The following is a 72,089-nucleotide window of genomic DNA, read 5'->3' on the forward strand; positions in this document are numbered from 1 at the left end:
TAATTATAATCACTGGTAGTCACCGGTAAATATAATTATAATAGTCATCTTAACTATAATTATAATAGATGTCATAACTATATAGCGTCGGACCCCCACCAATCTTATATTGAAGACCTATCCTGAGGATAGGTCATCAAAAAATATAACTTGGACAACCCCTTAAAAACAAAACCCATAAAACTATGGAGGAATTGTGTTTTTTTTACCAATTCCACCCCATTTGGAATTTTTTTTCCCAGCTTTCCACTACATCATATTAAATAGTGCCATTAGAAAGTACAACCTTTCCCGCAAAAAACAAGCCCTCATAAGGCTATGTGAATGGAATTTTTTTTTAAAAGTGGTTCCAGAAATGCAGGAAATGTAAAACAAAAGTGCAAAAATGGAAAATCGCCCTGGGCTGAAAGGGTTAACCTAGACGACATTGTGCAAGAACAGACTCATAACCAGTCCCTGCAAAATAAAAGGGGTTTTCTGGGATTTTGATACTGATGACATAGCCTCTGAATTATTATTATCATTATTAGTATCTGATCAGCGCTGTACATTCACTTCAATGGGTCTGAGCTGCAATACCAAACACAGCTGCTATACAATGTACGGCACTGTGCTTGGTGAGCAAGGAGAAGGCCGAGGCACTCACAGGAGCGTTGAAGCCTTCTCAAACAGCTGATCGGCAGAAGTCCTGGATGTTGGACCCCCACCGATAAGATACTGATGACCTATCCTGAGAATAGGTCTTCGGTATCAAAATCCCAGAGATTTTAAAGTGAAAACTCCAGAGCAGAACTGACAATGCTGAGGAACACTGAACCACAGGGGTTGTAGAGAGCCTTGTAATATTTTAGAAATCTTGCCCCTTTAGTGTATTGTTGGCCAAATCCACTGAGAGTGGCGGGTTAGGCCAACAGTTTAAAGTATATGGCGAGCTCCTGACTCTCCCCTGACAGATGATGTAGGTGGAGAGGATTGGATGAAATTAATTTTGCCCAATTATTTTGATCTCATGAGAGAGAAGCTTCCACCAGAAGTGTCTTGCCGCATTTTCCTCCCCACTGTCCATTAAATAGACATACACGTATCCTCGAGCCCAACATAAATATGTATGGGGGAGTTGTGAAGAAGTCGGGAGAGATAGTGTTTGGCCAACAGCTATTGAATATGCACGGCCGCCTTTTCAGACAGCATAAGGAAAGTTATGGAAGCCTCTTATTATCACACAATTGTAATTACCAAAAGGATGTTAGTAGACAGAAAGGGTGGAGAATAGACAAGTGAATTGAAGTGGCTTCTCGACAATTCTGGTCTTGACACCACTTTGCTCCTACAGAACACTTGTTCTTGAGAAGAGCTCTTTTAATTGAATATAATTATCAATGGTACAGCTTCTGTTCATGACATTCTTTATCTGTCTTGGTAAAGTGGATCTGCATACCATATTTTAGCTCCTTGAGAGTAAATACCTTTCAGACATTTTCTTTTTGAAAAAGGACCAGCAGCTCTTTTCATGTCCACATACTGTCATTATTCTTACATTTAGTTTCATAAATTTGTGGAGGTTGTTCATGTGCTTCAGCTGTTAAGCTGTGTTCACATCATAAAGGTGTTGTCCGTATCTTTTGTGGTCCCATTGAAGTGTACGGGTCCGCATCCAACCCACAAAAAATGCAGATCTGATATGGACCAAAAATACGTTCATGTGCATGAGCCTTTAGGTTTCTCTACTGTACAATCTGCAACTATAGCCCAAAATGTACTCTAGACTTTTGAGGCATTGAAGAGTGACCCCTTACTAACCTATAGGTCCTTAAACGATCACTCCAAGCAAAAACTAAAAATTAATCCTTTGACTCAAGTCATGGAGCTGTACATGCTGCCAAACTTTCCTTCACCTGAATAGTGCCATTACAGAGATCCCCTGCTTGTTCCCTACTAGGCCCCAGATGAAGACTCTGCTACCATAATGTATTTACCAACATTGCAGCTGTTATATTTGGGGCATGTTTAAGCCCTGCATCAAGAAGGCCCCCAAACCAGGTGGGTCTACCATGTATGGGGGGCTCTGCCCATTTTTGGAGTGGGACAGACAGAATTTGCTGGAACTGTCTGAAAATTAGGAGGAGTCCCTGCAAATTCTAGACCATTGGTAGCTATGCCATAAAAAACAGAGGAGAGTTGTCCAGAGCAATTTCAGAGTCAGTATACAAGAAATATACACATCTTCCCCAGCTTTTCACCTCTGTGGGAGGAGGTTAGCTGATATCCACAGTATGTACTGAGAAGTAATTGCTATACGGCTGACTCAGTTAACTGGCCTTAGAGTCATGGAGCCACGAGATGCAGCAATGTGGAAAATATGTAGGAATCGGACATAGCCGTACAAACAATGCAAAAGTTTGGAACACGTATAAATGCTAAGTGAGTGTTGCTTTTTCATTTTTGGTCCTTTATCGCCTCTTAATTCTTCCATTGGACAGGTACAACCCTTGCTACAGGGGTACTCTCACAAAGACAACTCGTCCACGGTCCACATGCACTGTTAGGGCACAAAGAACGTTATAGAGGGGTCCCACTGCTTAGGAAACCACCTAATGAGCCAGAATGAAAAGACTCTAAGTAATCAGCAATTAACCTGAATAGACCTATTTAGTACATGTTAATGTATTGTGAACAGCGTTTTTACTTCCTTGTGGACCCGCAGAAATTGGCAACCTGAATCTAGAAAGGAGCTGAAGATACCATTCAAAGCCATATCTTCTAGTCCACATCTGTAATTCTTTTTTTTTTTATATGCCTTAAAAGTCACTAAAATATAAAACTAGGGACAAAATGATGCAACTGACATGCACAGTGTGTGCTGTGTGTAGCTAATTGCTCAGACCTCCACTGCAGTAAATAGGCTCCCTGATATAAAGTAGGATTTGTAAAATGGTTTCAGTGTGCAGTGATGTGTAGCTCGGCGACATGTCACAGCTGAGGCCACTCATCGGCTGCAGTGGCACGAGACCCCGTCCATGCCAGAAATTTACATGTGGGGACAGAAGCACACTGAAGACAGTGGTGGACCCACAAAACAAGAAAAGAGAGGCAGGGAGCAGGTAAGTATGCTTCCACACATAGGTTAGGCAGTAGGGAATTTAAACAAATAAGTCAGTCCTTGAATAGCCCTTTAAAGCTGGGGTTACAGTGACAACTGGTCACACCAAAGTTGCTGCAACTTGTGACAATGCCACCTATTACAATGAGATGCAACATTTTATTTTTTTTCTCAGAACAGAGTAAGTAGCTTTGTATTACTTCCTGCAAAGAACCGCATTTTTACACAAAAAAAAATAAAACGTTGTGTAACAAGGTTGAACTGATCTTTACTGGTAGTTGTCCTGAGACAACCCATATAAAGCAGCAGACCGGCCACAAGGCACTTCAAACTGATGTGTAGTAGTATTGCTAAACAATGCTGCCATCTTGTGGAGAACATGTATAACTGCTAATAGAACATTATAGCAGTTATCCTACAAAATGTATCACGTATCCACAGGATAGTTGACAAAGGTTGGATTGCTGGGGGTTTGACCAAAGAACAAAGGGTCCCCTCTTTGGATGCATCAGTGAATGTTTTCTGAAAGCCAATATTATGTTTTGTTTTAAAAACAGTTTCTATTTATTTTGTAGTACAACAAATAATGATGCAGTAAGGTACAATTCCCGACTGTAACAAACTAAGGAAGGGGGGGAGGGGGGGGGGGGGGCGACGACGACAAAAAATACAGGGAATGTAAAGGGAAGAGAGGGAGAAAGGAAGAAAAAAGGGATAAATGGGTGGGAGGGGGGTTGCTGTCACTTAGGGTATTTTCACACTAGCGTTATTCTTTTCCGGCATAGAGTTCCGTCCTAGGGGCTCTATACCGGAAAAGAACTGATCAGTTTTATCCCCATGCATTCTGAATGGAGAGTAATCCGTTTAGGATGCATCAGGATGTCTTCAGTTCAGTCGTTTTGACTGATCAGGCAAAAGATAAAACCGTAGCATGCTACGGTTTTATCTCCGGCGAAAAAAACTGAAGACGCCTGAATGCCGGCATTTTTTCCCATAGGAATGTATTAGTGCCGGATCCGGCATTCAGAATACCAGAATGCCGGATCCGTCCTTCCGGTCTGCGCATGCACAGACTGAAAAAAAGGTGAAAAAAATAAATGCCGGATCCGTTTTGCCGGATGACACTGGAATGACGGATCCGGCATTTCAATGCATTTTTTCGACTGATCAGGCATTTTTAAGACTGATAAGGATCCTGATCAGTCTTACTAATGCCATCAGTTGGCATACGTTTTGCCTGATCCGGCAGGCAGTTCCGGCGACGGAACTGCTTGCCGGGTCTCTCTGCCGCAAGTGTGAAAGTAGCCTTACTTATCCTGTTTTAGAGGAAGGACTGAAGTTAATGAATTGGATTCTTTCTTCTGCAAAGAAGTTGTTCGTAGCATGCCCCTGACTAACAGTGATATTCAGGGTTCCTTGTTTTAACCTCCCTGGCGGTATGATTATGTCAGGAATTTTGTACCAAAAGTGGTACAATTTTTTGCATGGAAATTTGGTGTTATGTATTGTAGGCCTGCAATTCTTAGTAATTACTTACTAAACTAATTACTTACTAAAGTTTGAAACACAAAATCATGAATTATAATCTAATTAATATAATTTTATTCAATAATGTAATAAAGAATAATGAAATTTGTCAAACAAAGAAAATTCAATAAACATCCTGAGTGTGATAAATTTTGAAACATGGGACTGCACAAAGTAATCAACTGTCAGATCTGAGGTGATACAGTGCAATCCTCTCAGATTACAATGTATTACCTCTTTTATGTGTGTGTGTCACTTTATAATTTAGAATTTCCCGCCCAGTTCCGCTCCCATGCGCCGCAGGGAACGGAACCAGGAAGTCAGATGCCGGCCGGCGCTCTCGCCTGTGATCACAGCGGAGAAGGTAAGGGGACTCCGCTGACAACTTTCAATGTTACCCCGAGCGTGACTCAGGGTTACTGCTCCTGGCAGCGAAAATTAACCCCGAGTCACGCTCGGGAATACCGCTAGAAAGGTTAATAGTGCGACAATCGAATCTGTCGTCAGGCGTGGAAATTCCTAAAATTTTTCCAAGGAGTCCAGATAGCTTCGAATCGTTGAGGTGTACAGGAGTCCCAGTGCGCTATCTGCTCCATATGGTACAATTGATCCCCTCTTTGAAGCCATTGCTGAATCGGGGGTGTTTCTTCTTTCTTCCAGTAAAAAGCTATAAGCAGTCTGGAAGAAGCCAGTAGGATTTTGCAAAGGATTTGTGTGGGCACAGGGCATTTGAGATCCCCGAACACCCCAAAAAGACACAACTTCGATGAAACCGGTACCTTCAACTTCACTATACTGGACAATGTTCTACATATTTCTCTCCAGTAGAGTGTTATCTTGGGGCAGGTCCACCATATGTGACTCTGAGTGCCTATGTCAGCATTACATCTCCAGCACATTGGGCTACAGTCAGGGAACATGAGGTGAAGGCGTTGTGGAGTATAATATGGAGTATAATACCATTGGGTCATAACTTTATAACTACTCTCCTGTAGTTTGACACACCTGGACACCCTAAAGGGAGCTGTCAGGATGCTTCTCATTTCTTTTGCTGTGAACTGGATATTGAGATCTGATTCCCATTTTAAGATAAATGTATATTTATCTGGGCGTGTAAGGGATTTTAAGATGGTGTAGAGTTTTGATATCTTTCCCTTTGGGTCTTTGATTTGTAAGGCCAGTTTTTCAAAAGCTGAATGTTCATTTATATCAGAAAGGTTTTTCAGGTGTACCTTTGTGAAATGTATAATATGCAACATGTGCAATGTGGAGAGGCCTATCAGCATGGGGTGTATTTTTAATTCATCGATGGTAGGGATGTCGTTATTAGGGCATATGGCCAAGATGGGAGTAGAAAGAGTTTTAGAATTTGCAGGTAACGTAGCTCTGAAATGAGCAGAGGATTGATAAAGGACATCTCGCACTTGCATCAGAGCAAGGCGATTTCGTAGGAATAGATCTGCCCAGTTGGAGTTCTGCCATATTCTTAATGTATACTCGGTGATCTGGCTATGTGTATGTAGAGCATCACTTTTCCAGTATTCCCCTAGGAAAATTAAAGAATGCAAAGGGATATTTGACATGTTTTCTTAACCTAGGTATAATCGCTGCGAGTTTGGGCGTAACCACTCCAGACATCTGAGACATATTATCGCTTTATGATAGACATTTAGTTCAGGGATACCAAGTCCTCCATCTCTAGGGTGTTGTGTTGTAATTTTAAGGGGTAATCTAGATCTTCTACCACTCCAAAGGAATTTCGTGAGGATACCTTGTAGTTTTTTTTAACTATGTTTTTGGAATTGGGATGGGTAAGGCTTGGAAATAATAAAGGATTGTAGGGAGGAGTATTGTTTTGATGAGTGTCCTACGACCAAACCATGAAACAAATGGGATATCCCATGAGCTTATCAAATCCTCCATTCGCTTCGGCAGTGCTTGGAAGTTTTCACGGAACAGGTGTGAGAATTCGGGTGTAATTACTATGCCCAGAAATACTATCGACTGACTAGTCCACTGAAAGGGAGTGGTTTTCTGCAGATTGGTTACGTTAGTGGGGCTTAGGGACACATTTAGAACAATTGATTTTGATAGGTTTACTGAAAAATTTGACATAAGGTGGAAGTTCTGGAGTGTTGACATAATTTCTGGGAAGGCCAATTTTGGGTTCGTAATGAACACTAAAACGTCATCTGCAAAGGCAGCTGTTTGATGAGTTGTGGATCCTATCGTCAATCCCTTGATGTCCTTGTTTTGTCTGAAGGACTGCAGGAGTGTTTTTATAACTAGTATAAAGAGTAACGGGGAGAGGGGACAGCCCTGACGAGTGCCATTTGATATTTTGAACGTCGGAGAGAGGGTGCCATTCACCAGAATTTGGACAAAGTTTGAGCCATATAATGCCAATCCACTCTGTCAAAGGCTTTTTCTGCATCCATACTTAGTATGGCTAATGGAATTTTTGTCTTTTTAGCTAACTGTATTAGATTTAGAACTCTGACTATATTGTTTTTCCCTTCTCTACCAGGTACGAAGCCTACTTGTTCTGCTGATATGAGTTCTGGTAAGTAATGTTTAAGGTTGTTGTTGAGAAGCGAAATTGGCCTATACTTTGAACAGAGTGAATGGTCTTTTCCTGACTTGGGGATAATAGAAATCTGAGCCATTAACATGTCCCTAGTGAATGGCTTACCCTCACTGGCTTCATTACAAACCGTCAATAGGCGGGGCAGTAATATTTCTTTAAACACGGAGTAATAAAAAATGGGGAGTCCATCTGGAGTGGGACTTTTGTTAGGAGTAGACTCTTTCAAAGTTGCTTGTATTTCGGTTAGAGTAAATGGGGAGCTTAACTTGTCTGCTTGTGTCTTGGTTAGTGAGGGGAGGTTCAAGGTATCCAGCCAGTTCTGTGTCAATAGTTTTTTTAAAACGACTTGTGGTGAGGTTGATGCCTCTTGGAGATTATATAATTGGCTGTAGTATTTGCAAAATTGTTCTGCTATTAATTCTGTTTTCCGGACAACTTGTGAGTCCTGGGAATTTATATGGGAGATATAGGATGCCACTTTCCTCTTTTTAACTTGGGACAAAAGCTTTTTCGTGGCTTTATTTCTGTGCGCATAATATTTATATTGGGTGGACAGGAATAATTTTGCCGTATTAGTGTTTAATATATTTTTTAATTCTGACCTCAGAGTATCCAGATGTGCCAGTGTCTACCTTAAATGTTCTCCTGTGTTGATTTTCCAACTGGAGATTTTTAGGGTACTTTCTTTTGTTTTTGCTTTTTGACATAGGTGCCCAGGGCGATTAGGTGGCCTCTTATGACAGATTTGTGAGCATCCCAAATTATTGCTTGGGGCAAATCTTCTGTCTCATTTATTTTGAAATACTCTTCTATCATATTCGCCACTTTTGGGATAGTGGAGGTTGATAGTAGTGTTTCGTTAAGTCTCCATCTGAATTCAGATTTAGGCATGTTAGGGACTAGTAGAGTTAGGCGTGGTCTGAGTAAAGTATATTCCCTATTTGCGATGAAACACAATGCTGAAGGGAACTTATAGCTACGAAAATGTAGTCCAGTCTCTGATATGAGTGGTGGGCAGAAGAGAAGTAAGTATAATCTTTATCATTGGAGTGCATTGCCCTCCATACGTCTATGAGTCCTCGGCTGGAAAGTGCTATTTTAATTATTTTCAACGCTTTTTTTGACATTGTCGAATTTCCAGTGGAGGAGTCGAGACTGGGGATTAAGGTCACATTGAAATAGCCTCCTAGAACAATGATGCCTTCAGCAAAGTTTTCCAACTTATCAAGTTTCTAGAAGCCAGGGGGCCTGAGCTGGGTTTGGTGCGTAGATATTACATAGCGTGAATAATTGTGGACCTAGCATACCCTTTACAAAGTTAAATCTTCCTTCCATATCCCTTAACGTATCGTGGGGGCATTTTTATCAATGGCTATGCTGACCCCTTTCGAGGCAGATAGTGGGGAGGGGCTGTGAAACCACTGATTATACAGCATGTGTGACAGTTTTGGGATATGGTTTTTCCTGAAGTGTGTTTCTTGTAACATCGCTATTTGCACTTTCTTCTTGTGTAAATGCTGGCATATTTGGCACCATTTTGAGGGGGCGTTTAGGCCCCTAACATTGTATGTGCATATTTCTAACTTAGCCATTTAGATAGGTACTTTTCTGGCAAATTACTATCCTTACCTGATTCCAGGACTCGTGGTGTGAACAGCGGGGCGAGGAGAAGGAAAAGGGAGGAGCAAGGTGGAGGAACGAAAAAGAGAAGAAGGGTGTAAAAACGGTAAGTACAAATGCAAATAACGGAACATTTAACAAAAAATTCCATAACATGGGGGGGGGGGGATTTTCTACCAAACGTGACCATAGACCCCCATGAGCAAGCTATTTTGGGACACATTACATTCCTTATTCCAGAGAGACATATACCATAGAATTTTATAGTCTGAGAGATGAAAGACAGATAACAAGAGAAAGGGAATTTAGGTCTGCGGGATGAGATCTAAGAAAAAGTAGACCTGTTCTAAAGACAATTGTGCTGCCCACTAGATGGCGCTAGCCCGCCTAAAAACTAAATATTTTCGGCTAGCTCAGCGACACCTAGTGCAACCATACAAGTACAGTTATGTCTTCTTTTGCTGAGGGAAGGAGCGAGGAGTGAAACAGAAAAAATTATGAAAGAGAGGAAAGTGTTAAAGGGTATAGCTGATATGACAGGTATTAAAAGTTGTTGGTATCAGGTTAGAGAGAACCTTGGGAGGATGAATAAGTAATCGTAGTTATTCACTACTAGTAGGACAAAGGATAGAGATATTTTTAGCTATATGCATATCACATCTTTGTGTTCTGTTCATCTTGTGGGAGTTCGGCCGGGAATCCTCTTAGATTCTTGCTTCCTGGGGGACTTCTGCTGCCAGACGCTTCGTGCGGGTAGAGAAGGCAGAGATGCCAAGTTCTGAGCAGGGCACCATTCCGATATATCGAGATCCTGAATGTCCAGAGACTCACAGACTCTCAAAAGGTCTGCATGCGAACGGATGACTAGCTTCCGAAGTGGCGCATTGATTAGCAGTCCAAAGGGGTAAAGCCATCTATATGTCATTTTTTTCTGCTGCAGGACCTCTAAAAATGGTTTCAGATGTCAGGTGTCATAGGTGATAGGTCTTGATATAATGCTGTTATGGACCCTTCAATATCAGCCGTTTTATTGTTGCGTTCCGCCTCCAGAATTTGTTCCTTTATCGAGAACTTTGTCATACGGCAGATAACATCTCTGGGGGGTTCTTGTGGTTTCGGCACTGGTCTCAGAGCCCTGTGAATCCTGTCCATCTCCAGGAGTTCAGGCGGGCAGTCCAGGACAAGGCGGGAAAAGAAAGCTTCCACCTCTTGTTTCAGGGAGTCTGGCTTGACTGACTCAGGGACACCCTTTAACCTGATATTGTTTCGTCTTCCCCCGTTATCTTGATCTTCTATTAGGGCATATAAGTAGTTAACATGTGCTTTCTACTTGCTCACCAAATGCGATGATGTTGTCTTGAGCGGCTTCAAAAGCTTCCACTCTGGTGTGTAGCTGACGCATGTCCCTTTTAATCTCAGACAGGTCTTGTCGGATGGGATCAATTGCGGCACCTAGAAGATCCCTCATAAAGGCTCTGGAGAGAGGTACGTTGTCTTCAGCTACGGTCTCCTCCGGATCGCTGTCCTCTCCACCTTCTGAGTCATCCCCTCTTCGCGCCGCTAAAGCAGCCTGGCACGCAGTCGCCATCTTGGCATCTGAGCGGACTTCAGATATCTTAACGAACCTGTCCAGGTCGCTTTGAGTGGAAGTCAGTTTAAGCCTCCCTGGCGTTTCTCCTTGTTCACTTTTCCAATTTTCGGCTGTAATTAACACTGTAAAAAGCTCATGGGGACTCGGTCTGCAGCGGAGCTCTTCACACCGCCTGCATCCGGCTCGGCTGCCAGACACCGCCCCCTCCAATAGCAAATTATGAAACACACTACAAAGTGCTGATTTCTTTGTCATTTTTCACCTCACTTGATGTTTTTTCCCCTAAATGCAGCATGCTCTATAAAGAGTCTACCTTTGGAGAATCCAGCACATCCATGTATTACACAGGCAGCCAACTGATTTCAGTGTGAATTCTGTCATATTGCATCTTTACCATAGAGCATTTGCTGCAGGGTAGCCGATTGCTGGGGTTCCAACAAGAAGGGATTGTCTAAAGCATTTTATGCTGTGCTATTCTTGGAGTCAGAACTCTGATGGACCAAATAATGAGTCAATGGGATCATTTTGTAAAATAGTCTACTATAAATATGTCCGTTATAAATGAAAACCATGAGGCTAATGTGAATAGTCAAACTTACTTTGAAATGTTGGAAAGCAGGGGCTCGATATACAGGGAGTGCAGAATTATTAGGCAAGTTGTATTTTTGAGGATTAATTTTATTATTGAACAACAACCATGTTCTCAATGAACCCAAAAAACTCATTAATATCAAAGCTGAATATTTTCGGAAGTAGTTTTTAGTTTGTTTTGAGTTTTAGCTATTTTAGGGGATATCTGTGTGTGCAGGTGACTATTACTGTGCATAATTATTAGGCAACTTAACAAAAAACAAATATATACCCATTTCAATTATTTATTTTTACCAGTGAAACCAATATAACATCTTAACATTCACAAATATACATTTCTGACATTCAAAAACAAAACCAAATCAGTGACCAATATAGCCACCTTTCTTTGCAAGGACACTCAAAAGCCTGCCATCCATGGTTTCTGTCAGTGTTTTGATCTGTTCACCATCAACATTGCGTGCAGCAGCAACCACAGCCTCCCAGACACTGTTCAGAGAGGTGTACTGTTTTCCCTCCTTGTAAATCTCACATTTGATGATGGACCACAGGTTCTCAATGGGGTTCAGATCAGGTGAACAAGGAGGCCATGTCATTAGATTTTCTTCTTTTATACCCTTTCTTGCCAGCCATGCTGTGGAGTGCTTGGACGCGTGTGATGGAGCATTGTCCTGCATGAAAATCATGTTTTTCTTGAAGGATGCAGACTTCTTCCTGTACCACTGCTTGAAGAAGGTGTCTTCCAGAAACTGGCAGTTGAGCTTGACTCCATCCTCAACCCGAAAAGGCCCCACAAGCTCATCTTTGATGATACCAGCCCAAACCAGTACTCCACCTCCACCTTGCTGGCGTCTGAGTCGGACTGGAGCTCTCTGCCCTTTACCAATCCAGCCACGGGCCCATCCATCTGGCCCATCAAGACTCATTCTCATTTCATCAGTCCATAAAACCTTAGAAAAATCAGTCTTGAGATATTACTTGGCCCAGTCTTGACGTTTCAGCTTGTGTGTCTTGTTCAGTGGTGGTCGTCTTTCAGCCTTTCTTACCTTGGCCATGTCTCTGAGTATTGCACACCTTGTGCTTTTGGGCACTCCAGTGATGTTGCAGCTTTGAAATATGGCCAAACTGGTGGCAAGTGGCATCTTGGCAGCTGCACGCTTGACTTTTCTCAGTTCATGGGCAGTTATTTTGCGCCTTGGTTTTTCCACACGCTTCTTGCGACCCTGTTGACTATTTTGAATGAAACGCTTGATTGTTCGATGATCACGCTTCAGAAGCTTTGCAATTTTAAGAGTGCTGCATCCCTCTGCAAGATATCTCACTATTTTTGACTTTTCTGAGCCTGTCAAGTCCTTCTTTTGACCCATTTTGCCAAAGGAAAGGAAGTTGCCTAATAATTATGCACACCGAATATAGGGTGTTTATGTCATTAGACCACACCCCTTCTCATTACAGAGATGCACATCACCTAATATGCTTAATTGGTAGTAGGCTTTCGAGCCTATACAGCTTGGAGTAAGACAACATGCATAAAGAGGATGATGTGGTCAAAATACTCATTTGCCTAATAATTCTGCACTCCCTGTATATATAATATATATATAGGCGATACTATGAAAACGCTAGAGATCTGCTTTTTAGGAAGCATGTGTGGGGTATATTCACACACAGCAGATTTGCTGCATAAATGTACAGAATGTGATTATCCTATTCATCTGAAATGAGCTGGCAGACATCCATATGCTTGTTGTTATGGCAGATCCACCAAGATGATTTTCAGCCACAGAAATTTGGAGCATCTACCTACACTCTCAAAGACCGGAATAATATTATGCACAAACCATAGACAAACAAAAATAAGCAGATTGTATTATTCACTAACCCATTTTCAAAAAATGTTGAATACTTGATAATCTGCCACTTATACCACGCACCAAAAAAAACTAAAAACTTTTCATCTGCTACTGGGCAAAAACATTTGTCCTCTATACTAAATTTAGTGTGCGGATTACAAATCCAAAGTCAGAATTGTAACACGTCACAAAACTTTGCTATGCATAAGTATGCCTAAATGAATTAAGCACTTGGAAAGCATTGAATAATTTTTAACACAAGTTTTACTCCAACAATTACCTGATGTACATCAGTTTGCGTAGTAAATAGTGTATGAAAAGGTAATGGAATAACAATAAAAAAAAATATTCTCTTTTTTTTCAGTTTAAAAGTCTTACTTGAGCAAGGCCCAGTACTGTTAAAAGTGCTTCAGGCATCTACTTTTGTGAACGGTCATATTTTCCCATTGCAAAAACCAGCAGTAGTCGCCATCATGTTGGGATTCCAGCAGCCTCGATACCTGTTCTCCATTGTAGAAATATCTTTATGGGCACCGCTCTCCGTGTTCTTCACTTACGTGTCCCAAATTGGGAGGGGGGGGGGGGGGGGGTCAAGATGGGAATGTAAGAAATGCACTTTCAATGACATTCGGCAGGCAAGTTGTTCATATGCTGTAAGCATGTTGTCTACTAATTCAGCATAGTTTGCAGCTCGTCTGTTCCCAAGGAAATTCTGCACTACTAGCACAAATGCATCCCAAGCTGCAAATTCCAGGGGGTTGAGTTTTGTTCTGAATGTGTCATCATGCATTAGTTTGTCGATTTCGGGGCCAATAAAAATTCCGGACTTTATTTTAGCATCAGTTTTCAGTGTGCTAAACTTCTCCCTCAAATACTGGAAACCAAGTGCAATTACATTTTTTATTAAACCAAGTTTAATGTGAAGTGGTGGTAGATAAACTTGAAGTGGATCGACCAGTGATTTAGGTTGTACATTGTACTGACCAACTGTGTGCTCGACTCTGAGAGGCCACTGTCTCATTTTGTAATGATTGTTGTCATCACGACTGTTCCATAGGCACAAGAAACACATATGATTTGTCTACCCCAACTGTAGGCCAAGCAGCAGTGCTACCACTTTCAGGTCAGCACAAATTTTCCATTTATGTTCTGAGTATTTGATCATTTTCTAAATTAACTCCATAGAAGCATGGGTCTCTTTCATTCCAACCACATGAGCCAATGGAACAGATGGTTTTCCGTTACCATTGTTCAACAAGACAGCTTTCAAACTTGTTTTGCTAGAGTCTATGAATAGCTTCCATTCATCGGGAACATGTGTACCATCTAACGCCATCATAAGACCATTTACATCAGTACAGAAACAGACATCGCTCTCCATTGCATAGTATGCAGCTAACTTGGTGTGTCGATGACTAAAGTGTGTTGTGGTGCCTCTTTGCAGCAAATTCCATTCCTGAAGTCTAGAATCTAGCGGTTCTGACTTTTATTTAATGACTCTTACAAGATCATCTAAATCTGATTGGCTCAGCAAGTGCGGCTGACCCTCCAGTTCTGGATCAGTAAATATATTGTGGCAATCAACATCTTCATCAGGATCAGAACCATCTGTTTCAATTGTCGTTCCTGCTGTGGGAGGGGCAGGCACTGGATTCTCTACATTGTGTGGTACTGGTTTAAGAGCAGACTCACAGTCAGGATACACAATTTGTGACTTGTTTCTCTTTGAATATCCGGTGATTTTAGTCATGCAAAAGTAACAGGCTGGTGATTCTTCTGCTCACGCCAAACCATAGGCACTGCAAAAGCCATTCCTTTCCTTTTACCATTCAACCACTGCGTTAGCCCAGAGTAACACACAGAGTAACTTGATCTCCAATTTTACAATCAAAGTAATACTTGTAAGCAAAATGCACTCGCTTTGTCAGATTCTTGCGCTGATCATAAGTAGTGTATTTGCCACATATGTAGCAGAAATTGTCTGGATCGTTAACATATTTGTGTTTATCCATCTTAAGTTTCAAAACTGATAGCACTATAACAGATCACTTTATCAAAATCTGTCCAGCTTACCTTATATACTTACTGCTGACATCAGCCTGAGTGCGTCTGGACATGTCCATTGGAATATTTCCAATATAATGCATTATTATTGTAACTGAATAGGCTTTGCATGTATAACTGAAAATCTAGACATGTCAGGCAAATTCCGAGTTCATATTTGGAATCAGTGCGCTCCTTTTAGTATAAATCACGTGTTTTTCTCTACTTACACGATTTAAAAGGAAAAATGTCAAGAAAATTGCCTATTGTTTAAATCATGTTTTTATGTTAAACCTTATTGTAAGTTTTTTTTTATGTCAATATCTATATAAAAATGTACAGTAGATAATCCTGCAATTTTTTTCACACTGGCCACTATGGCTTAAATATATCAAGACTTCCTTTTTGAAAGCAGTCACATGGACCATAGACACAAGACAGGAGCTGACCCCCATTGAGTTTATGGGAGAGTTGTCTAGGCATGCCCTGTGCAGAGAGGGAGCTGACAAGCAGCGATATCACCAATTGTGAACGGTGGATTCTGTGTTCTCTATACAGTTGTGTTCCTTATTGTAATTCTACTTGTGGTGATAATGGCTACTAAACAGTTGCCTGTACAGAACAGAAAACTATAGCGCATTGCGAAAATTGCAGGATTACATACACTTAAGCCAAAAAGTCTTCAGAACGGTGCCTATATCTAGCACAACTTCACAAGGCGAGCCTCCAATTGGAGTTGTAGTCTTCGGAACCAAGCCTTAGACGTACTTACCCCTATGTTGCCCCTCTTTTTTTTCACAGCAAATTTCGCCTTAATTCCAGCAATAGTAATGCTGATGCTACAAGTCTTTTCATTATTTTATTGGTCATTTAATATTACATTCAGATGTGATTCATAAAAACCCTGTACATAAGTTTAGAGCTATGAAGGACATAGCTAAAGGAGCATAGAAGAGAAACACTTAAAACTAGCAGTGCAATAAGTAGTATCACACTAAGCAGCGCCAAAAAGGAAAAAGATTAAAAACCAAGGAAGATGTGAAAATAGCACCATGTGATAAATGTAAACTTGGTAAAATATTCAAGTATTGACATCCCCATTAACACTAAAAACATATGAAAAGCAAAGGTTTGGTGACTGTTCAGCCTGCAATCCAGTCAGTGCAAATAAGCATCACCTTGTAATTGTCAGTGTGACTGCTATTAAGGCCAGTTACACATGAGCACAATTGGTTCGGGAAACTCGCTCCGTGTGATGGTCACATTCCCAGACCAGCCATTGCTCCTCTGACTGAACTCACAGCATCATCTTAATTGGATTAGTAGAACTACAGGTAACAGCACTCTGCTAGTCAATTGCACAAAGATATAAGCAAACACTGAAAGAATAAATGCTAGGTGGTCATACTTACTGCAAATGCAGCTAGAAGCTCTTTGCGAATATAATTGATCAAAAATATTTCGGGCCCATCTACCAGACGACAAGGTGGCTTCTAATCAGATGGGTCCTACTCTAACATGCCTCTCCTGGGCTTACAGCCTACAATCTGGGCAAAGTAGTACCATGCGTAGGATACAGCTTAGTACTACTTTGCCCAGATTGTAGGCTGTAAGCCCAGGAGAGGCATGTTAGAGTAGGACCCATCTGATTAGAAGCTACCTTGACGACCGGTAGATGGGCCCGAAATATTTTTGATCAATTATATTCGCAAAGAGCTTCTAGTTGCATTTGCAGTAAGTATGACCACCTAGCATTTATTCTTTCAGTGTTTGCTTATATCTTTGTGAAATTGACTAGCAGAGTGCTGTTAACTGTAGTTCTACTAATCCAAGTGTGTTTTAGCCAAGGTAGCGTGCACCTGCGTTCTCATATTCACTTATTGTGGAGGTGCTGGTTCGTTTATTTTTTCCCCAGCATCATCATAATGTCAGATACTTTGAGTTCCTGCCTGACCATTAGGTCTAATGTATTGAACTCAAATAACGCCATGAGCACAGTATAGCAGACCTCTGGTCAGGCAGGGACTTATATCATTTTATGATGACACTGAGTTCAAGGCAGGAGTGTTTGGTCCAGGGAAGCCACCACATGGAGCGGTTCCCGGACTGAGCCCGTTCATATTGAAAACTGGCCTAAAATAGTGAGCAAGCATATCCACCTACTGAAAATCTGTAACTACATATACATTAAGCTAGCTTTAGCGTATGCTGCAGGTTGAAGAAGTGTTTCCTTCAAAGGGGGGGGGGGGGGGGGGGGGGGCTAAATAACATTTCGAATATTAAAAAGTATAATCGCTAGAAAAAGTATTCAGGGCAATTGGTAAAGACAAACTACCATTATAGTGTTAGCACCTAGCATCAAACATAAGACAAATGTTCACACTATTATGTTCAAGCTTTGCTGGTCCCATAAAATGCTCTGTCCGACAGTAAAGAGACAAAACAGTCCAGTATGAGTACACATAGAAAAATAGAAAACAGTATTAAATAGCCGGAGAATACGCTACCTGGTACCTCTGTCTACTAGTCTTGTGACATAAATATATTTAACAGGGGGAAATGCCTTCCATGTAACCATATGAAATCGTAACTTTATATACAGATTTCTAGTCCATGGGGGTGTCAGTAACAATCATTTCACAGTTGTCACAAGACTACATTCTTATGCCTTTAGACATTGTAGGATTTTCCTATACAACTAGTATTCAAGTAATTATTTAAAGTCTCAGAAGATCCCTGGCTCATGCACAGTACGTAGGACAGGTTGAACAATAATTTAGTGTGCTGCCCAAGGAAGCAAATTCTCCGCTTTTGGAATTAGCTCCCATTTACTCCTTACAACAGAGCAGGATTGGCGAGCAGCACTATGGAGGACAGCTGAACAAGGCAAAGTTTGTCAAGTGCTAGGTTGTTTTTGTTCACATTTCATTCACAAAAAAAAATGGTACATTAAGTGTGATCAATAATCCTAGGCCATTAGGATTAGGTTTTCTAGTGAAGAGTCAGTATGGTCTACCTACGTTTTAGGTACATTGAAACTCACTAGGCCCCTCCTACTCCAAAAACAAACAAATTATACATCCTGTTAATGTGCTTAGACCTAAGGAATGTAGCTGAAAATCAGTCTGGTCAAAAGGAGTACACAATATTACGAGTGGGAGGATAGACGGTGTCTGGTCAGTCAGTGGTATTGCAGATGTCTAGTCTTCTCTGTGCAGAGCTGGAATTTCTAACATGAGGTCTTTCATTTCTCCGAAAAGCTGGAGAAACTCCCAAGCTGCCAGGTGTCTTGAAGAATGTGTCTTTGTGAACTGGACGAATGCTCTTTGGCGTTAACGGAGTAGGAGACTAAAAAAAAAAGTAGGGGAAAAAAATGTAATAATTAGTTGTGCTTTGTCAAACCACAGGTACATTTCCACTACTGCAGAAACCTAGAGGAATAGAGGCAGAGCAGAGCATTCTACAACTTATTTTTCTACATGTTTAATCCAGACGTAGTTAAATTCATTTAATGGAGACTTTCCAACCGCATCTGCTGGAAGGTTGCTCCAAGCATCTACTACTCTTTCAGTACCCTTACATTGCTTCTGATCTTTCCAGCCAATTTCAGATTGTGTGAAGGGTTTTCCGATTTTACTTTTTTGCTCAAGACCCTCCAGTGTTTTTGTAGGTGGTTTCCAGATCTGAATATTGGTAATAGCTCTAGCTAAGCATCCTACTTGCTTTCCCTACTGCCTGACCACATTGTTGTGTCTCAAACCTTCAAAATCATGGACGTGAATGCCTTACATCAGCAATACACCTCATTATGGATGATCTCATGTTACAATATAGTGGATTGTCCTATTAGACAGGATGTCATTGGTGCTACATCTCAGCCCCAACCCTCCATCTTCAATAGGATTGCGACTTCCCATTGTCATAACTTATCTCCAGTGGAAATATTGGAGAAATATGTAGTCTTCGGCTTCCAAAGCAGCATCAGGAAACCTGACTGTACTGTATGTCAATGATCTTAGCCTGTGCTGATTAGTTAATGGAGTGGGCAGGCATAGATGTGACCTCGCTCAATGATGCCCAGAAGAGGAACCAAAAAAAAACTAAATGCTTCACTCATGCTATAAGGAAAAATGGGAGGGGGGAGTGTTTTCTCAGAATGACTATCCAGTCAAGGGACAGGAGACTCCCTTTAAAAAGACATTACAAAATAATTATCAGATATTACAATTTGGTTCTTTACCTTTTGCGTTTTAACAGGAAGTGGCAGAACGGCAGAAATGGGGGAATCGGCTGTTGCAGGACTAGCAGATGGTGGACTTGCACTAGCTGGAGGAACACCTTGATGCATGTCTGGAGAGGTCTCAGGTATTGAAGGAGTTCTAAACATATGAGGTGGTGGTGTGGTCATGCCAGGCAAGCTGTAATTCAGACTTGCAGTACTCAAGGCATGGTCACTTGAGGCAGAGCTGGTAACCGCAGGTGAGCAAATAAATGGGAAAGCTGCCAGGGCTGTAGATGGCACCATCACATAAGGTACATTAAGATGTGGTAAAGGACTTTGAGAAATGCCCATAGCTCCTGTAGCTTGATTGGCTGGCAGAAAGAAATTGAAGCCATTTAATCCTAGAGGGAAAGAGAAAATAAAATATATGATACACATTCAATCAGCTCACCTCCATTGACTATGTTGGTGCTCGAACATATGGCTCCCAGTTTATATATGGAAAATAGAAGTTTGTTCAGCACTCAGATAAAATCCATCATAATTTAGTCTTAAAACATAGTAAAATTTCTGGTGGACAAACAAACACTCTAGCATGCTATGACTAAGGAGTTTGTCCACCAGAAACACGCAAGCCAAATAGATTTTACATTTTACACTGTTTTAAAATTACAAGTATGCTGAACAAACTTTGATTTTCCATCATTAAAACAAAACCTACAGTATAGTAAACCCCCCAGAATAATATCAAGAAAGGAAAGACTAACCCCCCTAAAATCAGCAAAGATCATGACCCTTCATGTGAGCAAGACAGAATAGAAGACTAAATATTCCCTATATTAAAATGCCCACAATAGTAATAAAAGGTTAGGAATCGTTAATTATTAAGTAGGAGGGGGGTCATTAACTGTAAATTAATTGAAATATGTCTACTTACCAGTGGAGGAGGGAACATAAAGATATTGGGGTAGTGCAGCAGATGCAACTTTCTCTTGTGGTTCTTGCTCTTTGGTCAGCTCAGTAGTTTCTTCTTGGCAGGAAGACGAGGCGACTGAATGCAGGTTGTCTTTACAGGGCTCTAGTGAGTTATGTGGTAAGCTGGTGTCACATGAACCTCTCTCAGCTGAGCAAACCTAGCAAAGGAGGAAGGAAAAGGAACATTAAAATGAAGACCGTGTTAAAGCGTGACTTACACTGCACATAGTCCTCCACAGCTACATTCACAGTTCTGCATGCTTTAGACCATTCTTCGATGGCTCAATGCATAGCAAAGAGAATTAGCATTTTGGCAGAATAGTCGTTAAACAGTTATACTGCAATATGCTGAAGATAAACTAACCCATCAAGAACAGAATGCAGTACACAGCCTAGCATTAGGGAAGTCTCAGATAAGCTGTCAGAGATGTGGACAATTTCTAATAGCAACCAGCAAAATTGTGACTATATGAGGTTACAGACAAAGTCTGCTGAATCCATATAAAGTGGGGGGAAATTTTTATAAAACCTACTTTTGGTACCACCAAAGGAAGTGGGCCGTCATCGGAACTGCCAATCCTCTGTCTCTTAGCAGGTTGGTCACCATCTTCAGTGGTCTTTTTATCTGAAGGAGATGAACTGCGAGCTCCATGTAGTCCATCTAGAAACTTTTCATTGCCAGGGTTTCCATAAAGCATGAAGACAGATGTTGATGGAACATACATATAGGGCTGATTATGGAGAAATCCATGGCCACTAGAGGAAGCTATAACCTTTAGCTGAGACTGTATTTTATTTGGAGAAGAAGGTAGCTTCTGGTGGCCAGAATCTCTGGTACAATAATCTGGATCCACTGGGACAGGCACTACAACAGAAAAGGGAAGATGTCCTACGTTTTTATGGGCTGGATTATTTGATGCAAACTTGAAAGACCTGAAATAGGAAGAAAAAAAAACAAAATGCACATAGTTACTAAAAAAGATTGCATTTAGCATAAAATGTACAGTTTTCTTCATTTTTAATTTACATTTATTGTGCAGATGCTACACTAAACAGCTCTGTCCCCAGTTTACCTGTGCAGCTATAATGTATTATTCTAGGCTTTAGGTAAAGGGAAGAAATGAACAGACACACATACTTAGTGCAAAGGACATACATCAGATCACCTAAAAGCATGTTCTGTATAGTTCCTTAACATGGCCCTGTATTCTTAGCCCTACCACAAAGACTTGTCTAAATGGGCATCCCAGACAATTCATAAAATCAAGCATTTGTTCAAACTGAACTCACCCGGAATCTTCTTCAATCTTCTGTCTGCAAATAGTAGAAAAATGAGCCATCTTTGAGGAGTAACCGTCATGTTCCAAAAGAGCTGGAGAAATAAAAAAAAGTTGAACATTAGGAATTTTAGAGATGAACAGCATCTAAAAAAAAGGGTCCCATGTAAAACTCCCAATTACTAGAAGGTAAAAATCACCAGACTTTTGAGGTGTGTGACAATCCTATATGTGGTCCTATTGTTTTCTAGTGTTTATACCACTTCTTGGCTGTTAGATGCAGAATGGTTTTCAAAGAAAAACTTCAAGGAAAAAAAAAAAAAAAAACACGATAAACCTTATTAAGTATTGGTTTTACCTGGAGTGTTCGTTCAAAAAGGAGTAGGATCTCTTCTAAAGTGATGGCATATAGCTACGAAACACCATCACTTTATCGATCCTTAGGAATGGTATAGCACTGCACCCCCTTCTAGGTTCACGGGACAAAGTATTGCATCAGCACTTCAGTCTAAGGATCGCTAGGGGTCTCAGGACTGATTACCACGATCATAGGGTGTTGGCATATACTAGTGATATGCCATCACTTGGAAATACAAAAACCTCAATATACTATTTAAAGGGGATAAGGGTGAGTTCACACCAGACTTAAATCTGCAATGAGATCCTCTTGTTACATGCAGATTTCACGCATTGTATAGAAATAAAAGAAATCTGTGTGAAACTCCTTGGCATTCTGCAACATATAGGCCATTGCTGCAGAATTGAAGATATGGAGCCTGTTTTTTTTTTTTTAACATCATGCGTAATTGGGGCATGTTAACCGCCTCCGGACCGCCTAACGCAGGATCGCGTTCCGGAGGCGGCAGCCCTGCGCAGAGTCACGCATATATGCGTCATCTCGCGAGACGCGAGATTTCCTGTGAACGTGCGCACACAGGATCGGAAGGTAAGCGAGTGGATCTCCAGCCTGGTCCTCTGGTGGTCCCTTTTGTTTGGATCGACCACCAGAGGACACAGGTAGCTCAGTAATAAGTAGAACCAAGCACCACACTACACTACACCCCCCCCTGTCACTTATTAACCCCTGATCACCCCATATAGACTCCCTGATCACCCCCCTGTCATTGATCCCCCCCCTGTAAGGCTCCATTCAGACGTCCGTATAATTTTTACGGATCCACTGACACATGGATCGGATCCGCAAAACACATACAGACGTCTGAATGGAGCCTTACAGGGGGTTGATCACCCCATATAGACTCCCTGATCACCCCCCTGTCAGGCTGCATTCAGATGTCCGTATGTTTTTTTACGGATCCACGGATACATGGATCGGATCCGCAAAACACATAAGGAAATCTGAATGGAGCCTTATAGGGGGGTGATCACCCCATATAGACTCCCTGATCACCCCCCTGTCATTGATCACCCCCTTGTAAGGCTCCATTCAGACGTCCGTATGCATACGAAAGGTGCTCTTTGGAATGTGGCCCCCTTTGCCCACCTAGGCTGCAAAAAAGTGTCACACATCTGGTATCCCCGTACTCAGGAGAAGTTGGGCAATGTGTTTTGGGGTGTCATTTTACATATACCCATGCTGGGTGAGAGAAATATCTTGGCAAAAGACAACTTTTAAAAATGTGGGGGGTTGAGTCAGCACAACCCGTATGTAGGTGCACATCACTATGGCGAAATACATATACAAACGGAAAATGCAAATGTGATCGCACTCTACATCCAGCACTCTGCCCTGCCTCCATGCTGGATGAGACATTGGTGTACATTTTGGCCAAAGCGTAATAAGCCACTCACCACGTCAAGGTCGCCTCATTTGAGTGGTCCCTAACACTAGTTCCTACCTGTCCATGGGCCATGACAGCCACACAAAGTCCAGGGAATGCAGGTCAGCATGCAAGCCAAGTACACTCTGCTTTTAACCCCGTTCGGTGCCATTACAGCTTTCATCGGATCCAGGGATGCAAGTACCAACATGCATGCTGAGCCCACCATAAACTTCTCCTGGAGCCAAATGGCTACTGGTAGGTTCTATATAAGCAGACTCAGTTTTATACTGACTTTAAAACCAGCCTCCAGGACAGATTGACTGGTCAGGTGTGCATGACTCAAAGGAGATCGCCACGCCTCCAATATATACTACAAAGAAAAAGGAGGCAGGGCAGAGTGCTGGATGTAGAGTGCGATCACATTTGCATTTTCCGTTTGTATATGTATTTCGCCATAGTGATGTGCACCTACATACGGGTTGTGCTGACTCAACCCCCCACATTTTTTCTTTGTAGTATATATTGGAGGCGTGGCGATCTCCTTTGAGTCATGCACACCTGACCAGTCAATCTGTCCTGGAGGCTGGTTTTAAAGTCAGTATAAAACTGAGTCTGCTTATATAGAACCTACCAGTAGCCATTTGGCTCCAGGAGAAGTATATGGTGGGCTCAGCATGCATGTTGGTACTTGCATCCCTGGATCCGATGAAAGCTGTAATGGCACCGGACGGGGTTAAAAGCAGAGTGTGCTTGGCTTGCATGCTGACCTGCATTCCCTGGACTTTGTGTGGCTGTCATGGCCCAGTGTCACACATCTGGTATCCCCGTACTCAGGAGAAGTTGGGCAATGTGTTTTGGGGTGTCATTTTACATATACCCATGCTGGGCGAGATAAATATCTTGGTCAAATGCCAACTTTGTATAAAAAAAAAAAAAATTGAAAAGTTGTCTTTTGCCAAGATATTTCTCTCACCCAGCATGGGTATATGTAAAATGACACCCCAAAAAAGATTGCCCAACTTCTCCTGAGTACGGCAATACCACATGTGTGACACTTTTTGCAGCCTAGGTGGGCAAAGGGGCCCACATTCCAAAGAGCACCTTTCGGATTTCACCGGCCATTTTTTTACAGATTTTGATTTCAAACTACTTCGCACGCATTTGGGCCCCTAAAATGCCAGGGCATTATAACTACCCCACAAGTGACCCCATTTTGGAAAGAAGACACCCCAAGGTATTTCGTGATGGGCATAGTGAGTTCATGGAAGTTTTTATTTTTTTGTCACAAGTTAGTGGAATATGAGACTTTGTAAGATAAAAAAAAAACAAACAAAAAAAAAACACATCATTTTCCGCTAACTTGTGACAAAAAAGAAAAAGTTCTATGAACTCACTATGCCCATCAGCGAATACCTTAGGGTGTCTACTTTCCGAAATGGGGTCATTTGTGGGGTGTTTGTACTGTCTGGGCATTGTAGAACCTCAGGAAACATGACAGGTGCTCAGAAAGTCAGAGCTGCTTCAAAAAGCGGAAATTCACATTTTTGTACCATAGTTTGTAAACGCTATAACTTTTACCCAAACCATTTTTTTTTTTTTATAAAAGACATGTAGAACAATAAATTTAGAGAAAAATTTATATATGGATGTCGTTTTTTGGCGAAATTTTACAACTGAAAAATGTCATTTTTTTTGCAAAAAAAATCGTTAAATTTTGATTAATAACAAAAAAAGTAAAAATGTCAGCAGCAATGAAATACCACCAAATGAAAGCTCTATTAGTGAGAAGAAAAGGAGGTAAAATTCATTTGGGTGGTAAGTTGCATGACCGAGCAATAAACGGTGAAAGTAGTGTAGGTCAGAAGTGTAAAAAGTGGCCTGGTCATTAAGGGTGTTTAAGCTAGGGGGGCTGAAGTGGTTAAAACCCCAATCTTGATGCAGAATTTGTGTGGATTCCGCAAGAGAAACTCAACCTCATCTAGCTAGAGTACTGTTTACTTCACTTTGTAAAGTCAGTGTAAAATAATGCAGGAAGGGGGTTTTAACTTGTGGACTTATGAATATGTATACATTTCATGTGAGACCGAAAGATCCTCCATTCTTAGAGGAGGAGGAAAACATATATATATATATATATATATATATATATATATATATATATATATATATTCCTTTTACCTTCTGGGGCCTTGTGTGGGCTACTTGGCTCGGAACAGACCTTCCTCTTCACAGTACTGATGGACTGAACATGAGTGAAGGATGAGTGACGGAGCAGTCTCTGCTGCTTGCCGTTCTCAGCTGTAACATCTCTTTTTGAGGCTGGTGATGTGGTTGTAATGTCTTGGTCTACAAAAGGCAAATACAATCCCATTATAGATAGCAAGGGGGCATTTGAAAAATTGGATAACCCTTTTAATAAACACCCCCCCCCCCCTCCATGTGCTCTGCCACTAAAGGCCAAGATGAAAATAACTCTTTAATGCAGTTGACATATATAAAATAGCAATATGAATAACTAGACATAGCTACATAGAGCATACTCCTCAGTAATAAATGGAACTTCTTGATATGTGGCAAGTTATTTTAGCAAAGAACTTACCACTTTCAGTCTTGAACTCAACAGGTCCAATCCACTTAAATGCAGGTTTTCGTCCACGTTCTTCAGTTACATGGACCTTTTTAATGAGGCCAAGACTGGTCAGAACATTAGCTATGTCATACAAACGTCGTACCTTGGCTACAATGGAAGAGAGATGGGGATATATAGGTTAATATAAGAAGCTAAAGCTGGCCAAACACAGACATTGCAGAAAAACTTGCATGCACAAATGAAATAGCCATCAGCTGAATGGGTTTTCGGCTGTCAGCTGCTACATTCCAGCTATGGCCAAGCTTAGAAGTTTTCTGGGTTCTAGATATTTTTGAACTATCCTCAGGATAGGACATCCATATAAGATAGGTAGGGGGTCACCCACCCACCAATCATCTGCCCAGCGTCAGAAGCAGCCAGCTCCGTTCTGTGTGTAGAGGTTGCACCAGATTACAGCTGGGCTGGTCTTACATTAGGAGATCTACAATGACATCTTACAATGAAGCTCTTCTAGCTAAAACATTGCTTACTTTTAAATTTGCTGTGATCAGAAATGTCCTGGCTCTCCTCAATCAGGATTTTAGCAGCAATCTCAAGAGTGATTATTTTGGTCGTGGACACTAGGAACAGCATGACAAATTTCTGGCTCATGATCCTCAGAGACTTGTCCTTGCGACTGCCTGCTGAGGCTAGAGGAAAACAAGAAGTTAAGTTTACTACACACTGCCGACGCAAAATGCAATTTTTAGTCCGAAAAAACAATATTTTCCCCAAAACACCTTGTGCTTTATAAGCCTTTATCATCCCTACCCTTACCTGATGGACAGTCCATCTCAGGTAATTCCATTGATGTGGCAGGCTGGCTGTCTTTTCTCTGCTCTGTACCAAAGTCTTTATGCTGAAAGTAGGCAATCTGGGTACTGTACTGTTGTCTCTCCCCTTCCCGCTGCAGGTTCTTCAAAGTCTCATTTAGGTTGTGCTGGCCGTGCCAACAGTATTGATTTTTCGCCACACGACTAACTAAATTTAACGACTCTAGAACATTCACAATGTCATAGATGCGTCTACGCTCCACTCCTGTAAGACAAATGTAGAAGTTATTTGTCAATGCTTGGCTATTATTCTTAATTGCAAGAGGATATTGATGACCTATCTCAAAAACAGGTCATCAGTATTTAACTCCCTGAAAATCCCTTTAAGATAATCTTTACCAAGGCTTGAAGCAGCTTCATCCAATGAAATGGTGGTTTTCTCAGTTGATATAGGATAGCTAGGGTATCGGGCTAAAAACTTCTGACAAAGAAGGCCCAAACTTTTTTGCTTTCTGCTTGGTCTCTTTTCCAAGTCATCCATATCGTCAATGGTCTCAAACTGGCAGAAGGAAAGAAGAGATCAACGTTAATTACATTTACTTTAGCTATAAACATTTTTCCTGTCATTTACAATAATGACAAACTGTGCAAATCTGTGACACATCTTGGGGAGGACTGCATGGTAGAACAGGAGCTCAAATGTGTGTGTCATGTGCCCAAATCGTAGTGTAATATCACCCCCCCCCCCTCGATTCCACCTATTAGATTATTCTTGCCAAAGCAGGCGATGGTAACATAAACTAGAGATACACTACTGTCAGAGTGGGTATCAGATGGCAGATTGGTGGATGCCACTATCTAAAGAACTGCTGGTATCTAGATGGAGTTTGTTAGCAAGTGCTATATGACAGAGCCACCCACCAACTAACTGCAGTCAGCAAGTCACTAATCGACCACCTCCTCTTACAATGTAATGCCATCAGTGCCACCCTTCCTGGACTGGACAAGGCTCCTGTAATGAAACCCATTCCCACTAATTTACCTGCCCCCTTACCAGTGATGACCTGTCATGTAGGCCACTTCTTCCTCTTACCTGCTGAATGTCGAGTCCAGCGTCTTCTTGCTCATTGTTCTCAATAGGCCGGAAGAGTTCCTTCTTCTTTTCTCGGTCCCGAATCTCTGGGCTAGCGACACTACTGAGCATCTTTAGATTGGCAGTGGGAGTCCATGGATCAGCAAGAGGTCTATCAGCCACTTTTACTGGGGTGATCGGATATCTTTCAGGGGTTAGACCTTTCTGTTTTGATAAGTCAATAGGTTCCCCTTTTAATGGTACCCTGGGGCTTATCCTGAATCGGTCACACATATTCTCCTAAAAAAAAATAAAGAATTGCTGTCTCATTTATATATGAACAGAATACATTAAATGATACGCAATTACGCACTGAAATCAGTTCTGTTCAGTAGTCTTCTAGAGGTCCCCACCTTAGAGCAGTGTTCCTCAACTCTAGTCCTCAGGACCCACCTACCAGTCACGGTTTGAGAATATCCATCAGTATGAATACCTGTGGTAAGTCCTGATGCATTGCTACTAATATCACCTGCTCAATACTAAGGAAATCCTGAAAACATGACCGGTAGGTGGGCCCTGAGGGCTGGGGTTGAGGAACACTGCCCTAGAGTATAGTCAGCCAAACCACTCAGTATGGGGAACTGTCCTCAACAGAGCATGCTAGTGGGGAATTTATCAGGTTGGCAAGTCCTACACGAGTCGTGTAGTCAGCAATCTGACCAGACACATCATGGAGACCATGAAATATAATGTGTAGCAATCCAATGGGTCATGTTTCTGAATGTATTGTGAGCCAATCAAAAAATAATATATAAAAGTGCCCCTTAGTTCCTGTTAGCAGCAGCCATGGGACCTGTAATAACACCCCCTCCTCCCAGTCAATGATAACGGGTCCTTCGTTTTTTTTAACAGACCAACTCCACCCTGGAAAAATAACAGAAACCTGATGGAAATGGCAAGTGTGAACAGAGTCTGGTGGCATGTGAAATATTTCATAATAATAATAATAAACAAATATAAAATTGAGTGCAAATCGGCTGCACAAATAGCAGGCTGACCCTGGTATTCCTGCCATGGTTATGCCCCAATGGGCAGCAGAATACAGGCTACTATGTATATTATAAAGCGGCAGGAATACGTCCCCACGCCTTGGAGACTCGTGACCCATATGGCGCAGGGGAAGCCCACAGTTTTTGGGGAGGTTAGACTAAGAATTAGCAGATTCCTGCATACCCACCTTCTGCCAGCTCCTGGCATCTTTCTCCTGGTCAGGGCGACCTTTCTTGGCGCTTATCAAGTCTTTCAGGGTCAGGCAGCCGCTTATTTCCATCTCTAGGAGACTTGCATAGGTTTTCAGGGAGAAAGTGCCGCCTGTGAAGCCCAAGAGAAACGAGAAGTCATGACGGTGCAGATGTGAGGTGAGGAGCAGATTGGGCGCCTGATCTGTACATTTTGGCGCAAAGGAAATTGCCAAATCCCGGGAAGGCGAGTAAAGTGAGTGTAACTTGAAACCCTGTGGAGTCAGCAGAGTAGCATTAACCCCTCGCGCGCCGCGCCCAGGGAGGAGCCCCCTGCCCGGGGACTGGAGACCAACTCAAAGCCAGCACGTAAGCGGTTAACGCGGCTCAGCAACAAGTGCTAGGAAATAGCGATCTCCTCCCGGGACACAGCACAAAGCGCGGTATTCCGTGCCCAGTTAGTTATTGGCCACTTACCTCGTACCCTAGATCATCCAGGATAAACGAATGAATGGATGGCAGACACAAAACCGCGCTCTGCTAGAATCCACTAGATCCCGGCTGTTCTGACATCGCCCGCACTGATCAAACCGTGTAATGGAACGTACTCACTTCTCTGGACATCCCGCTACAACTTCTATTCTGGCGCCCCGAGACGTGACATTTCCAATCAGCCAATCAGCGGCGCCCTCAGACTTGTGTGACCAACTAGCGCCCAGCTGTGGCCACGCCCACAGCCCCGCCCCCGGCGGCTCTGGAAGGTAGATTAGCGCGCTGTCCGCTCCCGCTCCCGCCTTCACCTTGTCTCCTCCTGAGGCAGCACCTGGGAACGGAGGAGGCTTCACGCCCCCCCCCGCCTGGTTATTCATTAATGGGGGGGAGGGGGCCGCTATGTTTGCTGAAAGACCCCGCCAAAGTGTTGTGGTCCGCTCCGCTTAATTATATGCCTGGCTAATCCTGCCGGGCAGGTAATGGGCTGAACAATGCATGTGTCAGGCGAGAACCCCGCCACAAGTGCTCGGTGTCGGTTACAGGGACGCGCTGGTGTGTAGGATACATTAGTACATACATAGAGCAGTCATCTAATAGTGTTATCATTGTGAGGTGAAATATAGAAAAAATATGCTGTCTATGGCTCGTTTTGTAAAAATACCATAGAAGTTGTTCACCCAACACCATGACTTCAGTGTATAAGGCCAGCAACACACTTCGGTGAAGGTCTACTCGGCTATTAATATTGATCCTGCAGTACACATGCATGCTTGACCTGACCGAGCATGCATGTGTTCTCAGGAACATCAGCATGTGTTCTCAGGAACATCAGCATGTGTTCTCAGCAACGTCACTGCCAGACACTTTAGATGAAACTGACCATGCTTGATCCTTATCTCCCATGACATCTGTCACGGGAGAATTGGAAGGACCCCCCCCAATACATATTAGATGGTCAGCCTAATTTATTTGTCCGGTTCAGCTAACAGCATAACTTGTGATGGATCCATTTTCCAATGGATTCAGATGGATCTGCTGACAATATGCTGCTCTTATCATCATAAAGGGGTTGTCGGGGTTCAGAGCTGAACCCGGACATACCCATAATTTCACCCAGGCAGCCCACCTGATGTTAGCATCAGAGCATTTTATGCTCCGATGCTCTCCCTTACCCTGCACTGGATTGCGCAGGGAAAGGGCTCTTTAATTTACAATAACACACTGCCGGGTGGAGGCTTACGCCCAGCAGCGTGTTTGGTGATGTCACCGGCTCCGATGGGCGGGTTTAGCGCTGCCCTAGCCATTTTACAGGCTAGGGCAGCACTAAAACCCGCCCATCCGTGCTGGTGACGTCAACAGGCTCACTGCTGGGCGGAAGCCTCTGCCTGGCAACCCGAAGGAAAGCACGGTACCTTAACATGGGTGTGAGCAGGGCCTTATTGCAGGACCCATGGAGGTTCCAATTGACTTTTCATGGAATAGACTGTAACTACTCTATCCAATAAAGAATAAAACCGAAAACATGACTGAAGTCATTTGGGGAGGGTTTGGGTGTGAAACATATGTTGTGCTGGCTGGGGCTCTACTTTGGTCTGTATACTTTTCAACTGTTATTTTTATAGCATGTTTGTATTCAATTTTGCTGGCTTTAGTATTATCTTTCATTATTACTTTATTTTATTAATGGGTAGTCCCGGCATGGTACCCTATTTGCTGTAGGTTATTGTAGTACCTTTGTATCAAAGCATTTGTGGAGGTGTGTTCATCTTACATGCTTGTTAGAGGGACACTGTCACCTGGATTTCACTTACATCAGTCTCTATGATTTATATTAAAATATACTAGTATTACTGCCCTGTGTCTTGTAATTTGTCTATAAAATCGCTTTTATTAATATGCTAATTACTTCAATAAGGAGCCCAAGGGGCTGTCCCCCCAGCCGTTGGAGCTCAGCCACGCCCATTATCTTGGAGCCCAGCACCGCCCCACTGCTAATTTATTCAATGCTCATTGCTGATGTAATGTGTTTGTTGAGCCCGAAGTATCGCGCATGCGCCGTGGATACTCATGTTAGTGGCCGCGCGATGTCCTGGCATCGGCCTCACAGAACGAAGTGCGCATGCGCCAGCTTTGCTCGACCCGGAAATGTGCGAGGTTTCGGGCGCAACAAACACATTACATTGGCGATGAGCAGTGAATAAATTAACAGTGTGGCGGTGCTGGGCTCCAAGATAATGGGCACAGCTTGGCTCCAACGGCCGGAGGGACAGCCCCTTGTGCTCCTTATTGAGGTAATTAGCATATTAATAAAAGCAATTTTATAGACAAATTACAAGACACAGGGCAGCAATACTAGTATATTTTAATATAAATCATGGAGACTGATGTTGTGATGTTAATAGCTCATAAGTGAAATCCAGGTGACAGTGTCCCTTTAAAGATATTTTATGAATTTCTTTGAAGAAGTCATATGCTGGCCTTGTGCCCAGAGTCCAGAGAACCTTTATCTCTGAGGCTACAGCTGCTAGAGAAGATCCTTTATCATCAGAGTACCCCTTAAGGAAAGAGACCAGCCATCTTAGAAGGTCCAGAACCATTAAGATTGTGCAGGATGTCAGTAAGGTACCGCTCGTTTATGGCATGAAAGACTGGGCATCCAGTCTTCACCCCTCAGCCCAACAATTGCAGAAAGAGTTGACAACTCCAGAATAGCATGCCTGTGGTTATCTTGAAAAGATTGCAAAGTGTTTGGAGTGGGTCTCAGGGACTACTACTACTACCATCATTGCTGCTGCCCATACACAGCCATTGGGGAGAAGAAGGCTTTGTGATATACCTCAGGACTGTACCAGTTGCTGCTATTTGTATTGCAACTCTCATAATCTACTCAGTAAAAACTTTATTCTAATTAAACGGGCCTGGTTATCCTCTATCATCCGCTCGACCGTGCTCCTGTACTCCTGCCTTGCACCCTGCCAAACATCCACCAGCAAGGGCACCCGAACTACCAGGAGGCAGGAGCCCCAAAAGGTCAAGGAGTGCTCCAAGGTAAAAAGGGGTGTGCTCTCCATTCAGTGTGTATGGCCCAGGGAGAGCCAAGGTGAAGATAACTACTACAACCATCATAGCCAGTATCACTCCTCCCTTCTGGATCGCAGTCATGTTACATAGCTGTTATGGTGCCCCTCTAATGTTCTTTTCATTGCCTTGATTGTTGGGGTCCCAGTGGTGACACCTAGTGATCAGACCCTTGTCAGTGATCATGTGGATAGGGTCAGTCTTGGTCCAGCCCGCAGTGGAAGAGAAACCCCTAAATGCAACTTGATAAGAGTAACGGGGAATATCATTGTTTCTTTACAGTACTTTGGAAATAAATGAACTTTGGGGGAGATTTTAAAGACGCACCCTGTCCACTTTTTGGAAAAGTGACAAAGGTGTTGGAAAAGCTAAAAAGCTGCAAGTTTTGACACAAACCAACACTTGCGATGAGATCGGCAAATTTTCTTCTGTAAAGCCATAGTAAATCTCCCATTATGGGAGACCCCATAAAGAGTTAAATGCTTTTGCTTAAGTGGCTGGTTAATGAAATGAAGAGGCTACTTTCCAAGATTCCTAGAAGAGTGCCACTTGACTGGACCGCTCAAAATACAATGCTGACTAGAGGCGTTCTGACATTGGTTTCAAATGCAGCGTGAACAATGATTCTTGGTCTACTTTAAAATGAGGTTATTGCTGGTATTTTGGAGGCCGTGTCTTAAATGAAACCATAGGTAGTGGGGTTTTTCACAGTCTGAAGAGTCACTGACAGCATGTCCTAAAGAGAATACTACAGTCCAGCTCAGGATGAGTTTACAGCACTGTTTATTTTTCCGTTCTTCTGATCCGTCAGAAGAACAGAAAAATAAAGAAAAAAGGATCCTGAGCATCAGTTATGCACATTTGGCATCAGTTTGAGACATTTTCATCTGAGATCCGTCATTTTAAAAAGTCCTGCATGCAAATGTGCATAAGGGCTCAAGCATACAAATGTTGCGTCTGTCCATGGACCCATTTATTTCAGCAAAAGATGCTGACAGCACCCAGTGTGCTATCCATATCTCCGTTCCACGGCCCTGCAAAAAAATACGTGTCCTATTCTTGTCCGTATCACGGACAGCGATAGGATTGGTCTACTGAGGGCCAGACTGTCACGGACGTTCCCGCAACAGGTGGCAGGAGATCAGTGAGACTGGCAACATGTGGTTTGATCTGACATGTTCTCCGTTTGGATCAAATGACGTCTGTGTTGTTTCTGGTGCTTGCCACACCTTCTTTCCCCACGTGTGGCTATTAGGGTCATTTAACCTTCTCCCAAAATGCTGTGCGGTTTATAGTTTCAGTTGTGGATAGCCGGTGTGTGGATCTCGGTGAAGTTCCTGGTGCTTCCATTGCTCCTTTGAAGTTAAGTCTTTCCTTTCCCTTTTTGTATTTTGTTTGGGTTCTGTGTATTGAATTTCCCTATTGTTTGTATTAGGCCTGAAGGAGACTCCTGTTCGTCTTTCCTTTTGGAGAAACTGGTAGTCTCATCCCTGCCATTAGTACCAGGGTCCTATAGGGCTAGATAGGACTCTAGGTATTCCTGTGTATGAACACACCTACCTCTGGGGTCTGTTCATACTGGTAGTCAGTCCAGATTTTGGTTACGGTTTTACTAGGAGGTGTCCATCTTCCTTCAATAGTTCTCAGGCCTGATTCCCTGTTCCCCCCTTCCCTATTATGCTCGGTGTGGTGTTTCCCTTCCACACCGAAGTGTGACACAGACCTTCCGTTCCGCAAAAAGCACATGGCCAGTATCCGTGTTTTGTGGACTGCAAATACCTTGGTGACCGGGCAGTTTAGAGTTGTGGCCCCATGTTAGGATGTTTCCTTTTGGCAGATGGCACGAATGTTCTTCGGGGAGGAATGTCTCTAACCAGGACAGGAGCCACTGTGATTAAGCGAGCAGGATCTACAATGCATTGGGGCTCCTCCTGCTGGTCTGCGAAGTCAAATGACCTAGACAGAGCATCCGCCTTGATGTTTTCTCAGCCGGGCGAAAGTGCAACTCGAAATTAAAATGAGAGAAGAAGAGAGCCCAACTGGCTTGGCGAGGGTTCAGACACTGGGCTGTCTGCAGATATGTAAGGTTCTTGTGATCTGTGAATATTATTACCAGATGCTTAGCCCCCTCCAACAGATAACGCCACTCCTGCAAGGCAAGTTTTATGGCTAGAAGTTCTCTGTCTCCTATACAGTAATTCCTCTCAGCCGGTGAGAAGAGTTTGGAGGAGAACCCACAGGTAAACATCTTGCCCTTGGAACCTCTCTGTAGAAGAACAGCACCGGCTCATATGGAGGAGGCATCCACTTCTAGAAAGAATTGGCGGGAGATATCGGGGTGACGCAGAACCGGTGTGGAAGCAAAGGACTTCTTTAATTTGACAAAGGTGGCCTCTGCCTCTGGAGTCCAGTCCTTGGCATTCACCCCTTTTCTAGTAAGAGCGGAAATCGGAGATGTAAGGGATGAAAAATTTAAGATGAATTGCCGATAGAAATTAGCGAATCCCAGGAGGTGACGTATAGCCCGAAGATCCTGTGGGCAGGGCCAATACATTACTGCTTTCAGGGTCCATCTGCAACCCGGCATCCGAGATGACATATCCGAGAAACGGTACAGTAGATTTTTCAAAAAGGAATTTCTCGAGTTTGGCACAAAGATGATTTTCTCTCAACCGCTGTAATACTAAATGTACATGCTTCCGGTGAGTGGTTAAATCCGGGGAATAGATTAGTATATCGTCCACATACACTATTACGCAGATATAAAGCATATCCCGGAAGATATCGTTTACCAACTCCTCGAATACCGCGGGAGCATTGCACAGACCGAAGGGCATAACGAGATACTCGTACTGTCCGTCACAAGTGTTAAAAGCAGTCTTCCACTCATCGCCCTTTCGAATGCGGATAAGATTATATGCGCAGCGCAGGTCGAATTTAGTGAAGACCATAGCTCTCCGGATCCTGTCGAAGAGTTCAGAGATTAGCGGTAGAGGGTATCGGTTCTTAATTGTGACCTTATTCAGACCACGATAGTCGATACAGGGCCGTAGGGAGCCATCTTTTTTTTGCACAAAGAAGAACCCGGCACCGGCTGGTGAAGTAGATTTCCGGATAAACCCCCTCTCAAGATTTTCCGTAATGTACTCAGACATTGCATGGTTCTCGGGAAGTGAGAGGGGGTAGACTCGACCACGAGGAGGAGTGGCACCAGGCAGAAGGTCAATCGAACAATCATACGGACGATGAGGAGGCAGGGTCTCCTCATTTTTCTTGCTAAAAACATCTGCAAAACTGGTGTACTGCTGCTCGAGTCCAGGCAGGTCTACTGGTACTGAAGGCGAGGAAGCAGGTCGGACCTCCGATAGACAGGTGGAATGAAAGGATGATCCCCAACGTAGAATCTGACCGGAGTTCCAGTCCAGAACTGGAGAATGCTGATGCAGCCAGGGAAGACCGAGGATAACCGGATTCACGGACGCTGGCAGCACGTAGAAGGAAATCATCTCAGAATGCATAACCCCAATTTGCAGCTTGAGGGGCATAGTCATGGAGATCACTGGTTCAGGGATTGGCAGTCCATTAATGGAGACCACTGACAGAGGCCTTTCAAGACGGATGGTAGGAAGCTGGAACTGATGGACCAGAGCTTGCTGAATGAAATTATCGGCCGACCCAGAGTCCAGGAATGCAGGCACAGATAGCGTGACTCCCTTGTGCGAGGAAAGACTGCAGATTAGTGGTCTCTGGACATCCATGTTACCAAATAGGATTTGCCCACGCAAGTGCCTCATCAGACAGCAGGGACACAATAAAGGCAACCTTGGACCGCTCAGTGGAGGAGTAATAAGGGAGCAGGTCACCTCCTACCGCGTCCCTAATCCTCTCCCTGACTCCTCACCGTATGAGCGGACCCCGATGGTAGGACGACTCATACTCATGATTCCTAGAGACCCTAAGTCGCCCTGGTAATCCCTCACCAAGGAGCAGGGAAGAGACAACCTGTTCATCCTAGTCATGGAGGCTCTATCTGAGGCCAGGCTGCAAGGAGAGGGGAACACATACAGCTAAAGGAGATGGCAGGTAAGCGAAACCAATAACACACTTACCTGCCACAGACACACTGACTGGAACCCGTGCACAAGTGCTGCTGTCCACACCAACATTAAAGGACACAGCACACACCACAAACCACACAGGAACCCAGGACAGCCATAGCTGCAATAAACATGAGACAGGGGAATGTCTAGCAAACATGACACCAAACACCACCAGACATGTAACACCAAACTAGACATACCAACTCCCTGAACATAACCTACTCCATACAAATAGAGACAGGAAGGGAAGGAGACACGCGGATGACATTGATGACCACAAGGGTGGCCCTCACTGGACAGATGGAACACCCTGGACTGGAGCAGAGCTCCAGCACCAACCACAGCTGAAGTACAACTCAGTCCAGCCAGGAAACCACAGAAGATATAAGCCAAGTGACCACACCCTGCCAGGGAGTTAACCCTTACAGTACCAGACAGAGGGAGGCTACAACTTAAAGGGGAAGTGCACACACAAGCATACTAAACCACATGTTACCACCAGCAACAGCATGCATGGCAACCATGTCACGGCAATCACCCAGAAGGCCAAGACACTGCCACTGCATGCTGCGGGCCACGGGCAACCGCAAGTGTGGCAACAGTGTCACAGCGCAAACCAAAGGCCGTGACACACGCGTAGTAAGGCAGGCGGGGCCGTTACCAGGAGCAACAGTGCAGTACCAAAGGATAAGGCAGAGGCATAGTCACACATGCAAAAGGTCAGGGCAGGCGGCACAGGAACAGGTCAGGCAACCTTGGTCGGCACCAGGAGAGACAAAGTAAGCAGGCAGGGTTCAGACGATAAGCAGAGTCCAAGAATGAAGTATAGATCAGGAGCACACGAGAGTATCAGGGACTAGCAAACTCAAGGACCTTGACACTGAGGCATCTGGGAAGAGGGCTGAGCTACTTAAATACTTGCAGGAGAGCCAGGGTTGGTCAGCGAGGTCACCTGCCCTAACCCCCACAGCCCAGGGAGTGATGCGCTCCATTCTTAGAGCAGTGTAACCCGAAACCAGCCGAACTAATGCTGTGTCCAGGGCTGAGTGGAAGCTGTGGAGCAGAATCCTCGAAAGCAATACACCTACAGAAACAGAGCCCAGGACCGCAGCGGTGAGAAGGGAAGCACCGACCACAGGTCACCGCTGAGCGCGGCACCCTGGATCGCGGCCATAAGCGGGGGAACAGCGGCATACAGCAGCCGCTGTTACATCATACAATTCCTGCTTTAATTGGATTTGAACATGCGTTTTATTTTTAAGCCAAAGCCACTCCTGTCTTGGGCTGAAAACACCTACACAACAAACTGCATGTATGTATGTCGCCTAAAGCAGATATTAGAAGATTGACTTAACGCACGGCAGTTTTTAATGAAAATTTTTGTAGCCAAAGCTTGTATGGATTTATGGATTTTGAAATGAGTACGTTTGTTGTAAAAGGTGACATGTTTATTCCTTCTAGGGGGAGACTGGGAACTGGGGTCCAAAAAACAGAAGGCGGAGCACAACAAAATGCAGGGCCAAAAAAAAGAGACAGAGCTAACAGAAGTATACATGGTCATTAATACCATAGTGCATCACATAATACCTTCCCAACAGAACAAGACCACAGTGCAGCACAATATACTGCCCTTCTGTAATGGCCATCAATAGCTGTCCTCCTCCAGTTGTCTTTAATTAAGATATGGATCGAGGGCCTTATGAGGTGAGACGTGGGCCACAACACCAGGCCAGTCCTACCTTCAGCGCACTGCCTGGACTTCCCCTAGTTAATTACCCCTATACTGCCCCCAGTAATATGCTCCCCAAGTGGCCAAGGAAAGAAGAAGAAAAAATACACCTCCTCATATAGCGGCCTATGAGAATGAACAACAGGGCAAAGAGCCATGGGCTCCCATGCCCTGCCACAGTATTGAACTGTATCACCGTCCTGAGGACATAAGTAATTGATGTTCCCAGCGTTAATTACAGCTGAGAACATAAGATCATCATGTACCCAACCAGTGGCAGTGAGAAGGGTTTGGGTGGACCCCGGGCATCGGACTACCGGGAAATTTCCTTGCAGGTTCTATGGCCAGTCCACCCCTGATTCCTTTACATAAGGTTGAGATACTGCCAGACCCTAACAGCAGCTGATTTTCTTCTTGCTGAAGAGAGTTATGTTGTAATCCAACATGCGCAATTCTTATTTTCCCTAATTGTAGGGTGCAGCTGGAAGGCCTCCATGCGCATTATGACCCAGATTTACTAACCCTAAAGATGGTTTAAGCTTAGACAGCTAGTCTAGACCGGCACAGATTTATCACCATTAGTTGCCTTACTTTGACACAGAACTTTTACCCCAAAATTGTGGAGAAAAATTGTGCATCTTAGGCCCTGCACCCTTTCCAATAAAGCCCTACACCTTTCTGTTAAGCCCCACCACCTTGCTGAGCACGTCAGAAAAAAATATAAAAACCCTAGCTGTGCCAATTTGTGATACTTTTTAGATTTTTGGTGCAGATACATTAGTAAATCTGCCCACTGTGTGACAAAAATGCCACAAAAACAAAAACCTGCTGGTTATTGTGTTTTTTTTTCAATGGTATAAAATGGTGCCAAATTCAGTGAAACTGAAGTATCCTGGTGACAGATTCCCTGAAATGTTTATTCTTCCATTAAACTGTGTTGTGTGTCCCTGCGTCCGTTAAACTGAAATGTAAATCTAGTGCCTGCGTCTTAATGTCAGATGCCAAGCTGAAAGTAGCTGCAGGTAAGTATGAAATCTGTTTCTCTGTTGGTTTCTGTGAACAGTTTGACTAACGGACATTTCAAAAGCAAACCCTCTGTGCATTATGTTCTTTCACTAACCCCCTATTATCTCAAACCACCCTGCAATCTGCTTTTGCCTCCACTCAAATTATGAGCAGCAGTATGCGATTTCTTTTGTAGTCATTTCTAAACGGATCTCGGATACTAGAGAAATTACTGGACAGCTTCTCCACTACATGTTAAAATGGGCCACAAAAACACAAATAATAGCAATTGTAAAAAGCCTATTAGAAAAAAAAGCTGGCACATCAAATGCTATATTTTAGCAGGTGAAACCTGAGTCTCCTCAGGCACCTGCATATGGCTATATGCAGCAATCCCTTCCGCTTTGCTCCAGATTACTGTCCGATCATCAGCAGAGATGAGGACTGTATTATATGCAGCAATCACCTCTGCTGTGCTCCAGAATACTGTCCGATCATCAGCGGAGATGAGGACTATATTATATGCAACATTCACCTCCCCTGTGCTCTCGAATACTGTCCGATCATCAGCGGAGATGAGGGCTGTATTATATGCAGCAATCACCTCTGCTGTGCTCCAGATTACTGTCCGATCAACAGCAGAGATGAGGACTGTATTATATGCAGCAATCCCTTCCGCTTTGCTCCAGATTACTGTCCGATCATCAGCGGAGATAAGGGCTGTATTATATGAAGCAATCACCTCTGCTGTGCTCCAGAATACTGTCCGATCATCAGCAGACATGAGGGCTGTATTATATGCAACATTCACCTCCTCTGTGCTCTCGAATACTGTCCGATCATCAGCGGAGATGAGGGCTGTATTATATACAGCAATCACCTCCCCTGTGCTCCTGATTACTGTCCGATCATCAGCGGAGTTGAGGACTGTATTATATGCAGCAATCACCTCCGCTGTGCACCCGATTACTGTCCGATCAACAGTGGAGATGAGGGCTGTATTATATTCAACATTCACCTCCCCTGTGCTCCCGAATACTGTCCGATCATCAGCGGAGATGAGGGCTGTATTATATGCAGCAATCACCTCCGCTGTTCTCCCGAATACTGTCCGATCATCAACGGAGATGAGGGCTGTATTATATGCAACAGTCACCTCCGCTGTGCTCCGGAATACTGTCCGAACATTAGCAGAGATGAGGGCTGCATTATATGCAGCAATCCCTTCCGCTTTGCTCCAGATTACTGTCCAAACAACAGTGGAGATGAGGGCTGTATTATATGCAACAGTCTCCTCCGCTGTGCTCCCGAATACTGTCCGATCATCAGTGGAGATGAGGGCTGTATTATATGCAAAATTCACCTCCCCTGTGCTCCCGAATACTGTCCGATCATCAGCGGAGATGAGGGCTGTATTATATGCGGCAATCACCTCCGCTGTTCTCCCGAATACTGTCCGATCATCAACGGAGATGAGGGCTGTATTATATGCAACATTCACCTCCCCTGTGCTCCGGAATACTGTCCGAACATTAGCAGAGATGAGGGCTGCATTATATGCAGCAATCCCTTCCGCTTTGCTCCAGATTACTGTCCGATCAACAGTGGAGATGAGGGCTGTATTATATGCAACAGTCTCCTCCGCTGTGCTCCCGAATACTGTCCGATCATCAGTGGAGATGAGGGCTGTATTATATGCAAAATTCACCTCCCCTGTGCTCCCGAATACTGTCCGATCATCAGCGGAGATGAGGGCTGTATTATATGCAGCAATCACCTCCGCTGTTCTCCCGAATACTGTCCGATCATCAACGGAGATGAGGGCTGTATTATATGCAACATTCACCTCCCCTGTGCTCCGGAATACTGTCCGAACATTAGCAGAGATGAGGGCTGTATTATATGCAGCAATCACCTCCCCTGTGCTCTCGAATACTGTCCGATCATCAGCGGAGATGAGGGCAGTATTATATACAGCAATCACCTCCGCTGTGCTCCGGAATACTGTCCGATCATCAGCAGAGATGAGGGCTGCATTATATGCAGCAATCCCTTCCGCTTTGCTCCAGATTACTGTCCGATCATCAGCAGAGATGAGGGCTGTATTATATGCAGCAATCACCTCCGCTGTGCACCCGATTACTGTCTGATCATCAGCGGAGTTGAGGACTGTATTATATACAGCAATCACCTCCGCTGTTCTCCCGAATACTGTCCGATCATCAACGGAGATGAGGGCTGTATTATATGCAACAGTCACCTCCGCTGTGCTCCCGAATACTGTCCAATCATCAGCGGAGATGAGGGCTGTATTATATACAGCAATCACCTCCGCTGTGCTCCCAATTACTGTCCGATCAACAGTGGAGATGAGGGCAGTATTATATGCAACAGTCTCCTCCGCTGTGCTCCCGAATACTGTCCGATCATCAGTGGAGATGAGGGCTGTATTATATGCAACATTCACCTCCCCTGTGCTCCCGAATACTGTCCGATCATCAGCGGAGATGAGGACTGTATTATATGCCGCAATCACCTCAGCTGTGCTCCCGATTACTGTCCGATCATCAACGGAGATGAGGGCTGTATTATATTCAACATTCACCTCCCCTGTGCTCCCGAATACTGTTCGATCATCAGCGGAGATGAGGGCTGTATTATATGCAACATTCACCTCCCCTGTGCTCCTGATTACTGTCCGATCATCAGCGGAGTTGAGGACTGTATTATATGCAGCAATCACCTCCGCTGTGCACCCGATTACTGTCCGATCATCAGCGGAGATGAGGGCTGTATTATATGCAGCAATCACCTCCGCTGTGCACCCGATTACTGTCTGATCATCAGTGGAGATGAGGGCTGTATTATATGCAGCAATCACCTCCGCTGTTCTCCCGAATACTGTCCGATCATCAACGGAGATGAGGGCTGTATTATAAGCAACAGTCACCTCCGCTGTGCTCCCGAATACTGTCCAATCATCAGCGGAGATGAGGGCTGTATTATATACAGCAATCACCTCCGCTGTGCTCCCAATTACTGTCCGATCAACAGTGGAGATGAGGGCAGTATTATATGCAACAGTCTCCTCCGCTGTGCTCCCGAATACTGTCCGATCATCAGTGGAGATGAGGGCTGTATTATATGCAACATTCACCTCCCCTGTGCTCCCGAATACTGTCCGATCATCAGCGGAGATGAGGGCTGTATTATATGCAACAGTCACCTCCGCTGTGCTCCCGAATACTGTCCGATCATCAGCGGAGATGAGGGCTGCATTATATGCAACATTCACCTCCCCTGTGCTCCGGAATACTGTCCGATCATCAGCAGAGATGAGGGCTGCATTATATGCAGCAATCCCTTCCGCTTTGCTCCAGATTACTGTCCGATCATCAGCGGAGATGAGGGCTGTATTATATGCAGCAATCACCTCCCCTGTGCTCTCGAATACTGTCCGATCATCAGCAGAGATGAGGGCTGCATTATATGCAGCAATCCCTTCCGCTTTGCTCCAGATTACTGTCCGATCATCAGCGGAGATGAGGGCTGTATTATATGCAGCAATCACCTCCCCTGTGCTCTCGAATACTGTCCGATCATCAGCGGAGATGAGGGCAGTAATATATACAGCAATCACCTCCGCTGTGCTCCGGAATACTGTCCGATCATCAGCAGAGATGAGGGCTGCATTATATGCAGCAATCCCTTTCGCTTTGCTCCAGATTACTGTCCGATCATCAGCGGAGATGAGGGCTGTATTATATACAGCAATCACCTCCGCTGTTCTCCTGAATACTGTCCGATCATCAACGGAGATGAGGGCTGTATTATATTCAACATTCACCTCCCCTGTGCTCCCGAATACTGTCCGATCATCAGCGGAGATGAGGGCTGTATTATATGCAGCAATCACCTCCGCTGTTCTCCCGAATACTGTCCGATCATCAACGGAGATGAGGGCTGTATTATATGCAGCAATCACCTCAGCTGTGCTCCAGATTACTGTCCGATCATCAGCGGAGATGAGGACTGTATTATATACAGCAATCACCTCCGCTGTTCTCCCGAATACTGTCCGATCATCAGCGGAGATGAGGGCTGTATTATATGCAACAGTCACCTCCGCTGTGCTCCCGAATACTGTCCAATCATCAGCGGAGATGAGGGCTGTATTATATACAGCAATCACCTCCGCTGTGCTCCCAATTACTGTCCGATCAACAGTGGAGATGAGGGCAGTATTATATGCAACAGTCTCCTCCGCTGTGCTCCCGAATACTGTCCGATCATCAGTGGAGATGAGGGCTGTATTATATGCAACATTCACCTCCCCTGTGCTCCCGAATACTGTCCGATCATCAGCGGAGATGAGGACTGTATTATATGCCGCAATCACCTCAGCTGTGCTCCCGATTACTGTCCGATCATCAACGGAGATGAGGGCTGTATTATATTCAACATTCACCTCCCCTGTGCTCCCGAATACTGTTCGATCATCAGCGGAGATGAGGGCTGTATTATATGCAACATTCACCTCCCCTGTGCTCCTGATTACTGTCCGATCATCAGCGGAGTTGAGGACTGTATTATATGCAGCAATCACCTCCGCTGTGCACCCGATTACTGTCCGATCATCAGCGGAGATGAGGGCTGTATTATATGCAGCAATCACCTCCGCTGTGCACCCGATTACTGTCTGATCATCAGTGGAGATGAGGGCTGTATTATATGCAGCAATCACCTCCGCTGTTCTCCCGAATACTGTCCGATCATCAACGGAGATGAGGGCTGTATTATAAGCAACAGTCACCTCCGCTGTGCTCCCGAATACTGTCCAATCATCAGCGGAGATGAGGGCTGTATTATATACAGCAATCACCTCCGCTGTGCTCCCAATTACTGTCCGATCAACAGTGGAGATGAGGGCAGTATTATATGCAACAGTCTCCTCCGCTGTGCTCCCGAATACTGTCCGATCATCAGTGGAGATGAGGGCTGTATTATATGCAACATTCACCTCCCCTGTGCTCCCGAATACTGTCCGATCATCAGCGGAGATGAGGGCTGTATTATATGCAACAGTCACCTCCGCTGTGCTCCCGAATACTGTCCGATCATCAGCGGAGATGAGGGCTGTATTATATGCAACATTCACCTCCCCTGTGCTCCGGAATACTGTCCGATCATCAGCAGAGATGAGGGCTGCATTATATGCAGCAATCCCTTCCGCTTTGCTCCAGATTACTGTCCGATCATCAGCGGAGATGAGGGCTGTATTATATGCAGCAATCACCTCCCCTGTGCTCTCGAATACTGTCCGATCATCAGCAGAGATGAGGGCTGCATTATATGCAGCAATCCCTTCCGCTTTGCTCCAGATTACTGTCCGATCATCAGCGGAGATGAGGGCTGTATTATATGCAGCAATCACCTCCCCTGTGCTCTCGAATACTGTCCGATCATCAGCGGAGATGAGGGCAGTAATATATACAGCAATCACCTCCGCTGTGCTCCGGAATACTGTCCGATCATCAGCAGAGATGAGGGCTGTATTATATGCAGCAATCCCTTTCGCTTTGCTCCAGATTACTGTCCGATCATCAGCGGAGATGAGGGCTGTATTATATACAGCAATCACCTCCGCTGTTCTCCTGAATACTGTCCGATCATCAACGGAGATGAGGGCTGTATTATATTCAACATTCACCTCCCCTGTGCTCCCGAATACTGTCCGATCATCAGCGGAGATGAGGGCTGTATTATATGCAGCAATCACCTCCGCTGTTCTCCCGAATACTGTCCGATCATCAACGGAGATGAGGGCTGTATTATATGCAACAGTCACCTCCGCTGTGCTCCCGAATACTGTCCAATCATCAGCGGAGATGAGGGCTGTATTATATACAGCAATCACCTCCGCTGTGCTCCCAATTACTGTCCGATCAACAGTGGAGATGAGGGCAGTATTATATGCAACAGTCTCCTCCGCTGTGCTCCCGAATACTGTCCGATCATCAGTGGAGATGAGGGCTGTATTATATGCAACATTCACCTCCCCTGTGCTCCCGAATACTGTCCGATCATCAGCGGAGATGAGGACTGTATTATATGCAGCAATCACCTCCGCTGTGCACCCGATTACTGTCCGATCAACAGTGGAGATGAGGGCTGTATTATATGCAACATTCACCTCCCCTGTGCTCCCGAATACTGTCCGATCATCAGCGGAGATGAGGGCTGTATTATATGCAACATTCACCTCCCCTGTGCTCCCGATTACTGTCCAATCATCAGCAGAGATGAGGGCAGTATTATATGCAACAGTCACCTCCCCTGTGCTCCCGATTACTGTCCGATCAACAGTGGAGATAAGGGCAGTATTATATGCAACAGTCTCCTCCGCTGTGCTCCCGAATACTGTCCGATCATCAGTGGAGATGAGGGCTGTATTATATGCAACATTCACCTCCGCTGTGCTCCCGAATACTGTCCGATCATCAGCGGAGATGAGGGCTGTATTATATGCAACAGTCACCTCCGCTGTGCTCCTGATTACTGTCCGATCATCAGTGGAGATGAGGGCTGTATTATATGCAACAGTCACCTCCGCTGTGCTCCCGAATACTGTCCAATCATCAGCGGAGATGAGGGCTGTATTATATTCAACATTCACCTCCCCTGTGCTCCCGAATACTGTCCGATCATCAGCGGAGATGAGGGCTGTATTATATGCAGCAATCACCTCCGCTGTTCTCCCGAATACTGTCCGATCATCAACTGAGATGAGGGCTGTATTATATGCAACATTCACCTCCGCTGTGCACCCGATTACTGTCCGATCAACAGTGGAGATGAGGGCTGTATTATATGCAACATTCACCTCCGCTGTGCTCCCGAATACTGTCCGATCATCAGCGGAGATGAGGGCTGTATTATATGCAACATTCACCTCCCCTGTGCTCCCGATTACTGTCCAATCATCAGCAGAGATGAGGGCAGTATTATATGCAACAGTCACCTCCCCTGTGCTCCCGATTACTGTCCGATCAACAGTGGAGATAAGGGCAGTATTATATGCAACAGTCTCCTCCGCTGTGCTCCCGAATACTGTCCGATCATCAGTGGAGATGAGGGCTGTATTATATGCAACATTCACCTCCGCTGTGCTCCCGAATACTGTCCGATCATCAGCGGAGATGAGGGCTGTATTATATGCAACAGTCACCTCCGCTGTGCTCCCGAATACTGTCCAATCATCAGCGGAGATGAGGGCTGTATTATATTCAACATTCACCTCCCCTGTGCTCCCGAATACTGTCCGATCATCAGCGGAGATGAGGGCTGTATTATATGCAGCAATCACCTCCGCTGTTCTCCCGAATACTGTCCGATCATCAACTGAGATGAGGGCTGTATTATATGCAACATTCACCTCCGCTGTGCACCCGATTACTGTCCGATCAACAGTGGAGATGAGGGCTGTATTATATTCAACATTCACCTCCCCTGTGCTCCCGAATACTGGCCGATCATCAGCGGAGATGAGGGCTGTATTATATGCAGCAATCACCTCCGCTGTGCTCCCGAATACTGTCCGATCATCAGCGGAGATGAGGGCTGTATTATATGCAACATTCACCTCCCCTGTGCTCCCGAATACTGTCCGATCATCAGCGGAGATGAGGGCTGTATTATATGCAGCAATCACCTCCGCTGTTCTCCCGAATACTGTCCGATCATCAGCGGAGATGAGGGCTGTATTATATGCAGCAATCACCTCCCCTGTGCTCTCGAATACTGTCCGATCATCAATGGAGATGAGGGCTGTATTATATGCAACATTCACCTCCCCTGTGCTCCCGAATACTGTCCGATCATCAGCAGAGTTGAGGGCTGCATTATATGCAGCAATCCCTTCCGCTTTGCTCCAGATTACTGTCCGATCATCAGCGGAGATGAGGGCTGTATTATATGCAGCAATCACCTCCCCTGTGCTCTCGAATACTGTCCGATCATCAGCGGAGATGAGGGCTGTATTATATGCAACATTCACCTCCCCTGTGCTCCCAAATACTGTCCGATCATCAGCGTAGACGAGGGTTTTATTATATGCAACATTCACCTCCGCTGTGCTCCCGATTACTGTCCGATCAACAGCGGAGATGAGGGCTGTATTATATGTAGCAATCACCTTCGCTTTGTCCCCATAGAAAATCACTGTTGCAGCTTAGCAGATGGTTGTTTATACACCATGATCTACTGCATAGGAACAATGATTTTCTATGCCGCCCGAACGGCATAATCACCCAATGAACGAATGTTTGCTGGTTTATCTGGTGATTGTTGGCACCTTTTACACTGGCAGATTTTTGGTAACTACCATTTGTACAAATGCTCTTCCCCGAAAATCTAACATAAAATAAAAGATTTGCGCACTGCACTTCATTGCTTAAAGTCCTGCATTCTTTTATTGAGTGGAAATCCAGTGACTACCCAGTGGCGCACCTACAAGGGGGTCCAGCGGGTCTGTACCCCCCCTAGAACAACCAGACATTTTTTTTTTATCCCTCAGGGCCGCACCGCTGATCACCACAGGCGGCGCGGCCCTGGATGTAATTGCGGCAGAGGCCGCTCAGGCGGCGCGATGACATCATCATCGCGCCGCCTGAGCTGGGCAGCACACAGCAGGGACACAGGCCGGAAGAGCCTGCATCACATCGCTGCTGATGGAGGTAAGTATCACTGTTTTAAATTTTTTTTTTTTTTGGAGAGGGCACTATGGGGGCATCTGACAATTCTTACAGCCCAATTTTTTTTGGGGGTGGCACTCTGGGGGCATTTCTTACTGGCACATTATGGGGGGGCACCATGGGGGAAAGGAGTATTATGGGGGCATCTGTGGGCTCTAAAGGGGATTTTTTTTTTTTTTTATTGACACATTATGGGAGGCACTATAGGAGAAAACGGCATTATGGGGCATCTGGTGGCACTATAGGGGCATTATTTGGGGGCACTATAGGGGAAGTGGGGGTTCTAAAGGGGACTTTTTTTCTTATTGGCACATTATTGGGGGCATTATGGCATCTGGTGGCACTAAGGGGGCATTTTTTACTGGAACATTATGGGGGGGGGGGGCACCATGGGGGAGAGGAGCACTATGGGGCATATGGGGGGTCTAAAGGGGCTTTTTTTTATTGACACCTTATGGGGGGCACTATAGGGGAGAACGGCACTATGGGGCATCTGGTGGCACTATAGGGGCATTATTTGGGGGCACTATGGGGGCATTATTTGGGGGCACTATGGGGAAGTGGGGGCTCTAAAGGGGCCTTTTTTCTTATTGGCACATTATGGGGGGCATTATGGCATCTGGTGGCACTAAGGGGGCTTTTTTTTACAGGCACTATAGTGGAGAGCGGCACTATGGGGCATTATTTGGGGGCACTATGGGGGAGTGGAGCACTATTGGTGCATATGGTGGCACTTAGAAGGGGCATTTTTTACTGGCATGTTATGGGGGACACTATGGGAAAGGGCGAGAGGAGCACTATGAGGGCATTTACTGGGGCACTATATAGGGGTATTTTATACTGGCATACATTATGGGGACATTAGCTCAACTGCGGGCACTAAGCGGGGGTATTTCATGTACTGTCATATTATAGGGAGAATTATTACTACTAGGGGGTATTACCTTTACTACTACTGGGGGTCTATGAGGAACATGATTACTAGTATGGGCACTATAGGGGCATTATTACTACTAAGTGAGCTCTGGCAGAGAATTATTTCTATTGGTGGGATTTTGGGGAGCACTGTTACTTTGGGGGGCACCCTGGCACAGTATCAGCTTAGCACAATTATTTTTGGGGGACATTATCTTTATACTATTAGTGTCTGGGCACAGTTAATTTTTAGAGCACTGTGTGCCAATAATTGTTGAAGGGGGCACTATCTGTGTGGTAGTAATATTTCCAGGGGGACTTTCTCTGCAGTATAGTATTAGGGGTGGCAGGAAAGGGTGTTCAGAAGATGATGGAAATGTGGGAAACTAATGTCTGTTTGTTAATCTCTGCAGAGACGGGAGATGGCTGAAAAATCATCATGGCGGTCTGGTCTGAATGGAGAAGATAAAGAAAGAGAACGTCTACAACAAAGGTGACATCACTGGATGTAAGATGTATGGGGCGCTATGTAGGAGAGGAGATGCTCCGGCTCCTCCCCCTGCCATTTGCAGAAGGAGGATTGAGAGCTGGGTGAGGACGGCCAAAGGGGGCAGCATGCCACGGGCGGGTGACAGATGGTGGGTGGAACCACAGGCCTTGAGCAGGATCTGGGGAGGGAGGAGAGCGGAGGAGCTTCCTGGCTGTAGCTTGTTGTATAAGCAGGCAGTGCAGCCAGGACAGACAATCCCCTCTCCGTATGATATGTAGAGACAGGCCTCAACTATAGAATTTCAGCTGTACAGTGTTTGTTGGGCGTGGCCTATTATATGTAGGAGGGGCTTTTAATAACGGGCGGGGCTAAAAAAATTGGCCAAGTAAAAGAATCAACGCAAAACCCTACAGCCAAAGCCCCCCCCCCCCCCACACACTACACATGCCACATTTTTTTGCCTTTCGGACCCCCCCTAGACAAAATTCCTGGGTGCTCCCCTGTGACTACCTGAAAGTTTTCGGCCAGAGACCTTCATCAGAGCAGTGGTGTAGCGGGGGTAGGAGGGGAGGCGTTGCCCTGGGCACCAAATTGCAGGTGGCGCCAGGCAGCAGGCAGTAAAATGAGGGCGATGGAAGCCTATGGCTCCCTTCCCCTCTGTTATGCAGGTCACTAGGTCTGAAGCCTATGAGGCAGTTGAATGTCGCAGGAGATCACGATTACCTCACTGTGACCTCCTGCGTCGGGTCTTGAGAGATGACGTGATGACGCGGCGCAGGAGGGCACAGTGATGTGTTTGTTACCACCTGTGCTGGGAGCCCGAACACAGGCCACAAGTGGTGACAGAGTGAAGAAGAGAGGTGAGTATTTTTTTAAATTTTTTTATATGTATGCATCCTAAGGCAGGCAGCACTGGGGGTACTATGGAGGTGGGGAGGACGGAGGAGGATTACTATATATATATATATATATATATATATATATATATATATATATAGAGAGAGAGAGAGTGGGCCAATACTTCTAATACAGAGGGGACCAATACTTCTAATACAGAGGGGGTCATAATACTATTAATACAGAGGGGGCCAATACTTCTAATACAGAGGGGGCCAATATACTACTAATACAGAGGGGGCCAATATACTACTAATACAGAAGGGAGCATTATACTATTATACTAATAATACAGAGGGGACACTGCGACGGGTCTTTATAAATACTGGGGCTACTAAAGGGGCCTTACTTGGACCACTATAGGAGGCATTATAACTATGTCAGACACTATAGGGGACTTTCTTACTATTGCGGGCTCTTATAGGGGTACCTTATAGAGGAGCTTTGTTACTGCTAGGGGCACTATAGGAGGCCTTATTTCTACTAGGAGCCCTATGGGGGCATTATTAATACTGGGGTGCTGAGAGGGTTTTATTATTGAGCGCAATATGAAGGCCATTACTACTAATGGGGTTGCTATTGAGGGTGATGCAGGGAACACTATTACCATTGAGGACAGTTTGGGAGTGTATTATTATGGGGGATTATCTGTATGGCTCTACCATACCAAGTATTGGGGATAGCAGCAGGAGGACAGTGTTGAGGCACCGGGGGGGGGGGAGGCAAAAAACAGCCATTTTTTGGTTACCTTGCCTCACAAAAAATGTACTGTAGAGCAATTAAAAATCATATGTACCCCAAAATAGTACCAATAAAACTGGCACCTTATCCTCTAGTTTCCAAAAAGGGGGTCACTTTTGGGGATTTTCTACTGTAAGGTGCATTAGGGCGGCTTCAAATGGGACATGGCACCTAAAAACCAGTTCAGCAAAAACTGCCTTCTAAAGACCATACGGCGCTCTTTTTCTTCTGCGCCCTGCCGTGTGCCCTTACATCAGTTTAAGACCACATGTGGGGTGTTTATGTGAACCGCAGAATCATTGTAATAAATATTAAAGATTTTTTTTTTATTAAATTGTAAAATCTGCCAAAAAAGTAATATTTAGAAATGTCATCTCCATTTTCCTTTAATTCTTGTGGAACACCTAAAGGGTTAACAAAGTTTGTAAAATCAGTTTTGAGTAACTTGAGGGGTATACTTTCTACAATGGGGTCATTTATGGGGGATTTCCACTATGTAAGCCCCACAAAGTGACTTCAGACCTGAACTGGTCCTTAAAAAGTGGGTTTTGGAAATTTTCTTAAAAATTTAAAGAATTGCTTCTAAAATTCTAAGCCTTCTAACGTCCTAAAATATATAAAATTACATTTACAGAATGATGCCAACATAAAGTGGCACTTCAGCACCCACACAAACATAAGCATCAAAATGAAATAAACACCTGCCCGTCTGGGCTCTAACTAATACACAGTAGTGTTCCTTTGGCTCAGCTCTAAGTACAGATTATACACAGTATCTCAGGCTCCAAGCCTTAGCAGATCCTGTCATCAAACACAAGTCCATACGGGAAAGAGGTCCGGCTACACGTAGCCCCGTGGCCCCTCAGCCCTTCTGACTGAGATCACCCAGAGCCTCACTAAGCCTCTGCTTACAAGTCCTCTCTAGTCATACACAGAGGGTTGTTTTATCCCTCCTTGATTACAGCAGCAGGCCTCACCAGAGATCACCGCCGGCAAAATACAATACATGTAGTGGAAGAGTGTGGACTGGCAGATCCCACTACCAAACCTATCCCCCAGTCCACATGGAATCCAGCCCAGAACAACATCTAGGCAAAACTGTCTCAGCAAACTACACTTTGCTGAAACCACTGCAGCTTTCTGGATTTCAGTTATCTCACCTAGCTGAGGTATCTGGGTGGGCTATACACGCCTCCCAGCACTTATACTGTACACATCACCACACAACCTATTCTAGATTTATCACAGGGGCTCAGGCTGGATAAGAAATGTGGGGCAGGGATAGACACTTTTATTGAACTCTATACCAACTATCGGTATGCTTACTTTGAGACAGAATTTTACACCAGTATTTTGGCACTATTTTGGAGCTAAACATGGCATCTTAGGCCAATTTCCCTTCTCACAAAAACACAACCCCTTTTCAGTAAGCCCCAACCACTGAACCAGGCCAAGATAATTTTCTCAGGCTAGATACACCAAAATTTGACACATTTTGGCACAATTTACACCAGAACCTAGGTGCACTCATATTAATAAATCTGGGCCATAATGTTTTTCTCACATAGTAATTCCAAGAAGCTTGCAAAATGAAAGTACCGTAGTTTCAACCTCTTTTTCCTTTGAGAATTCAGACTACAATGACACGTGTGTGAATATTAAATGGCATGAACATTCTGGTAATGTTGATTAATATTGTGTAATATGTATAAAATTGAAATATGACTTGAGAGAAAACAGAAAACGGATGGCTTTTAAGTGTTTTTCTTATACTAATCGAAATTAATTAAAAGAGCTTTTGTCAGTTCAGTCAGCATAAAAAGAACGTTAATGCAATTTCAGAGTTTAATTAACTTATGAAATATGGCAGAAATAAAATAGAAATTTATACATAGTAAGAATAATGCTATACAGTAAAGTATTAATCTACCGTATATACTCGAGTTTAAGACGAGTTTTTTGACACATATTTTTGTGCTCAAAAAGCCTCCTCGTCTTATACTCGAGTCTAGTCTAGCTCCGGTAATACAGGCAGTGCGGGGGGCGGCGCTCACTCACTGACGTCACGCGCCTGCGCCGCCTAGTGGGAGAAGGCGCGTGACGTCAGTAAGTGAGCGCCGCTCCCTGCACTGCCTGTATTACCGGAGCAAAGACAAAGTAAGAATACTGCTGTGAGCGTCGGGGAGGGGGATCTGTGGATGGCACTGTAGGGGGATCTGTGGATGGCACTGTAGGGGGATCTGTGGATGGCACTGTAGGGAGATCTGTGGATGGCACTGTAGGGGGATCTGTGGATGGCACTGTAGGGAGATCTGTGGATTGCACTGTAGGGGGATCTGTGGATGGCACTGTAGGGAGATCTGTGGATGGCACTGTAGGGAGATCTGTGGATGGCACTGTAGGGAGATCTGTGGATGGCACTGTAGGGGGATCTGTGGATGGCACTGTAGGGGGATCTGTGGATGGCACTGTAGGGGGATCTGTGGATGGCACTGTTTAGGGGGGAGATCTGTGGATGGCTCCCTGTATTTAATGCAGAGTGTGTGTGTATATAATGCACACTCTCTGCATTAAATACAGGGAGTCACCCTCTTGCAGATGTGTGTATATAATGTAGAGTGTGTGCATTATATACACATACACTCTGCATTATAGCTGCATTTCCCACCCTAGTCTTATACTCGAGTCAATAATTTTTCCCATTTTTTTGGGGTAAAATTAGGGGCTCGGCTTATACTCGGGTCGGCTTATACTCGAGTATATACGGTACATCTGATTTTATGTTTTAACACCTTAATAGCTTATGCTGGCTGCCAATGACTCCTCCCTCTCTGTCTCCCACAGTGGGCAGCCCAGGAGGAGCAAGCAGAGGATGAAATTGGTAGTTACCCTGGCAGGGATGGTTGTACACTCAGATTACAGTGACAGTCCTCACACTGATACCCTCCTAGGATTGTGCAGTCATAGGAGGGTGCAGCCTTTCTTCCATCGGGGCACACCCTGGTGTTGGGGTCACCTGTCTGGTGGTAGTTTGGGTGCCCTTGCCGTGATTTGGCAGGATGCAAGGCAGGAGGTTTATGGTGGAGTCAGTAATCCGGCCAGTTATGGTAAATAAATAAGTCTCCCTTTACTAAAGTGCAGAATTGGAGTAGTAGTACATACAACAGTAACAAGGCACAGTTCCAAAAGTAGTTCACGGTGCGTTTTCTCCCAATAGCAATGTCTGGATGGATAGCAGAAGTGATGAGTGTTGTGGTACTCCCTCACTCTGTCTTTCTAAAGCAGGGATGTCAAACTCATGACCTTGCAGCTGCTGCAAAACTACAACTTCTATCATGCCTAGATAGCATACAGCTATGAAAGCATGCTGGGAGTTGTAGTTTTGCAACAGCTGGAAGTCCACGAGTTTGACATCCCTATTGTAAAGTTTATCTACAAAACCTTAGGAATGCAATTGAGTTTTTTGGTATAGGTTCTGTAATTCCAAGTTGAGGGGAACATAATTAGGATACGGCTGGCCAAACTGTTTCAAAGTGTGGAAAGGTGCGCTGAAAATATTCTCTCTCACAGCAGCAAAATCTCTGCCATAAACCCGCACAGTACCCAGCTGTCTGACTCCAATGCACAGCCTTGTAGATTCTGGGCCTTCTAATCTTATTTTCTCTCTCTCTCTGGAGTACATCTGATAAAGTTGCTTTCTTAAAGCGAACCTTTCACCTCATTTTCACCTTATAAACTAGCAACAGTACCTTATAGATTATCTTGAGTGTGTTGTTATCCATGTTAGTGCCGCTTTCCTGGGCTCTTTATACTTCAAAAAATCATCTTATAAACTTCACATTCTGTGCTCCAACAGTCATGCAACCAGTCAAGGGGGTAGCCCTTTTGCTTTCTTAAAGCGAACCTTTCACCTCATTTTCACCTTATAAACTAGCAACAGTACCTTATAGATTATCTTGAGTGTGTTGTTATCCATGTTAGTGCCGCTTTCCTGGGCTCTTTATACTTCAAAAAATCATCTTATAAACTTCACATTCTGTGCTCCAACAGTCATGCAACCAGTCAAGGGGGTAGCCCTTCCATCTCCTCTGGCCGTACCGCCCCTGCCCTAACCCCTCCTCTATGCTCCTTAACTGATAGCCGGCTCAGTCGCCGGGACGGCGCTTCTGAAACCTGCGCATTCGCCGTCCTCCTGATTCGCCGCGCGATCCCGTGTTTCTTGCTGACAAAAGCGCGATCATGTAAGAGAATCTCTGCTCTCCCTCCCTAATGTGCGGCAAGTCTACAGTGATCACGTGGGGCACTTTGAGCATGAAGATAGTGGAGCGCGCGCACATTAGGGAGGGAGAGCAGACAGGCCGGCATTGCGTAATGCGCATGCGCGATTCTCTTACATGATCGCGCTTTTGTCAGCAAGAAACACGGGATTGCGCGGCGAATCAGGAGGACGGCGCATGCGCAGGTTTCGGAAGCGCCGTCCCGGCGACTGAGCCGGCTGTCAGTTAACCACCTCCGGACCGCCTAACGCAGGATCGCGTTCCGGAGGTGGCAGCCCTGCGCAGAGTCACGCATATATGCGTCATCTCGCGATGGCCGAGATTTCCTGTGAACGCGCGCACACAGGCGCGCGCGCTCACAGGAACGGAAGGTAAGAGAGTTGATCTCCAGCCTGCCAGCGGCGATCGTTCGCTGGCAGGCTGGAGATGTGTTTTTTTTAACCCCTAACAGGTATATTAGACGCTGTTTTGATAACAGCGTCTAATATACCTGCTACCTGGTCCTCTGGTGGTCCCCTTTGTTTGGATCGACCACCAGAGGACACAGGTAGCTCAGTAAAGTAGCACCAAGCACCACTACACTACACTACACCCCCCCCCGTCACTTATTAACCCCTTATTAGCCCCTGATCACCCCTGATCACCCCATATAGACTCCCTGATCACCCCCCTGTCATTGATTACCCCCCTGTCATTGATCAACCCCCTGTAAAGCTCCATTCAGACGTCCGCATGATTTTTACGGATCCACTGATAGATGGATCGGATCCGCAAAACGCATCCGGACGTCTGAATGAAGCCTTACAGGGGCATGATCAATGACTGTGGTGATCACCCCATATAGACTCCCTGATCACCCCCCTGTCATTGATTACCCCCCTGTCATTGATTACCCCCCTGTAAAGCTCCATTCAGATGTCCGCATGATTTTTACGGATGCACTGATAGATGGATCGGATCCGCAAAACGCATCCGGACGTCTGAATGAAGCCTTACAGGGGCATGATCAATGACTGTGGTGATCACCCCATATAGACTCCCTGATCACCCCCCTGTAAAGCTCCATTCAGATGTCCGCATGATTTTTACGGATGCACTGATAGATGGATCCGATCCGCAAAATGCATCCGGACGTCTGAATGAAGCCTTACAGGGGCATGATCAATGACTGTGGTGATCACCCCATATAGACTCCCTGATCACCCCCCTGTCATTGATCACCCCCCCTGTCATTGATCACCCCCCCTGTCATTGATCACCCCCCCTGTCATTGATCACCACCCCTGTCATTGATCACCCCCCTGTCATTGATCACCACCCCTGTCATTGATCACCCCCCTGTCATTGATCACCACCCCTGTCATTGATCACCCCCCCCTGTCATTGATCACCCCTCTGTAAGGCTCCATTCAGACATTTTTTTGGCCCAAGTTAGCTTTTTTTTTTTTTTTTTTTCTTACAAAGTCTCATATTCCACTAACTTGTGTCAAAAAATAAAATCTCACATGAACTCACCATACCCCTCACGGAATCCAAATGCGTAAAATTTTTTAGACATTTATATTCCAGACTTCTTCTCACGCTTTAGGGCCCCTAGAATGCCAGGGCAGTATAAATACCCCACATGTGACCCCATTTCGGAAAGAAGACACCCCCAGGTATTCCGTGAGGGGCATATTGAGTCCATGAAAGATTGAAATTTTTGTCCCAAGTTAGCGGAACGGGAGACTTTGTGAGAAAAAAATTAAAAATATCAATTTCCGCTAACTTGTGCCAAAAAAAAAAAGATTTCTATGAACTCGCCATGCCCCTCATTGAATACCTTGGGGTGTCTTATTTCCAAAATGGGGTCACATGTGGGGTATTTATACTGCCCTGGCATTCTAGGGGCCCCAAAGCGTGAGAAGAAGTCTGGTATCCAAATGTCTAAAAATGCCCTCCTAAAAGGAATTTGGGCACCTTTGCGCATCTAGGCTGCAAAAAAGTGTCACACATCTGGTATCGCCGTACTCAGGAGAAGTTGGGGAATGTGTTTTGGGGTGTCATTTTACATATACCCATGCTGGGTGAGAGAAATATCTTGGTCAAATGCCAACTTTGTATAAAAAAATGGGAAAAGTTGTCTTTTGCCAAGATATTTCTCTCACCCAGCAAGGGTATATGTAAAATGACACCCCAAAACACATTCCCCAACTTCTCCTGAGTACGGAGATATCAGATGTGTGACACTTTTTTGCAGCCTAGGTGGGCAAAGGGGCCCATATTCCAAAGAGCACCTTTAGGATTTCACAGGTCATTTACCTACTTACCACACATTAGGGCCCCTGGAAAATGCCAGGGCAGTATAACTACCCCACAAGTGACCCCATTTTGGAAAGAAGACACCCCAAGGTATTCCGTGAGGGGCATGGCGAGTTCCTAGAATTTTTTATTTTTTGTCACAAGTTAGTGGAAAATGATGATTTATTTTTTTTATTTTTTTCATACAAAGTCTCATATTCCACTAACTTGTGACAAAAAATAAAAACTTCCATGAACTCACTATGCCCATCAGCGAATACCTTGGGGTCTCTTCTTTCCAAAATGGGGTCACTTGTGGGGTAGTTATACTGCCCTGGCATTCTAGGGGCCCAAATGTGTGGTAAGGAGTTTGAAATCAAATTCTGTAAAAAATGACCTGTGAAATCCGAAAGGTGCTCTTTGGAATATGGGCCCCTTTGCCCACCTAGGCTGCAAAAAAGTGTCACACATCTGGTATCGCCGTACTCAGGAGAAGTTGGGGAATGTGTTTTGGGGTGTCATTTTACATATACCCATGCTGGGTGAGAGAAATATCTTGGCAAAAGACAACTTTTCCCATTTTTTTATACAAAGTTGGCATTTGACCAAGATATTTATCTCACCCAGCATGGGTATATGTAAAATGACACCCCAAAACACATTCCCCACCTTCTCCTGAGTACGGCAATACCAGATGTGTGACACTTTTTTGCAGCCTAGGTGGGCAAAGGGGCCCATATTCCAAAGAGCACCTTTCGGATTTCACAGGTCATTTTTTACAGAATTTGATTTCAAACTCCTTACCACACATTTGGGCCCCTAGAATGCCAGGGCAGTATAACTACCCCACAAGTGACCCCATTTTGGAAAGAAGAGACCCCAAGGTATTCGCTGATGGGCATAGTGAGTTCATGGAAGTTTTTATTTTTTGTCACAAGTTAGTGGAATATGAGACTTTGTATGAAAAAAAAAATAAAAAAATCATCATTTTCCACTAACTTGTGACAAAAAAATAAAAAATTCTAGGAACTTGCCATGCCCCTCACGGAATACCTTGGGGTGTCTTCTTTCCAAAATGGGGTCACTTGTGGGGTAGTTATACTGCCCTGGCATTCTAGGGGCCCAAATGTGTGGTAAGGAGTTTGAAATCAAATTCTGTAAAAAATGACCTGTGAAATCCGAAAGGTGCTCTTTGGAATATGGGCCCCTTTGCCCACCTAGGCTGCAAAAAAGTGTCACACATCTGGTATCTCCGTACTCAGGAGAAGGTGGGGAATGTGTTTTGGGGTGTCATTTTACATATACCCATGCTGGGTGAGAGAAATATCTTGGCAAAAGACAACTTTTCCCATTTTTTTATACAAAGTTGGCATTTGACCAAGATATTTATCTCACCCAGCATGGGTATATGTAAAAAGACACCCCAAAACACATTCCCCACCTTCTCCTGAGTACGGAGATACCAGATGTGTGACACTTTTTTGCAGCCTAGGTGGGCAAAGGGGCCCATATTCCAAAGAGCATCTTTCGGATTTCACAGGTCATTTTTTACAGAATTTGATTTCAAACTCCTTACCACACATTTGGGCCCCTAGAATGCCAGGGCAGTATAACTACCCCACAAGTGACCCCATTTTGGAAAGAAGAGACCCCAAGGTATTTCGTGATGGGCATAGTGAGTTCATAGAAGTTTTTATTTTTTGTCACAAGTTAGTGGAATATGAGACTTTGTAAGAAAAAAAATAAAATAAAAAAATCATCATTTTCCGCTAACTTGTGACAAAAAATAAAAAGTTCTATGAACTCACTATGCCCATCAGCGAATACCTTAGGGTGTGTACTTTCCGAAATGGGGTCATTTGTGGGGTGTTTGTACTGTCTGGCCATTGTAGAACCTCAGGAAACATGACAGGTGCTCAGAAAGTCAGAGCTGCTTCAAAAAGCGGAAATTCACATTTTTGTACCATAGTTTGTAAACGCTATAACTTTTACCCAAACCATTTTTTTTTTTACCCAAACATTTTTTTTTATCAAAGACATGTAGAACTATAAATTTAGAGCAAAATTTCTATATGAATCTCGTTTTTTTTTGCAAAATTTTACAACTGAAAGTGAAAAATGTCATTTTTTTGCAAAAAAATCGTTAAATTTCGATTAATAACAAAAAAAGTAAAAATGTCAGCAGCAATGAAATACCACCAAATGAAAGCTCTATTAGTGAGAAGAAAAGGAGGTAAAATTCATTTGGGTGGTAAGTTGCATGACCGAGCAATAAACGGTGAAAGTAGTGTAGGTCAGAAGTGTAAAAAGTGGCCTGGTCTTTCAGGGTGTTTAAGCACTGGGGGCTGAAGTGGTTAAGGAGCATAGAGGAGGGGTTAGGGCAGGGGCGGTACGGCCAGAGGAGATGGAAGGGCTACCCCCTTGACTGGTTGCATGACTGTTGGAGCACAGAATGTGAAGTTTATAAGACGATTTTTTGAAGTATAAAGAGCCCAGGAAAGCGGCACTAACATGGATAACAACACACTCAAGATAATCTATAAGGTACTGTTGCTAGTTTATAAGGTGAAAATGAGGTGAAAGGTTCGCTTTAAGGTCCCTTTACACGTTCCTTCTCGACAATCTGCTGCTCGCTGGTGGACTAGACCTCTCATTTACATGCAGCAATCTCCTCCAGAGATCGCCAGGAGCAGTCACTAATGCCATTGCTCTTCCCCATACTGACTCATAGTTTCCTGGCAGCAGATTGTGTTTACACAGCAAGATCTGCTGTCAGGAAACAAGGATTTAGCATTTAGCTCGTTCTTCAGGTAATCGGCGGTGCATGTCTACCGCCAGATCATCGCTAACGAGCGTTACTATGAACGTTCGTTAGCGATGATCTATGCAATTCTCGGCCCGTGTAAAGGGCCATATAGCTGTAATTGTCTCAACGATGATGGTTCTCTAGGACTCACGTCTAGTTCTGAGGAGTAAGCACATGTAGGTCCTCTCTCTTCCTTAGCTACAACACTAACCAGGGGGCAGACCCAGGTCCATCTTCGAGCATTCTAAAGGGATTGAGTCAAGGTTGTTAACCCCAACCTAGCCATACAATACTACTGAGTAGACAAACGCAGCAAATAAACCAGATAATATAATAACACTTTGTAGTTACCTTGTTCTGGGGTACTGCACATAAGAAAGGCCATTATTTGGTCCAGTATCCATCAGCCACCAGTCTCAGCTGACTCAGTAACACAGTCCACCTATTTGTCATGGGCCCCTTCCACAAGACCTCCCTCTGAGACAGAAGAGAGACACAGGCAAAAGCTTCTGTTCTGGTTGCTGCCGTGCAATGAACAATATTTCAGCAGCATGGAGCTTCTCTTGGTTATGACAGCTGATTGAATGGGGCTTGAGCAACCAGACCTGAAGCAATCAGTTGAATACTAGGGCAGAGGCAGACATAGACATTATGGGTCCCTTGTGCAAAGAGTCCCATAGGTGATTGACAGGAGAGTTGTGTATACAGAGTTGTCACAACTCAAAGGACAACCCACAGGGCTCAGAAACCCAGAATGAGTAGAGGTTTATGTTAATGAAATAAAAAGTTATACTGAATCATTTCACATAAAACCATAGATTAATCTACTCAGCTCTTCCTGCTCTATAACTTGCTGCCTGCAGCTCAGATTGAATTTTGTAACAAGTTACCTTTAAGGCTACTTTCACACTTGCGGCAGGACGGATCCGACATGCTGTTCACCATGTCGGATCCGTCCTTCCGCTATTTCGCCGGACCGCCGCTCTGTCCCCATCGACTATAATGGGGACGGGGGCGGAGCTCCGGCGCAGCACGGCGGGGCACGGCGAAAGCCGCCGGACTAAAAAGTCCTGCATGTCCGACTTTTTAGTCCGGCGGCTTTCGCCGTGCACCGCCGTGCTGCGCCGGAGCTCCGCCCCCGTCCCCATTTCGCACGGCGAAATAGCGGAAGGACGGATCCGACATGGTGAACAGCATGTCGGATCCGTCCTGCTGCAAGTGTGAAAGTACCCTTAGCAGTATAAAGAGTATATACAGTAATATTTAATGGTAAAGGTACTGCATGGAAAGATCACTTTACTGTACCATACTGTTTGTTTAACTCCTTTGCAAGCTCCACCGTACAAGTCCTCACTTTAAAGATGGCACCCACTGGTGAATGCAATTGGTGTCATAGCAGAGGATTGGTGCAAACATCTGCAATTAACCTTAACCCCTTAAGGACCTAGGACGTACCGGTACGCCCTATTTCCCGAGTCCTTAAGGACCTAGGACGTACCGGTACGCCCTATTTCCCGAGTCCTTAAGGACCGAGGACGTACCGGTACGTCCTGACTTAAAATCGGAACTCCGGCGCCGCAGGGGTTAATCGGAACGGGATTTCGGCTGAAATCATTCAGCCGGCATCCCGTAACAATGCAGGGGGGGGTCATTTGACCCCCCCGTATCGGCGATCGCAGAAAACCGCAGGTCAATTCAGACCTGCGGTTTTCTGCGTTTCCGGTCCATTCGGGTGTCCTGTGACCCGATGAACCGGAAAAAGACTGCGATCGGTGGCGTAATTATACACCACCTATCGCAGTCCGAGGATTTGGAGAGGCGGTGCTGGCCCTGGTGCTGAATGCCGCTGTCCAGGGTGCTGATTGGTGCAGGGGAGAGAGGCGCGAGATTCAAACTTCCTGCGCTCCTCTCTCCCCTCCTCTTCCTGTCCAGCACCCTGACCGTGCAGCACCGTCCAGAACGAGCTCCTGTGTCCCCCTAATCGGCATCCATCACCCTCCTGCACCCATCGCCACCCAGGTAGGTTAGGGTCAGTGAGGGAGAGGCACCGTTAGGCAGGGAAAGAAGGGAAAAGTAAGTTAGAAAAAAAAAAAAAAAAGTACTTTTATTCCAAACTTCCAAACTTCCATCTAACCCTAACCCAGACCCCTCCTGCCACTTGCCCCCCCACCCACCCCCCACCAGCCACTTCCCCCCCCCCCCCACCTGCCTCCCCCCCCCCACCTACCCCCCACCAGCACCCCCCACCCCCCACCACTTTTTTTTTTCTGCGTGCGCTGACTGGCCGGCACTTTTTAGCGTCCGTCCACTGTTAGCGCATCGCCCGCCCCACCACCCGCTGATCAGCGTTGTACCGCTGATCAGCAAGTTTTAACTTTTTTTTTTTCTAACACTTGCCCATTTTTTTGCCTGGACTTTTTAGTACGCGAACACCCGTTGCCCCCACACACACGCACATATAATAAAGTTTGCCACACACGCACACCTACACGCACACACACCCATGGCCCACCGGATGTTCTCGGCCGAGGAGGCATACGCCCAGATTGCCTCCGACTCTGAGAGCCCCAGTGAGGATGAGGATGACCCCACATTCCTTTTGTCATCCGCATCCTCCTCATCATCATCTGATGACGATGAGCCACCAAGGCGGCGGAGACGCCGCCAGGCGGAGCCAGGGGCCCCACATGCTAGGGATCCTGTGGCCCACCCTAGTACGAGCCGCCCTGGGGTTCGTACTGGTTTCCCGGCCCACCAAATAAGTCCACCGGAGCCCCCTGCCGATGAACTTAGCTGGTGTCCCCCAGTGGACTTTGAGCCTGAGATTCCGGATTTTGCTGGCAATCCTGGAATCCAGATTCCCACAGTGGGGTTTACTGAAATAGACTATTTTAGTTTTTTTTTCAGTAACTCACTGGTGAATTTGATGGTGGAGCAGACGAATCTGTACGCCCAACAGTTCGTCGCTCAAAACCCAGGCTCAGTTTTGGCTAGACCCGGTGGCTGGACGCCGGTCAGTGCAGCCGAAATGAGGACATTTTGGGGCCTCGTGCTGCATATGGGTCTAGTCCAAAAACCCAGTGTCAGGCAATACTGGAGTGGGGACATACTCTACCAGACCCCACTGTACAGTATGGTCATGATACGTCACCGGTTTGAGGCCATCCGGAAATGTCTGCATTATTCCGATAATGCAGCATGTCCCCCCCGAAGTGATCCTGCCTATGACCGGCTGTATAAGATACGGCCGGTCATCGATCACTTTGGGGCCACATTTCAGCAGGCCTACGTACCTGGAAGGGAGGTCGCGGTTGATGAGTCTCTCGTTGCGTTCAAGGGGAGACTCAGTTTCCGCCAATACATTCCCACAAAGCGGGCGAGGTATGGCGTGAAGCTATACAAAATTTGTGAGAGTGCCTCAGGGTACACTTACAAATTTCGTGTGTACGAGGGGCGAGATTCCCGTATTGAACCCCCAGAATGTCCCCCCACTCTGGGTGTTAGCGGGAAACTCGTGTGGGACCTTATGTACCCACTGCTGGATAATGGTTACCACTTGTACGTGGATAACTTTTATACCAGCATTCCCTTGTTCAGGTCCCTTGCCGCCAGATCCACGTTCGCTTGTGGGACCGTGCGGAAAAATCAACGCGGCCTCCCTGCCTACCCCCTCCAGGTACCTATCCCCAGGGGTGAGACCCGTGCCCTTACCAGTGGAAACCTGTTGCTGGTCAGGTATAAGGACAAGAGGGATGTCCTTATGCTGTCCACAATCCACGGTAACGGCACCACCCCTGTCCCTGTGCGAGGTACCGCGGCAACGGTCCTCAAGCCCGATTGTATCGTCGACTACAATCGGTATATGGGAGGAGTTGATCTCTCTGATCAAGTCCTCACGCCATATAACGCCATGCGCAAAACCCGGGCATGGTACAAAAAAGTTGCGGTCTACTTGGTACAGGTTGCCATGTACAACTCTTTTGTACTATCCCGAAGCGCTGGCAGCACAGGGACATTCCTCCAGTTCTATGAGGCAGTCCTCAAAGACCTGATCTTTTCGGACCGGGAAAGAGCAGGCCGGAGTACCTCGGGAATTGGAGGCGCCCGGATCGTCCCTGGCCAACACTTTCCAGGTGTGGTCCCCCATACTGGAAAGAAGGGACGAACCCAAAAAAAGTGCAGAGTGTGTCACAAGAGGGGGATACGGAAGGACACCACTACTCAATGTGACACTTGCCCCGATCATCCGGGCCTCTGCATTATCAATTGCTTCAGGGAGTATCACACTTCCATGGAGTACTAAATTTTTATAATCCTCAACAGTCCACTAGAGAACATAAAACACTATGGCTCTCAGACTTTGGAGACACGGAAACAATTTTTCTTTCCCCAAAAAATATTAGTTTTAGAGCAGGCATCCTCAAACTGCGGCCCTCCAGATGTTGTAAAACTATAACTCCCAGCATGCCCAGACAACCTACAGCCATCAGCAGGGCATGGTGGGAATTGTAGTTTTACAATATCTGGAGGGCCGCAGTTTTAGGATGCCTGCTTAGTGTCTCCAAAGTCTGAGAGCCATACATATTGGGCATCGTCGCGTGCGTAAAAGTCGTCGCTATAAAAATAACTTTTGACCAAACGCCTCGGATGAACGGTGTTAAAAATATAAAATAAAAACTGTGCCAAAACACCAATTTTTGGGCAAAATTTCAATTTGAATCCATTTTGCCGGTAATAAAGCAAGGGTTAACAGCCAAACAAAACTAAATATTTATTGCCCCGATTCTGTAGTTTGCAGAAACACCCCATATGTGGTCGTAAATGGCTATATAGCCGCACGGCAGGGCATAGAACGAAGGGAACTCCATATGGTTTCTGGAAGGCAGATTTTGATGGACAGTTTTTTTTTTGACACCATGTCCCATTAGAAGCCCCCCCTGATGTAGCCTAGACTAGAAACTCCAAAAAAGTGACCCCATCTAAGAAACTACACCCCTCAAGGTATTCAAAAGTTACTTTACAAACTATGTTAACCCTTTAGGTGTTCCACAAAACCAAATAGTGAATGTAGAAACAATTTTAGAATTACATTTTTTTGTTACATTGCCTCAAAAAAGACTAATATAGAGCAACCAAAAATCAAATTTACCCCAAAAATAGTCCCAAAACAACAACCACCTTATCCCGTAGTTTCCTAGATGGGGTCACTTTTATGGAGTTTCTACTCTAGGGGTGCATCAGGGGGCTTGAAAGGGTACATGGTGTCAATAAACCAGTCCAGCAAAATCTGCCTTCCAAAAATGACGTTCCCCTTCTTCTATGTCCTGCCGTTTAGCCAAATAGTAGTTTACGACCACATATGGGGTGTTTTTGCAAACTACAGAATCAGGGCAACCCATTTTGAGTGTTGTTTGGCAGTTAACCCTTGTTTTACTCCTGGAAAAAATTGATTATATTGGAAAATTTTCCAAAAAATAGAAATTTCAAAATTGTTTCTCCATCTGCCATTAACTCTTGTGGAACACCTAAAGGGTTAACAAAGTTTGTAAACCCAGTTTTGAATACCTTGAGGGGTGTACTTTCTTAGATGGAGTCACTTTTTTGAAATTTCTATTCTAGGGGTGCAACAGGGGGCTTCAAATGGGACATGGTATAAACAAAACCAGTCCTACCAAATCTGCCTTCCAAAACCCATATGGTGTTCCCCTCCTTCTATGTGCTACCGTTCGGCCAAACAGTAGTTTACGACCACATATGGGGTGTTTTTGCAAACTACAGAATCAGGGCAACCCATTTTGAGTGTTGTTTGGCAGTTAACCCTTGTTTTACTCCTGGAAAAAATTGATTATATTGGAAAATTTTCCAAAAAATAGAAATTTCAAAATTGTTTCTCCATCTGCCATTAACTCTTGTGGAACACCTAAAGGGTTAACAAAGTTTGTAAACCCAGTTTTGAATACCTTGAGGGGTGTACTTTCTTAGATGGAGTCACTTTTTTGAAATTTCTATTCTAGGGGTGCAACAGGGGGCTTCAAATGGGACATGGTATAAACAAAACCAGTCCTGCCAAATCTGCCTTCCAAAACCCATATGGTGTTCCCCTCCTTCTATGTGCTACCGTTCGGCCAAACAGTAGTTTACGACCACATATGGGGTGTTTTTGCAAACTACAGAATCAGGGCAACCCATTTTGAGTGTTGTTTGGCAGTTAACCCTTGTTTTACTCCTGGAAAAAATTGATTATATTGGAAAATTTTCCAAAAAATATAAATTTCAAAATTGTTTCTCCATCTGCCATTAACTCTTGTGGAACACCTAAAGGGTTAACAAAGTTTGTAAACCCAGTTTTGAATACCTTGAGGGGTGTACTTTCTTAGATGGAGTCACTTTTTTGAAATTTCTATTCTAGGGGTGCAACAGGGGGCTTCAAATGGGACATGGTATAAACAAAACCAGTCCTGCCAAATCTGCCTTCCAAAACCCATATGGTGTTCACCTCCTTCTATGTGCTACCGTTCGGCCAAACAGTAGTTTACGACCACATATGGGGTGTTTTTGCAAACTACAGAATCAGGGCAACCCATTTTGAGTGTTGTTTGGCAGTTAACCCTTGTTTTACTCCTGGAAAAAATTGATTATATTGGAAAATTTTCCAAAAAATAGAAATTTCAAAATTGTTTCTCCATCTGCCATTAACTCTTGTGGAACACCTAAAGGGTTAACAAAGTTTGTAAACCCAGTTTTGAATACCTTGAGGGGTGTACTTTCTTAGATGGAGTCACTTTTTTGAAATTTCTATTCTAGGGGTGCAACAGGGGGCTTCAAATGGGACATGGTATAAACAAAACCAGTCCTGCCAAATCTGCCTTCCAAAACCCATATGGTGTTCCCCTCCTTCTATGTGCTACCGTTCGGCCAAACAGTAGTTTACGACCACATATGGGGTGTTTTTGCAAACTACAAAATCAGGGCAACCCATTTTGAGTGTTGTTTGGCAGTTAACCCTTGTTTTACTCCTGGAAAAAATTGATTATATTGGAAAATTTTCCAAAAAATAGAAATTTCAAAATTGTTTCTCCATCTGCCATTAACTCTTGTGGAACACCTAAAGGGTTAACAAAGTTTGTAAACCCAGTTTTGAATACCTTGAGGGGTGTACTTTCTTAGATGGAGTCACTTTTTTGAAATTTCTATTCTAGGGGTGCAACAGGGGGCTTCAAATGGGACATGGTATAAACAAAACCAGTCCTGCCAAATCTGCCTTCCAAAACCCATATGGTGTTCCCCTCCTTCTATGTGCTACCGTTCGGCCAAACAGTAGTTTACGACCACATATGGGGTGTTTTTGCAAACTACAGAATCAGGGCAACCCATTTTGAGTGTTGTTTGGCAGTTAACCCTTGTTTTACTCCTGGAAAAAATTGATTATATTGGAAAATTTTCCAAAAAATAGAAATTTCAAAATTGTTTCTCCATCTGCCATTAACTCTTGTGGAACACCTAAAGGGTTAACAAAGTTTGTAAACCCAGTTTTGAATACCTTGAGGGGTGTACTTTCTTAGATGGAGTCACTTTTTTGAAATTTCTATTCTAGGGGTGCAACAGGGGGCTTCAAATGGGACATGGTATAAACAAAACCAGTCCTGCCAAATCTGCCTTCCAAAACCCATATGGTGTTCCCCTCCTTCTATGTGCTACCGTTCGGCCAAACAGTAGTTTACGACCACATATGGGGTGTTTTTGCAAACTACAGAATCAGGGCAACCCATTTTGAGTGTTGTTTGGCAGTCAACCCTTGTTTTACTCCTGGAAAAAATTGATTATATTGGAAAATTTTCCAAAAAATATAAATTTCAAAATTGTTTCTCCATCTGCCATTAACTCTTGTGGAACACCTAAAGGGTTAACAAAGTTTGAAAAAACAGTTTTGAATACCTTGAGGGGTGTAGTTTCTAGAATGGGGTCATTTTTGGGAGGTTTCTATTATCTAAGCCTCACAATATGACTTCAAACCTGAACTGGTCCATAAAAAGTGGGATTTTGAAGATTTCTGAAAATTTCAAAATTTGCTTCTAAACTTCTAAGCCTTGTAACATCCCCAAAAAATAAAATATCATTCCCAAAACAATTCAAGCATGAAGTAGACATATGGGGAATGTAAAGTCATCACAATTTTTGGGGGTATTACTATGTATTACAGAGGTAGAGAAACTGAAAATTTGAAATTTGCTAATTTTTCAAAATTTACGGTAAAAATTGTATTTTTTTATGCAAAAAAATTAACTTTTTTGACCCAATTTTAGCAGTGTCATGAAGTACAATATGTGACGAAAAAACAATCTCAGAACGGCCTGGGTAAGTCAAAGCGTTTTAAAGTTATGAGCACTTAAAGTGACACTGGTCAGATTTGCAAAAAATGGCCTGGTCCTTAAGGTGAAAATGAGCCTGGTCCTTAAGGTGAAAATGAGCCCGGTCCTTAAGGGGTTATGGCCTATTGCAGACATTTAACCCCTCAGATGCAGAAATCAAATGTGACCACAGCATCTGAACAATGAAAAAAAAAATGGTAATGCTGCATCCAAAAACGCCTGTACTATTCAAATATAACAATATTTATCCCATATGGCGAATGGTGTAATGGAATAAAAAATCTAAATGGCCAATTTGCTATTTTTTTTGTCACTTTACCTCCCCAAAACAATTTAGTTTTTTATAAAAAGTGATCAAAAAGTTACACACACTTCAAAATGGTATTACTGAAAAGTAAAGAATCGAAAAAATTAGCCATCACACAGCTCCGTAGACATAAATATAAAAACATTATAGGGGTTAGAATATGGAAAATAAAAAAGAAAAAATACATATTTTTTTTCAGTATTAAAACACAAGAAAAACTATACAAGTGTGTTATTGTCCTAATTGTACAGACCTGGAGAATGAAGTTAACAGGTCAATTTTAACGCATAGAGAATGCCGTAAAAACAAAACCTATAAAACTGTGGCGGTATTGCCTTTTTTTCCCCACTTCCACCCCAATTGGATTTTTTTTCCTGCTACATGATATACAATAAGCACAAGCTGTACTGCATAAAAGAAGCCATCATACGGCTGACTGAAAGTAAACATAAATAAGGTATGGCTGAGAGTGAAAAACGAAAACGCAAAAATGGAAAATCGCAGAGTCCTCTAGGAGTTAAGGATTCATGGGTTTCCTCTCAATTGTAATGTACCTATTATTATTATTCACAAAAAGTGGTGTCACATGTGGAATATTAGAATTTCTCAGTCCGAAACATTTATGTGTGCTCGTTATTAAACTGTGTAAAAGACAGTTCTTTGCTTTTTTTTTTATAGAATGTTATAAAGCCCTAGCATGGTCAAACAGTGACTGATATAAAACTGCAAATAGTGCATTTAAAGTTCAAGAACTTAAGGTGACAAACACATTCATGACTTCTCATTTTATCCTTATGTTACCCAGTATATGTTATGCAATTGTGACATCAACCCTCTAGCAATGTGATAACCTGCAGTTTTATCACCAGATCAGGTCTGTTATGCTGACATCTAGTGGTCAATATAAAAGCTGCATTACTTGTGTATCATTTATGTAAAAAGCTGCTGTAAAAGAATTTATGATGTCTCAACATAATGGTATATCTTCAGATGCTTTGAAATCCAGTACTATGCAGTGTTGCCAACCAGATTTTTTACAAACAAATTGGAAACGTATAATGAATTATAAAGATTATAAGTAATACCGCTCTGTAGCGCAACATACTGATAAGAACTCTACTGTGAGCTGTACAATGATGATAATTACCATCAAGATAATCTAGTCAAGTACTGCCAGCGTTAAAAAAAATCACAGACACAGGAAAAGGGTCACCTATTTTTTACAGGCTGTCCAAAAATTTCTGTACGGTTGGCAACCCTAGTACTATCTTCGATGTGTGTAAAGAATATGCCATTAGGTGCAACCATTTTGAATGCACTAAATCTGAGCAGGCTCTGTAGTAGCAGTATCGATTAGCAGCAGTAGCTAGTCGGGCTAGCTTTTCTAGCGTTCTCTTAGTAGGCATCATCTTATAGAGCAGGAGGAGCTGAGCAGAATGATATGTAATTTTGTGGCAAAAGATTCATAGCTAGTAGGGATGAGCGAATCGACTTCGGATGAAACGTCCGAAGTCGATTAGCATAAAACTTTGTTCTAATACTGTACAGAGCAGGAGCTCCGTACAGTATTAGAATGTAATTGCAGAAGGCCTCGATGGTAAGGTGTGTCTTTTTGCTGATGACACAAAGATTTGTAACAGGGTTGATGTTCCTGGAGGGATACACCAAATGGAAAAGGATTTAGGAAAACTAGAGGAATGGTCAAAAATCTGGCAACTAAAATTTAATGTTGATAAGTGCAAGATAATGCCCCTGGGACGTATGATACAGTCCTAACCTCAGTATCTGAGGAAAGGGATTTAGGGGTCATTATTTCAGAAGATTTAAAGGCAGACAATGTAATAGAGCAGCAGGAAATGCTAGCAGAATGCTTGGGTGTATAGGGAGAGGCATTACCAATAGAAAGAGGGAGGTGCTCATGCCGCTCTACAGAGCACTAGTGAGACCTCATTTGGAGTATTGTGCTCAGTACTGAAGACCATATCTCCAGAAGGATATTGATACTTTGGAGATAGTTCAGAGAAGAGCTACTAAACTGGTACATGGATTGCAGGATAAAACTTACCAGGAAAGAATAAAGGACCTTAATATGTATAGCTTGGAAGAAAGACGAGACAGAGGGGATATGATAGAAACTTTTAAATACATAAAGGGAATCAACAAGGTAAAAGAGGAGAGAATATTTAAAATAAGAAAAACTGCTGCAAGAGGACATAGTTTTAAATTAGAGGGGCAAAGGTTTAAAAGTAATATCAGGAAGTATTACTTTACTGAGAGAGTAGTGGATGCATGGAATAGCCTTCCTGCAGAAGTGGTAGCTGCAAATACAGTGGAGGAGTTTAAGCATGCATGGGATAGGCATAAGGCCATCCTTCATATAAGATAGGGCCAAGGGCTATTCATAGTATTCAGTATATTGGGCAGACTAGATGGGCCAAATGGTTCTTATCTGCCGACACATTCTATGTTTCTATGTATTGGCTCCGATGAGCCGAAGTTATTACTTTGCGAAGTCTCGCGAGACTTCGGGTAATAACTTCATAAAATAATTTGTACAGTAAAAAAACATTATAAGATCTTTTACAGGTGGGTCTGGGCATGGATATCAATTGTAATCAGCTAGGAGCCCATCCCCTTTATGTAAACATCAGATCCCATTGGATAATAACCAGTCACATGGCCAGTCTGACCTCCAACCTTTTTGCTCTATATATACTTACCATCACTACCACTCCAGCCACTACCCCTTGAGGAAGCAGACCGCGAAATGCACGTCGGGGAGTGGACTGGTGGTGCTATCGTTCTTTGTGGGCTTTACATTGCTCAGTATGTAATTGTGTTTCTAATTATAATATTGATTATTGTGTTTAGGTTTCATATGTCAGTGCAATAAAAAGGAACTTATGACTATATTACTATGTGGTCTGTTATCAGACCTAGTCTGGGCATATAGCTTTATTCATATAGA

At 44.3% G+C, this 72,089-nt stretch overlaps 1 protein-coding gene across 2 annotated transcripts; it reads right to left on the reverse strand.

Annotated features, from left to right (window-relative positions):
• Positions 1-16,830: 16,830 nt before the first annotated feature.
• On the reverse strand, positions 16,831-29,508 carry E2F7 (E2F transcription factor 7). 2 transcript variants are annotated; one of them, XM_040415731.1, is made up of 13 exons: positions 29,367-29,508; positions 28,882-29,015; positions 27,666-27,944; positions 26,972-27,131; positions 26,577-26,837; positions 26,291-26,449; positions 25,770-25,907; positions 25,349-25,516; positions 21,400-21,481; positions 20,643-21,042; positions 20,072-20,267; positions 19,153-19,535; positions 16,831-18,260 (listed from the first exon to the last, which is right to left on the reverse strand). In XM_040415731.1, exons 2-13 carry the CDS (start codon positions 28,972-28,974, stop codon positions 18,090-18,092), a joined length of 2,490 nt encoding a protein of 829 aa, XP_040271665.1. In that variant the 5' UTR covers positions 28,975-29,015; positions 29,367-29,508; the 3' UTR covers positions 16,831-18,089. The 2 variants fall into 2 exon arrangements, with proteins under 2 accessions (XP_040271665.1, XP_040271664.1); XM_040415730.1 differs by having other exon boundaries at positions 29,360-29,508.
• Positions 29,509-72,089: the final 42,581 nt, after the last annotated feature.

The sequence above is a fragment of the Bufo bufo genome, chromosome 1 (genome assembly GCF_905171765.1).
Source record: "Bufo bufo chromosome 1, aBufBuf1.1, whole genome shotgun sequence".
NCBI classification, from domain to species: domain Eukaryota; kingdom Metazoa; phylum Chordata; class Amphibia; order Anura; family Bufonidae; genus Bufo; species Bufo bufo.

Coding starts and splice junctions, on each gene's coding strand:
- E2F7 (XM_040415731.1), bottom strand. CDS start 28,974: ATGGAAATAAGCGGCTGCCTGACCCTGAAAGACTTGATAAGCGCCAAG. Junction 27,945..28,881: donor ATGCCAGGAGCTGGCAGAAG/GTGGGTATGCAG, acceptor ATTTTTTTTTAG/GAGAATATGTGTGACCGATT. Junction 20,268..20,642: donor TTCCTTTGGTGGTACCAAAA/GTAGGTTTTATA, acceptor CTCCTTTGCTAG/GTTTGCTCAGCTGAGAGAGG.